At 44.1% G+C, this 72089-nt stretch overlaps 1 protein-coding gene across 1 annotated transcript; it reads left to right on the plus strand.

Annotated features, from left to right (window-relative positions):
• The first annotated feature begins 2344 nt into the window (after nt 1-2344).
• tle3a (TLE family member 3, transcriptional corepressor a) lies at nt 2345-34474 on the plus strand. The gene is made up of 23 exons (XM_061822239.1): nt 2345-2392; nt 5094-5202; nt 13267-13542; nt 13964-14095; nt 14457-14557; nt 14709-14772; nt 16193-16237; nt 21936-21998; nt 22951-23055; nt 26860-27064; nt 27447-27454; nt 29511-29633; nt 29705-29755; nt 29825-29977; nt 30448-30580; nt 30685-30860; nt 31060-31133; nt 31249-31498; nt 31970-32217; nt 32308-32455; nt 32531-32681; nt 32769-32845; nt 33137-34474. The coding sequence occupies exons 1-23, from the start codon at nt 2346-2348 to the stop codon at nt 33242-33244; spliced, it is 2847 nt and encodes a 948-aa protein (XP_061678223.1). The 5' UTR covers nt 2345; the 3' UTR covers nt 33245-34474.
• Nucleotides 34475-72089: the final 37615 nt, after the last annotated feature.

Below are 72089 nucleotides of genomic sequence, written 5' to 3' on the forward strand. Positions count from 1 at the left end.
TATAATGGTGAGAAACTGCAAAAAAATCCTATATTAATTTTAACTCTAAATATACCACAAACTGTCATCGCACAGGGATGATTTCATTTCCCAAAAATGCACAGAACTGCACGTGTGGCACAGATGAGTGTGTAATGTGTAATTACATGTGTAATTACAACAAACAACTCGGGCTAAAATGTATTTTCCAACTTACAAAGAAGTTAGTCCCTCGGTCGAGTTTATGGCTTCTTAGAGCATCATGGAAACCGCACATAAACTCTGAATATGGTGAATTTGTGAATAGGAAACCTTTAAAAGGAGGGCTTTTGCTGTTTATAGACAGAAAACCATGTCCAATTTAGTCCGCAGAAAACTTCCATCCATCCATTTTGTCAGCCGCTTATCCTCACAAGGGTCGTGGGAGTGCTGGAGCCTATCCCAGCTGTCAACGGGCAGGAGGCAGGGTACACCCCGAATTGGTTGCCAGCCAATCTCAGGGCAAATAGAGGGAAACCGCCGCACTCACAATCACACCTAAGGGCAATTTAGAGTGTCCAATTAATCTTGCATGTTTTTGGGAAGTGGGAGGAAACCACGTAGGCACTGGGAGAACATGCAAACTCCACACAGGCGGGTCCAGGATTGAACCCGGGACCTCAGAGCTGTGAGGCCAACGCTTTCCAGCTGAGCCACCGTGCCGCCGCCGATAACTTAACGTTCACATTTTTGTAATGTGGAAGGAAGCCGGAGTACCTGGAGAAAACCTACGCAAGCACAGGGAAAACTCACCACTGGAATGTCAGAGCTGAGATTCAAACCCAGACCCACAGAACTGTGAGGCCAACGGTGTGCTGCCCAACATTCCCTAAATCAAACCATTGTTACGTTTGTAGCGCACACAAAAATTGCATGGATTGACCTCAATACTTTGGCAATGTCCCCTAATAAGCCCCAGGGATGGTTGTTTTATCCATCCCCAGTGGGGCGTCTGGCTGTGTGTAAGTAACACAATGCCTGTAAATCCCATCTAAATCCACCACGGAGGGATATGCGGGCCTGCAGAGGTGAGCTTTGCCTTTGCTTCCTGGAGAGCTGTGTGCAGCGTGCATGACATGTAAATGTGATCATTTGGCGGGTCAATTATCCTCCTTGCCTTCACTCTATTTGGCTGGAGCTCTGTTTGGCTGCTGATAGATGGAGAGATACCCCCACCCCACCCCCACAAACCCCAGCTCTGTTTGATCCCTGACAGCCGCCGCTTGTCAGTGTGTGCTGGTGAAACATCCCTAATCAAAGAATCTGTCGAAGCGAGCCAGCGCGTTCCGCGGGGCTGAACATCATCGCTGCCTTTCATGTCGTGTGGCGGAAGGGAGAAAAGGCCGAGAAGGATCTTTAGCAGGTACACTGTGCTCTTTGTTTACGTGTTGTCTTAGCAGTGGGATACACAGATGGCCAACAATTATTTCTCTGTGTGAGCGTTGATGCTGGCGGGCCACCAGCTTGTGCGAGATTGGTGTAATCCTTTATTATTTATGATTGTCTGGGATTTTTGGATCAAGATTGAACACAATCTGTCGACTTACACCGAGATGTGCGCCAGGCGGAAGAGTGGAAAGAAAGACAAACAAAGAATGAGAGAGTGCAGTGGAAATGAAGACGCAAGGCACACTGCTCGCGCCCGCTCATGAATCCAGCACACTTTAAACCCATTAACACTGACTAAATAAACCATTTGTTTTAAGATTGCCACTGGTGCTGTTTATGCTAATGGGCCGCTCGCTCGAGGCCATTTCACGAGACGTTTGGAGGGCACCGACTAATAATTAGATTTAATAAGGAAGTCAATTTCCATCCTCATTTGAAATAAAAAGAAGAAGTTTAGCCTCTCGTAGGATGTGTTTTCATTTGTGGAGTTGGCTGCCTTTGCGCTCTCTCTCTCAGGGCGTCTGACTCGCACTTTTTTTTTAATTCTGTGTCCTTATGTGAGCACAACACAGGTGACATGATACGCCGTTACACCTCCAGGAAGTAAAAAAAATATGTATATATATATATATATATATATATATATATTATATATATATATATATATGTTGACATGTTACACTTTTTCTTCTGGGAAGGCTGTGAGCAGTTTTTGTCATTGGGACTCATTGTTGTAGCTTTTGCAAGTAAATAGCAAGAAATGAGGTAGCACAGTAGATTGGGGCTAATGCCTTATTCTCTACTTCGTCAAATTTGGGTAAATTTCAGAGAAAACTCAAAATATATGCAATTTACTGTATGTACCCAGCAAATGAGTGTCAACCAATCCGGAGTGTGCCTTGCCTTTCCCCCGAAGCTCCAGCTCGCCTGAGACCCGAATGAGAAAAGCACCATATGAAAAAAGAAGAAAAAACAGCAACATCAGGTGATATTGTCAAACTAATACTCATCCAAAGGATTTGATGTCTTGCTCCAAACGGTTTTCCATTGTGTTGTGCGTGAAGTGGAAAAAGGTGCTACTTGTGTCCCGCCCGGGCGAGCTCATCATCCCAATCGAGCGCCAGGTTCTGCACCGGCGGGCCCATGAACACAAGTTCCAGCTGGAGGAGCTCTCTGATCTGCTGTCAGACTTTTAACTTACAACTTCCTCAGCTCTATTATACTTCTTCACTCACTATTTTCCCCCATACGCTTCCTCGGCCTCTGTTTTTCAACTCAATAACAGACTCAAATAGCCCACCAGAAAAGACCGCCATGCAGGAGCACCTGAGAGGAGGCATACCATTACACTGTACACTGGATCCCTGTTGTATTATAGATACTTAAAGTGCCACTGCCACTGTCATGAAATAGATGATTTTTAGTATGTTATTAATGGGGAAAAAAAACCGCAGCCGGTATGGACCCATCTGTTTTTTCACCACGAAACATGATTTTGCCGTGTATGGCTTTTTGTCACTCCCGCCATGAAAATCCTCTCGAGGGATTTGTTTTCGAGAAGAAGCAGGAAGTGACGTACGGGGCAGGAGCGCCCTCAAGCGGACTCGTTTGTTTCTATTAGTTTTACCTGCGGGAAGGTAGCTCTTTGTTCCTTCATGTTAGCTAAAATACCGGCTCGTTGCATTGTTGGATATTGCTCGGACCCTCGGGAGGATGGATTTACCCTTCATAAGTTTTCAAGAGGCACAGTTCGTTGTGAAAAATTGACTTTACGGGTGCAAAGGACGAGACCTTCGTGGGTTTCAAATAACAGGTAGATGGACAGCTACTAAAAAAAACAATAGTTGGGGGGGCCTAATCCATAAATCAGTAGTGCTAAATGTGTCAATGGGCGCATCGGAAGGCTTCCGCGCAGCAGCCGCTGAAGGACGGCCTCCGCAGGCCTTGTGGATTGTTACCAGCGTTGTCGACAAGGCCGAGTCAGCCGCGGCCTTGTCGAGCGAGGTGGCTCATCGCCGCGGTGGCTCATCTCCACTGTGGAAGTGGGCGTTTATCTCCGCCGTGCGGAGGTAGAGCGGGCGGAGAGTTGGTTTGGCCGTGATCCGCATGTCATCTAAATATGGCTCGAAACAATAGGGTAATATTGCCCCGGACACTTCACTCGATTGTGAGATGTTCTCTTCTTCGAAAAGAGTTTCCGTGTCTGATCGAGCATGTCACACAGTAGGGGCCACAGCGTGTTTTCATTGCCGAATGTTCCAGTGTGACGTCACGGACAGTAAATGCAGCCAATATGGCGACCATTTGGATGTCAAATGGCACTTCCGCAAACTTTGCACATAAATGACATATTTATTTTTTTGGGTGTAGACATTGAAGTGAATGTCATTTTGTATTTTTCATTTCAATATCTATTTTAGTATGTTTATAGGGATGACACTTGACCTTTAAGCAGTAGATTTTCACAGTATGTCCGAATTTAGAGTTGTGTGCCATCAGTGCAGTACCACATTTGTGCACAATTATCAGCAAGAGGAGGCAGAGAAGGTGGGTGTAGACATTGAAGTGAATGTTATTTCTATTTTTCATTTCAATATCTATTTTAGAATGTTTATAGGGATGACACTTGACCTTTAAGCAGTAGATTTTCACAGTTTGTCCGAATTTAGAGTTGTGTGCCATCAGTGCAGTACCACATTTGTGCACAATTATCAGCAAGAGGAGGCAGAGAAGGTCATCAAATATGGTAAGGTTATAGGAATAGTTATTGTCCCAACAGAGAAAATGTATGCATATACAAATTTTTTTCATGTTATTGAGCATTTGTTTGAAATTTTATAACCTGAATAATGCAGATTTTCGTCAGGAATCCCGCTGGGATTGCCCGGTACACCCTATTTTGTGGGTATTGTTCCAGACCTACCAGGAATAAGTTATTTTGAATCCCACACTGATGTAACGAAATAAACATTCCAAATATGCATCACATTTTTGAAAATAAAATTGTTCGTTAGGGTTAGGCTTGGGGTTGCGGTGAGTTACGATGGGAGAGGGTTCAGATTAGGATGTTTTACAGTTAGAGGGGATCATATCAACGTCACCGCACTGAAGTCACGTCTTTTCCAGTCTGGAAGCAGTAGGGCGTGCCCGACACGGATACCGTGGCCAATCACAGCAGGGGCTCATGCCCTGCAGCCAGTGAACCAAGGCGTGTCCTTTCCAGAACATGACTATAATTCCTAATAACTCAACGCGGATGGGTCTGGAATGAATCCCCCACGATAAACAGGGTGTGCCTGGCGATGTGAGGGATGCAGAAGAGGCAAAACGAGGCGCAAGAAGAGAGACAGCTGCTGCCTCACAGTAGTTGGGTCGTATGCAATGACAATGTACCGGGTAAACCCTCACTTGACACGCCTTGGAAAATATTTCACACGCTCCAGCTTAATTGTATTTTTCCAGCATGCACTTGTTACCTTGATAACGCGACGAGACGGTCATGTGAGGTCGGTCCCATGCCATGTGAATGGAATCATGAACCGTGATGGAATTTAGGCCCAAAGAATCTTTTTAATCACATCAACCATTTAGCAAACTGGATTAAAGTAACCAAATCAGCTCAAGATAGGCTTAGTCAACTGGTACCGCTTGAACCTCTGATGTGTTTAGTGTTGAATCTTTTTCAGGTGTTTGTGTCCCAAATTGTGGAATAGGTCCAGTAGGAGATTATTGGCAAAGACAGACTGCCCTAAAAAAGGACTGGGTCACCATCCACTCTGGTGGGCTACATACCAGGCAAGTTACAGTGTTGATGTCTGATGTTTCTCTTCCTATTGCCAAGTTTTAAATCATACGCACAACAAAAAACATTTGTAACACATTACAAATCCTCATAAACAGAGTTATCTTGTAGTTGCAGCAACATACACGTATATAAGCCTCCATCCATTTTCTTGTCCTCAGTCAGGCTAGAGCTGATTTGAGCACTGAATCTCAGAATTGTGAGGCACAGGCTAACCACTCCTGCACTGTGCTGTCATCGATCAACACAATTTGTCAAAATGATGACCCTGGTCACATTACACATTTGTGTGGCCAGGGGTTGCTCGCAAAGTTCATAACTCCCCCATAGAGAGAAGAAAAATTTCAATGGCCCAGCCCACCCGAAATTACTACACACACAAAAAAAAAACCCACCACAATTATTCACTGCTATGTATTTAACATAAACTACTAGTGAAAATGATATTGGGGAAAGAAAACACCCTTATCTTGATCCAATGGGATGCTGCAATCTCGCTCCGTAATGCAGAGTCTCCATTGCTGATATATACCTTCTCGCTATCTGTCCAATTCCAATACCGAATGTGCTCATTTTGGACCCGGGTGAGCTGGTGACTGTCAGGGACCAGCGGTACGCGGGCGGACCCAAATGCAGGACTTCCAGGCAGTGACATAATGTTCAGAGTGTCTTTATTCCAAAACAGGTCGGTACACAGTCCAACAAGGCAGAGGCACAAAATCGCTAGACTAAAAGTAGGATCCAAAAACATGAAACGAGGTCCCATGACTATGAAACAAACTAAGACACTTGACTTGACGTGAACAAACAAAAGGGCACAGACTCTCTGTGACAAGGATAATTCTAACACTGGAATTGCAACTTACGCACAGTAGCGGAGAATCGAACATGCAGTAAATGCAACGCAACGAACTGGCAAATGCCAGTGACAAATTCCAAACTTAAATGTCTAGTCAATTTGAGTGCCGAATGCGAAACAGCGTTGACAGGTGTCAGAGGTGGCCCGCCCAGAGTAGTGGCCGTGGCCAGGCCTTGCTCATGACAGGTCTTAGCTGACTCTGAGCAAATGATAGGGTACACCCTGGACTGGTCGCCAATCAATCACAGGGCACATGCGGTATAGACAATCATTCCCACTAACATTTATCTGTGCATTATCCACAACAACACAAAAGCATATCATTAGCAAAAATGGTATGAAATGTGAAAGCAACACCATTTCCGACCGCATTGATCTTCTGAAACACGTGTGCACACACACGTGTTTGTGTTAAACTCACACTGGCACCTTTATCTCCAACATTCTCATTACATTATCATGTGAACATACACACAGGTGCCATTTGCTCTCACTCCCCCCGCCCTCTTCATCAATGGGATGTTGCCCGACAGTGAAACAAATGTGACAGAATTCACATAGAAATTCTCACATGACATTTCCATAACACCGCACGCAATTGTATCTTAGCTTACTTTGGCAAACAATTGAATACAATGGTGCTCTAAGATTTGAATTTATTTCATGATCAAGTTTGTGACTCAAAATACATGTATCTCAAATATTTTTTTCCAACTGAAATGAATGGAAATGCCATTAATTTGTTCCTACTGTCTGCCCAAAAAACAAAAAGTCTGAATGTGTATTTCAATGACAAAAAGCACACCATAATATCATACTTCATAAAAACATACTCTACATTAAATGGAATTAAGAGTAATTGAAGCATTTTTGTGTCACTGCAGCAATTAAATGGCCATTGCGCTGCTCTTTGTGGAGTGCCAACCTTGACCGCATAGTGGCAGTACAAAAGTCTAGCTCATCAGTACGGCACTTAGATTAGTCGTTTTTCGCAGCGTATAAAAAATATGACTTAATACTGTTGTAATGTCTCTCTTCATGTGTTTCTACACTGTTGTGTTCAATCCATTTCTTAAAAGTTGGTGGCTCTCCAACATACTGTAGATGCAATTTAGTGTTAACATTAAGCCAGTGAACTAAAAGATTTTTTTTCCAATACACAAGGTGTAATTCTTATATTTTTAATTTGACAATAAACTTCAACAATGTCAAACTTCAATGGCAATAAACAATCTAAAGCCCCATTTTTCCACTATATGATAAAAGGCTGCTTATTTTGACGTGAGTTGACTCAAACCATAACTCACAAGTCAAAGCATAACAATTAGCCAAACAGCAGCTTGCTAAACTTGTAAGTTGAGTTATGTTTCAAAGCACTGTACATTTGAAGTCACATCTGCAGACGTATGCTCATTGTGAAGCTATATTGCTTGTCAACGCAAAATACAATAAGCTTCAGGGCACCTGCCGAAGGGGGCATTTCTTTGTTTACGTCCGGTCTGCATTTTTGTCCCCTGATAAGAACTTTTCATCCTGTGCTCATCGATCACTGGCTTATGAGTCACCCTGATAATATTGCCACGCCAATTCATCTTGACACCACGCGCTTGGGTGAAATTAATGTGCGGTAGTGAACCGTTGCCTCTTCTCGATAAATGAGGCATTTGTGGTTTACGGAAATGTGTTTGTGAGTATCCTCATCTATGTAAATGACAAACGCAGATCTGTTAGTGCAACACAAAGTCTGGCTGTGCAGCTACAGCCCGTAATATTTCCAAGATATTTTCTGCTTTATGAACAACAACGTACAAAAATAGAAAAAGTCGTTTATTAACTCCCGAGTCACTTTCATGAGAAACTACGGTGCAACACAGAAATATATTGAGGCTCGTGGTAAGTACGTAGTTGCACCAGGTTGATTTTACACCTAAGTTTACATTTACAAGACATGAACTGAGTACAAACAGGAATGCTTATAGTTACGTGAAGTTGTCAAACATTTCTATTCATACTGACACACACACAGTCAGCAGTTGCTCAACCTCACTGCTTTCACTAATTGCAACGCTATCCTGATATGAAGTCGTTCAACAAAATAAGTGGTTGGGTGATACAGTACACTTGTCACGTAGGTCTGGCTGGAACCTTATTACAGCAGAGCGTAACCAATTTAGATGAATAAAATTGCAAACAAAATAATAAGTGCCAAGAGATAAAATACTGTAGGACAAAAATAATGCTAGACAGTCACACGGACCCAGAACCGAAAACCATATTAGTTTGGTATTAATATGTCACCGCTATGTCTCTTGGGAAAGAGGAAGCTAAGTACAAAACTACATGAGCATAAAAAATATTTAGAACCTGTATTAGTCGACCAATGGGGAAATTTGTATTGTTTCGGCAGCAATGCTGGATACGGGAAGTATAAACAGAACATGCAAAATAAAACATTTGGCTGCATCTGTCTCTGCCATTGATGCAAAAAAATACTTTAAATGACAAATATTGAAGTCATGATATAATTAAAAAAAAATTTTATAATTATTTCATAGAAATTGAACTATAAGGAATTATTTTTATCTTATTAATGTACATAATATATTCAGAATTGTCCAACGGGGATGTTCTTCACTTAATTTTAAAAAATATGGAACTTCAGAAAGCATGTTCTGGAAATGAATTTCTATAACTTGGCAGTACTACAGTCATAGCCATAAATGCAATTACAGTAACAATTCCCAAAGTAATTTTTCTGTGTTTTGGTTTTCTGCCTTGGCTTCCTCATTTTTGGTTTTTGCTTTCGGGCCAAGAATTTTCATTGCGGCGTATCACTAATTTGTATGTCTAGAGCCGTGCTAACCAGCCTAGGTGCACACACTGCGGAAGCCTGCTCAGATGAGAACCAAAACACTTTCCAAGACAACCCAAACAGTCCACTTGAGATTGATGCAATGCCCTGAGAAGACCACGACATGGATGAAAGAGAATATTCGCAGGCATGCCAGAAAACACAGCTTGCATATACAAAGTACGGACCGTATACCGTCGTACTTGACCTCTGAAGCTAAAGCACAGCTCACAGGAACGTTTCGAACATCTTAACCGAGTATTAAAATGTGAGAGGAACATGATGAGGAAAGAATCTGCATTTGGGTGCTTACGGGTCTGAGTGTGTGGTGTACTCAAGACACCACGAGTAAGATGTCTGTCATGGTACCGAGACTGAGCTGTGAGCGGCAGCAGGGTGCCACGTGCGATACAGACGGGAGAAAAAAAAGAATCAGCAGCAATAGTTGTAGTAGTACAAGATGAAATCGAAGAAGCTAGGCTCCATGTTTGTTCTTGTGCTAACTACATTCCGGTTGTAAATTATTGTCCTTTCGATTGCGGTGAAGGACTTGCGAGACACGTTATACACGCAACACAACCACTTGTTCTTCTATTTGTGTCTGGCAAAAAGTTTCCTCCTAATTGGCCAGTGGTAGTCCGTGGCTTAGTTGAACTCTGTCTGTACTGCATACATAAGCAATGGCGATTGTAAATATTGAACAGGTTTGTCACGTCCTAACTGTTTTCTGTAAAGATCAGGGAGAAAAATCAATACTAAGTTTGTGTTCTGCCGTTAGCGTTTGGTTGCAACGTACAAGAAGGAAAAAAATTCACATGACACTTTTTAGCATTTAAGCAGTGTACACATATCAAAAATCAGGGAGATTTTGAGCACTTCTCACCTTCCAATCAAAATCAACAAAGGCCCGAGTGTCGAATATCTCTGAAATATTGTCATTAGCAATTATCGTGTGGCGTGGGTTGTGTTCAGGGTCGGAAAACAGTCGGGCTGACAATCGTAAATGTTTAAGTATCAGTTAAGATATTAAGACTATGTATGTGTATCTGCTTTTCATTTATGGCCTTTTTTTTTTTTTTATTTTCACTTTTCAAACATTTACGTTTTAGGGCTCATAACGGTGTCATTACAGAAGACCTGCCAAGACATTTTTTTTTTTAAATTCCTCAAGTGTCAACAGTTCCTAGTTTGCAGTTGCAAACACAAACAGAATCTAAGATAATGAAAGAAGGTGAATGTTTGAAGACTCGTGTGAGCTCACGCTAATTGTTCCGTGGTAGCAAGTATTTGTTTTGTGTTGGTGTTGTGTGGAAAGTGAGCCGGTTGGCAGCAGCAGCGAGAACAATCACTGCTCTGTCAAGAATTTGAGCCACCTCTGCAAATAGGCCAGTGTGTAATGCTGAGGGCTGGCTGTTCCAGTCAGGCTGGGGTTTCCGTGTAAATAAACAGTGTGGGGGTCTCACAGGGTGGAACCCCCCCGTCAACCCCGCCCCTTGCTCTCTTTGGGGTTTGGCCGAGCCTTTGTTGCCGTTAATCCGAGTGCTCTCTATTGCACAGCAAGGGGTTTGCCTGGCTCAGATTAGGCTCTTGTGTGTGCTTGAGTTTCTCACACAGTCCTTTACTTTTTCAGAGGGGTTGGAGGGGGGAGGAAAAAAAACACATCTTACCCGTTTCCTCAAGGTGGCTGACAAGAATGACAAGTAGACCACTGCTGCGCTCAGACCTTAACATGACACAACGACCTTTGCATTGCGACCAGCGTGAAACATGGCATGCTTTCACACTTTCGGCGTGGCAGAACATCACCAAACCTAGGAAGTAGAGCAATAATAAAAAATATAGCTATCTGCATCTATCATTTAAATATGCGTGACCATAACATTGTCCTTAATTCCCTATCGACTGCACTGCTTAAAGGGTTTCCACGAGAAGTATATTTGGCATGACACAGTGTTTGGAATAATTCACTCATTCTTAACTCCCTAATTACTACACTGTATATTGATTTTTACATAGTGCACTATTTCGTTCATCCATCAGGAAAAAAAGTGGAATATATTCAGGCACATGGATAATTATCTTTGCTGTTGCATAGCTACAACATACTGGATCATTGTCAGATGGATTATCTTCTGTAATAAATTCAGAACAAATACATTCTAAAAACAGATTGTCCAAATTTCCCAGTTCCTTCCCTCAGATGGGCTCTTTCGAACAAATCCACAAACCAGCAGACCTTCCAATTGCTTTGTCCCTCTTTGCCATCAACTTCTTTAACCGTTGACTTCTACTTTAATAGTGAGATTTTGCCAATGTTTCGCATCGACACACTTTTATCATAGTCATCGATGTACTATGGCAGTGGTTCCCAAATAGTGTGCCGTGAGCGCTCTTCAGGTGTGCCGTGGGAAGTTATCCAATTTCATGTAATGACTAAAAAAAAAACATTTATTCCAAGAAATAATGTATCTCTTTATTCATCTATTTATTCCAGTGAGGCACGGTGACAGACAGAACAAAAAAAATCCTCTTCTATTAGATGGCAAGAAGTACATACACTAATTAATCAATCCATTTTTGGTGACATTTACTTTTATTGGTGTGCTGTGGGATTTTTCAAATTGTAAAATATGTGCCTTGGCTCTATAAAGGGTGGAAATCACTATAATATTGGGTACTTTAAATCGCTCCAAGACTCTGTGCCATATGCACAAATGTCATTTTTATCAGGATTACGGATGGCCTACCGGTCACTTTACATTGACTCGCTGTACTACTAGTTCTTGGGGTGTTGTGGTACTTATATTTTTAAAAAAAAAATGGTTCCCCCTAAATCATTGTAAATCTGCGTAACGCTTAATAGGACGTTACTTTTTTGAGCGACCAGCAATTGTCACTACTGGGATGGATTATGGGATTCGTTAAGCGCACTCCTATAGTCCCCAAACATTTGAACAGTGCTACAAAATAGCCAACTGGCGATATAGGGCAGGAAATAATGCATCGGGAGTGATTCCAAGAACAGCCGTGAATGATAAATCCTCGCGTGGGTGTCCAAACATACGTCCGCCATGACGCTGAGCCAAGTGTGAGCGCGAGCTAGCTCCTATTAGCATTGTGCTAAAACGTGAAACGTTTGCCCGCATAGAGGGAAAACTACAGGTTGTAATGTTACAACTGCTTCCTTTTCCTCTTTTGTTTAACATTGGCTCTCATTACCACGTGGTGGTAACAGATTGTTTGAACAGGAGAGAAAAGCCATTCGAAGCTAATTAAGCAGCTATTGCAGCCTCTATTCACAGGCAGAGGACCGAGGAGCACAGGCATTTGTCAGCGCTTGACCCCGCGTGGTATTGATTGACAACGCGCCCGCTTGACTGACAGGCTCGGCGAGCCCCGACCAATCGGAAGAAGGAGAGTAAGTGCGCCGCGTCGCTATTGGACGGAGCGCCTTAAAGCCACAGCGGCGTCCCACGTGGGGCTGAGCATAAGCTTCAAAAATAGGCGTCGGGGCTCAGACATGGCTGCTGATGTTAATATCAGACAAAGGCAATCGGCCGTCCTCTACGCCGGAGCGCGGCGAGCACACTAAATGAGCTCAGAGGGCGTCCGGGATGTGTCGGATGAACCGTAGCCGTATATATACATATATATCTAAAAAAATAAATCTACAAAAAACAACAACTCAGGGCTGGCTCCGAGGCGTTAATTTTATAGTGCATCGATTGGTCATTAACGTGTCCTTCACGGCGTTGCGGAGAGCGGCGGCGATTGGAGGGTTTTTACTCCACGCATGTGGCTGTAAACCGTGTCACGTCGGATCAACGTCTCGCACACAAACGAGTTCATTTCGCTTCCGCGGAGATGGGCGTCGAATTGAAAACGCTCCCACCCCTCCCCCGGCGGTGTTGGGCTCGCCCAAGAAAAACTTTGATTAGGGCGCAAACTAGCGCGCTAATGAGGACGCGCAATTTGAGTGGCTGTTGTCGTTGTGTGTGTGTGTGTGTGTGTGTGTGTGTGTGTGTGTGTGTGTGCGTGGAGCGGCCAGGGGCGGGGCGGATGCCGCCGCCTGGTGACGTCACCCGCGAGTTGCCGCAACCCCACGTGGGCCCGCCGCCCTCCGATAGGCAGATGTGGCGGTCGTCCTGGCGAGTAATCCGATTGGACATTTCGGCGCTTTCACGGTCGTTCAGCCCCGCTGCCTGTGTGTGGCAACCGGGCTAAACTGGACAACTGAGAGGGAAGCGCGAGATGGTGGAGAGCACCATGTTACGCTTTTAAAGAATCGCCTTTCTCTCTTTTTTTTTATTTTTTTTGTGTTGTTTTTTTTTTCTTCCCTTGTTGAAGGCGGAAGGAGGCGATTTCGGAGGCGTATTTTCGCCGCTCTTTCGGGGATTACGGCGGCCAAATTCCTGGGAGGACGAGGAGAAAAGTAGTTTTGTTTCCGCTCCGACCGCATCGCCGCCGTCCTCTTTTGCCCGCTGCCCCCACCCCCACCCCCCTCCTCCGGTGTGGCTGGGGTGCGCTCCGGAGACGGGATGCTCCGCCGCCGCGCTCTCCTTCGGAGGGATTAATTCAGCGAAACGAGTGGATTGTCGCCTTCTTTCTCTTCCTCGGCGACGGGTACGTGTTCCGACGAGCGGCGGGTACCATTTTCTCGGCTATTACGTGACATTTTAGGGGGCAGATGGAAGGCGCGCTCGGAGGGCAGGCAGACTGCCATTGCTCGCTTTCTTTTCTTTTGTTTAAATGAAGATTTTAAAGCGTACGCGCAGCCATCCCCGCGCCATCATTCATACACCACCTGCGTAAAAGTGGCTACTCCCTTTTCTCTTTTTGTGTTTGGGTGTATTTTTATTGCGAAAATCAGCTTTTTTGTGTGTGTGTGTTGGTACCGCGAGCGAATAAGGTCGCCCCCGAGGCGGTGCTCTTTCTTTGGCTTCCACTTACTGTTTGCGTTATTCTCCCAGGGATTATTAGTTGCAAACAAAAGTGCATTTGATTGTCCCCCTGGTGATTAAACCGCGTCGTTCTCCCGACACAGGCTCTTCCCCACCTCTCCTCCCTCACCGACAACGAGCCGTCGGCTGCCTGCTCTTTTCAACCATTTTGCCAAAGGACCTGCGGAAATAAACAAAGGCTTCATTTCAAGATGTATCCACAAGGCCGACATCCGGTAAGAGGCGCTTCCTCTTCTGTGGGTGGCATGTTTTTTTGTTTATTTTATTTTCTACGTATTTATTAGTGGTGTTGACATGGCTCCTGACCGATCTTGCACCCCCATCGAGTGCCATTGGGCTTGTATTTCATGGCAGGCCATGTGGTAAATAGATGCAGTGCTAAATGTAAATAGTTCATGTTTTGATTTTTTTTTTTTTTTTAGATCACTTTCAAAATGCTATTTGATGTTGACATTGTTCATTGTGTCGTTAATAATCCCAAAGTATTAATGTCAAGATCTAAACGAGCTTGTTTTAGCTCACCTTCAAAGTAATGATAACTCATGACTTTTTTTTTTTTCTGTTCCTGTATTTCAGGCTCCTCACCAGCCCGGCCAGCCCGGGTTCAAGTTCACTGTAGCAGAGTCGTGTGACCGAATTAAAGATGAATTCCAGTTTCTTCAAGCCCAGTATCACAGGTAGCGATGACAACACGCTCACTTTTGCCAGGTTAAAGCTAAGATTTGGTTGCACGTGGAATGGAACTGCCCTGTAATCCCCCGCCAAGTGGTTAAGTGAGTTATGCAAGTGACAGAGCGCCTGAAATTGACACCTTCTTTCCTATTTAAGTCTTAAGGTGGAGTATGACAAGCTGGCCAATGAGAAGACAGAGATGCAGCGCCACTATGTCATGGTAAGCTAATGTTGCTATGGGCAGCAATTATGGTCCCAAATTGCACGGCTTGTTGAAGTGCTCGCCGGGGTGGAGTGCGGCGGCATCTTTTGTGATCACCTGTGTGGTTGTTTGGGTTTGATGTAGCTGGTCGTTAGAAGGGGCTGGTGGGGAGTGTGGTGGGGGGGGATCCTCCTGACTGACAGACAGGCGGCGGTGGGCTGAGGCTCCATTAAAGCGCGCCCCTGATCTGTTGCCACATGTGTGCTGATCTGATTATTCTCCTAGGAGACTCCACGCTCACACACATAGCTGTAAATGAGGCGCAACGTGTGTGTGTGTGTGTGTGTGTGTTTGGGCGTGGGGTGCGCCCCAACAAAATGGAGGCGCTCACACTGCAGCTCTTTTTGCACAAAGTTTCAACGTGGACTTGGAAAATGTAGGCGCGCCCGTGACGCAATGAGAGAGACTCTGTTGTCCCAACTAAACTCAGCGGGCAGGACTTCCAGCGGCAACATGCAGGTTGGAGCTAAACATTCTTTTTTTTTTTTTTTGGGGAAAACAACATGTCAGGCCGGCGGGGAGGAGGTTAGGTAAACACGTGAGGAAGTATGCAGTGTCAGCTTACACTGCAGGGGCTCTGATCTCAGACAGAATGGCTCTCTTGTTTGAGACTCGTTTTTTTTTTTCTTCAATGCTAATGGACTGAATAATGCATTTGCTTCGTCAAAATAGACAGTGACTGGAAAGCTGTCCGTGCCGCAGCTGCCACCTGTGGCCTCCCTTGATTCCGCCAGACACGCTGACCTGCTTAGAGAAAACACAAGTGTTGGGCAAACACTTTAGACTGAGTAAATAGACATCCTGGACATTCGAGGGACGCCGCCAAGCAAAACGTCGAACGCTTTGATTCTCTGCGCCTGCACGGAAAACCCCAAAAGTCAATGTCTTGGCTATTTGTTTCACTTGGATCTTTCTTGCTTGGCATCGTTGTTGATCGTGATTCTGATCCCTGCATGGTTGACATACGCAGAACATCGCCATCTCGTGCAATTGATCGTGTCCTTCCAGTGGAACCTCTGAGCTCGACACGCTGTAGAAGACACTTTGTATGGATTTTATGAATGTGAACTTGTAATTATGACCAACAATGCCACGCGAATAGCACACGCCCACAATTAATGCTTTGATTGCTGTTCTTGTAATGTAAATTGGGATTTTAGATCTCTTATGTTATATGGAAGACATCTTGCGACATGCATGATGGCGTTTTATTGAATGTGGTTACAAAAAAACAAGCCAAGGAATATGCAGTCAAGCACCAAAAATGTGTGTTTAAAAAAAAAACCAAACACATTCGTTTGACTTCATAGTCCCTACTGTGTATATAACATGCATGGGCTAAATAATTGACTGAATGTCTTTCCTGTTTCCTTCACAGTACTATGAGATGTCTTACGGACTCAACATTGAGATGCACAAACAGGTATGTACCCTTTTTTTGATTGTAGCATTCAATTGATTTTTTTTTTTTTTTTTTTTTTGGGGGGGGTGAGAGTTTCAAACTGATCTCTTTATTCTGTTCCAAATTGTGGGACGTTTGGTGTGTTTATAATCTTATAATTCTGGATTTCATTGAAGAAAACCAGTGCAACGACAACGGTATTTTATTTTGTGGTAAATAAGTTTTATTTCTGTCATTGCATACAAGTATTGCCAATCGAGTTACACCTTAGCAAACCCTTTCATCCATGGATGTTTCAACTCAACTCATGTTGTCTAGCTGACTCTCATTTGAGTGTTCAAGAACATCCCACTATTTACCCTGAAAGATCTCCCTTTTAAGGATTGTCAACACGTTCTCAATTGGGTTGAGGTTAGGGGAGTTTTCACTCTCTTTATGACCGTAGGACCTAAAGATTTTGATTCTTTTGCAGTATGGAACTAAACATTGTGTTGCATTAGAATTTTTTTTTTTTTTTTTTTTAACCATGAAAGCCACCATTTCTCTTTATTTATTCACCTTGGTGGGAAATATTCTGCCAGAAACTCCAAACATTCAGGCACTGTAAAAGGAGCCCAACTTATCACGCCACAAAACATCACTTCATCCTCTACTTTCTGCCAACGCAGCTTTCTTGGCTCATGGTGACCGTCCACCGTCGATCCAAAACTCCACCTATATGGACCGTCCTTGTGGACAGCAGTTGTTGGTCCAAGGTCCAACTTAATGGGTTTTCACACAAAGAAGTAAATACACTCACACTGCTCTCAGTAAAAGGAGAAATCTTGTCTAAATCAGTACTGTGAGCGTTTGTCTGAGAGAGAAATTCTGGAATTATCTCATCCTGTTGATTAAACGTCAGTAGACTTTGGTTGGCTCGACCTTTGACTTCATGATTTAAGAGCGCGTATTAACGATCAGGGTCAGGGTTGGCCGGTAATTACAGGAAGGAGGGCAAAAGTCGTTTTTCTCTGTGGTTGTGCTCCTATCATTGGCTCAAGATAGTCTTGCATTGCTTCACAGATCCGCTGCAAAGATCCTTGAAGCAGTTTTGGTCAAGTGTTGTTCAGTTGGCAATTGTTGGAGGATCTGCTGTCAAATGTTGCTGTGGGAATTGAATTAACTGCCACTTTTATCTTTGGGTAAAAACGGTTAAATGGCGGGGTACACTGTTTCACACAACAATGATGGCACACTATATGCGTATTTAGTTGATGTAGCTATTCCGCTTACACGCCCTCCAGTGGAAATGCAAGCTAAAGCTGCGCCACGACGAGCGAACTGCATTGAACACATGGCTTAAGTCCTTCGATTCCCTGGTGGTCAAAGCAGTGCGGATGTCCCTTCCCCCGCCATTGCCTCGCTCGGCTAATGACAGCGCCGGAGGCGTAGGGTGATCAATCAGCGTCTGGGCGGTGTGTCACACTGCCACATGTCTGTCAGAGCCGGGGGCCACTCTGATAGCTTCTGTCAGGCACTTATCGCCAACCAGAGGGCCGGGGAGGGGGATGGGAGCATAGAGACGAGTGGGGGGAATAGAAACTAGTTTGGGGGAGGGGCGACAACCCCAGCTTTGTGTAAACAGGTTAATCGACTGATCCATTTTAGCGGCTGACTTTTTTTTTTTTCTTCTTTTTTTATCACGAACCTCAAAAGAGCTGCTGGAAGTGCTTGAATAATTCATCAGCGGGGTCCTAACCTGCTGAACGGCGTGTTTGTGAGCAAACAGTGTGGCCCCCTTCCATGCGGCTCTCCCAGCTTCTGCCTAGCTCGGGGGGAGGTGGAGTAGATGGCGAGCGGTTAACAGGCGAGGCTGGGATGGATTATTGGATGCACACAAGCATATTACTTTCCTGCGAGCAGAATTTATTCCACAGTAAGGAAATCCATTTCCATAAACCGTGCCTCGGTTCCTCACGGCGCAACGTAATTCGCATTTCGCCACGCAGACTCCAGCCTCGTTGGACCGAGGTGATCTGCCATTTGATCCCCCCTCGACATCACATATGACGACACCGCGTGCGCGAAGTCTGTTGGTAATCGGCGTCATCTGGCACTTATTACCGACGTACGATTGGGCCGTTACCTGCGCTCGTCACTCAGGAATGAGAAGCACGGATGTGAGATTTGTTTGCAGCGGTCGTAATCGTAGCAGCGGTCATACCCGGGGCCAAAACAAACACGGTCAGCCAAAAGACTGTCTGCTGTGTACATACAAAAGAGGCATGTCACGGAAAGTGCAAATGGACTACATCTTTATAACCTCAGCCTGTTTTAGTTCCATTTATACAAGCCACATTGCATTATAACTAACTATTGCAGAAGAGGATTTAACTTGCCAAGAAAGGGTGCAATTCTTTGGTTTGGTAGAAACCTTGTAAGGCGGATGACATGTTGGAATATTGGTGCATTTTTAAGGGGGTTTTAGGCCACACTGTTTACTTGTGTTTGATGCCCTTTTTCAGCCTGGAAATGCAAACGAATCACAGTTTAACAAACAATACAGAATAAATACTGCATACTCATTTTGTATGTTAAGTGTTCCAATCACCTACAAAAAAATACCAATGATGGTGGAAGGGGCTTGTAAAATTGAACGTTTTTCCACAGAGTGCACCATCATCATATTATATACCAGGGCTCAGCAACCTTTTTGAGGCTGAGGGCTACTTCGTGAGCACCGATTGTATGAAGGGCTACGTGACCTGTTTGCGGCAAATTTCAGACTCAGTTCATTACACGTACATAACATGTTTTTGTTTTAATTTATTGTAGTAAATGACATTACAGGTATTTTTAAATTTTAATTCACGTAAGCAAGTCAGATTGGGAATTTAAAGCCCAAATAATAGTAACAATTTGTGGCCTATAGTATTTTTAGAACATACTGTACTTCGTGGGCACCTAATATGGTCTTAGCGGGCTAACATTCGCCCGCGGGTGCCGCGTTGGTGACCCCTGTTATATACATACATGCAGATTATAAACTCACACACAACTGAATGATATTTAAAAGGAGTATTGGAGCAAAAGTTATTTTTGCACCTCCGCCGTCCTGACGTGTGGATTAGTTTTCCGCAGGTCGTGTGTGTGATTTGTTTTTCCTGCCCTCCAAAGCCCAAATGAAAAAGCTGACCCTGTTTTTACTTGATATTTACGTAGCCACAGCCTAATTCTGTCCCTGCTGAAGAAACCGACCGACTAGTGATTTTTACATCTCGGGCAATTTGGTGGCCTTCTTAAATCGAACAGGTCAAATACCTTTTTTTGTCGACAGCCAGTAGCCAGTTGTTTTCCTGTGGTTATTTAATCCTCGTCACTTTCTCCACTCGGTTTTCCCTCTGCTGATGGCTACGGGCAAACACCTCACTGCATGCTACTGACAAGGCAGCCTGAGAGTGCTCTTAAAGTGGTGCTACACAAGTCCGAGTACCTGTAATTGTGTAGCAGCAGCGTAAAGTTGGCCTCTCAAGGGCAGAGCTGTCATCTGCTGAAAGTGACAGTAACCGCCTGTTTTTATCTGTCAGCAGAGCAACAACAGGAAAAACTCCTCCCAGGGCTGCACTGTATCTTTTCGTTGTCTTTTTTTTTTTTTCTTTTTTAAGCAGTTGAGTCGAGTTGACACCTTGCCTATGTATTTGCATGTTTGTGTTGTTACTGTGTGTGTGAGACGGTGTGTTCAGCCAGTTGCTCAGGGCCCAGCGGATGAGCCACCCCCTGACCTCTCCCAGCCAGCTGCCACGGTAACACTAAGCTACAGAGGAATTGGCCGTGCGCTCAAGGCCTTCTCACAAATCCTGTCAAATGTTTGGCTGCTATTGACAGGGCTTATCTCGACAAACATGGATTACACAACCTCGGTTGCTTTTCAGCCATTTCTGAAGGTCCTTCTTGATCTCTGTCCAGAGCACGCACTTGAGTGCATTAATACGGACGCTCATAAAAGCCGTTATCTAACCATCTTCATCGCTTGTTGATCAGTTTTATTATTTTACAGGGGTCAATGTCTGTCTTCTATGCAGAAAATAATCTCCAATGTTGTCTTAAGGACGATTGCATCCTGTGGCTCTGATAGCACATTTGCAGTACAATTCAGTTTGTTACGCCACAGTGCAGTATGGAAAAGTAAACCTTTATCTGCCATGTCTTTGTCACCGAGGAGGTGAGATGGCGATTGCGAAGTCAAATATGTAAATACTGTGTCGTCATACTTGGCAGGGAGCAACATGTTAATGTACAATACTGAAAATGTTGACATATGCAAAGTAGAAAGGCAAATAAAATCCACTCAGTCATCATACAAGACAGGATAACTACAGTACGTATTGTTAAAAAAAACACCTTGTTGTAGAAGATAAAATGGTAAAAGGACACCTCCCCCACTACCCAAAAAAATAAAATCCCATGTTTCCATCTGGCTTGCCATGCTAAGTGGCTATCCATGTTACAGCTTGGGTCAGCAGGTCTCGTTCTGTTGCACATTACTCTCCAATCTCTCTGGCGCTGCTCAGAGGTAATACATCAGGCTGCCAAAACAGCCTGGCATTTCTGCCATGTGTCATAAATAAGCTGGCGTTCTACGCAGTGGATTCGGTGTGTGCGTGCGTGTCTGTGTGTAAGTGCACTGCTCCAAATGAAAAATCTGAGCAAATCCCTGTGATGTGTTTGTGTTCCGCAGTGGCCCTGGGATGAACTGCAGCTCATAAATTCCATAGATGATGTAGCTTTGGCACTGTTATTTTTCTGCTCCCAGTGCAGAGCTTGAACCTGAACACTCTTATCTTCCATCCCTGGAAGAAAAGAGCAAGCAGAGCAAGCCAGCTGTGCAGTGTTTTTACAAGGGGGGAGTCGATCACACCTCCTCTGCACACCACCTCCTCCTGCTACTTTTTTTTTTGGGGGGTGGGGGGGACCCGACATTCATTTGCAGCATTCGTGTGATAGACAGGCTGAAAATTCAATTTAATGACCTGCCTCCAAGCACGTAATATGATTTTAAAGCCTGTTACGGTCAAGGAGAGGTTCCATTTGCATAATGATCCCAGCAAGATAGGACTGCAGCCGTTGCCATGACACTTTGGTAGACTGGCAGAAGAATGGAGGCAGGCCTCTGTGGATGGGGGGCTTTAAGGGCACTGGCAGTTGGTTTGCAGTGACAAATGGTCCAGGAAAAAGGCAGCTTTGCCTCTAATAGCATTGATAGGTTTGCTGCGTGTGTTCCCCTTGAGCTCGTTACGGCGTGTAATTTTTACATTGCGCATGCAAACTGTCCGAAATGTCACATGTAAGTAAACCATCAAATTTGCTTAGTGGGCGCCACTTCCCGGGGTGTGGTTGTGCGGTTTAACATGGAGGTTAAGTGCAGGACAGTGCACTCTCAGATGAGGGGAAGGAGGGCAAAGCGGGAGAGGATCCTCTCAATCCAGCAGCACTCTGCTGCCTCATATCCGTTTAGCATGGAGTGCACTCTCAGCACAGCTGTGCTCCATCCCCCAGGGCTCGCCTAATGTTTTAAATCTTTCAAATGTCAATATCACGCTGTTTAGAGGATGTTGAGTCAAGCAGTTCTGATTGCCGCAGTAATTGACTTAATCGGTGTAAACATTAAAGGCGGGGTTATGTGAAGCTACTGTCTGTTCCATATTTTAACGTCTCCTTTTCCTCGTCTGTTGTCTTCTAGACGGAGATTGCCAAACGGCTCAATGCGATTTTAGCTCAAATTATGCCTTTCCTGTCACAAGAGGTGAGTGTCGAATGGAGCCCTCAAACCCCACCACTTTACACTTTCAAGATAAAGGCACTTTATGTGTAATTTATGCAACTTCACGATAAAAACACAGCGGGACCTCTAAAGCTGAACACGGGAATGCTGGTCAACCTTCGATTTGTTTGGTTTCAAAGCACATTTTGATGGTGGAAAAACAAATGATTAATTCAATTTTCAAACCTGAGTCGTCAAGAAGCCTTTAACTATGCATGCACTGGTTTGAAGTAAAATTTATCAACTCTCATACCTGTACAATTACAAATTAGGCTCTTTTAATGTTGCATTATAACATTACAGCTTGAAGAAGAGCTGCATTTTTTTCCACCGCAATTTTAAGCAGTTTCCAGATGTCTTGAATGAATAAAATGCCTCTGACATGCTTTGGTCAAAACACCCCCAAGGATCAAGAATTACTACATAAAGATTATTCTCTTTCAACACCTCTCTTGACCCACTGTTCACCCATTCCATGTAGTGCCGACATGCGTGTGGCTTTGGGTTACTTCACTTCGTAAAGGGAGTACTTCATCATGAAGCCTGTTAATTACACACTGCAAACTCAAGTTTTGTACTTGACCCATTGGCCAACAGTATTTGAGTGCTCATATCACCAAATTTGGGTGTATATTCTTCTTTTCTGCACAAACTCTGTTGTCTTGTTATGGACCCCGCAAATCAAAATACACATCTTGTGATCCTCTGCACTGAGGTCTTGGGTTTGAATTCCAAAGTTTTGTGCATGATATATTCCCTGAAATATTTGGGCGGCATTTCAAATCGTTTAACTGTAGAGGTTCCCTTGTAATTTAATATTTGCATAACTCATTTGCAACACCTTTTTTTTTTTTTTTTTTTAAATTAAACCAAAGTGGTGGATTCACAGATGGGTGAGTGTCCTAATGTGTCCCTGTAAATGTCTCCCCCACAGCACCAACAGCAGGTTGCTCAGGCAGTGGAGCGGGCAAAGCAGGTCACTATGACTGAGCTGAATGCCATCATCGGGGTACGTGGACTTCCCAATCTGCCTCTCACCGTGTGTACCCCCTTTTATTCTTTTTTTGACCTTGGTTGATGTCTGTAATGCAAACTAGATATTTATGAGTGCTTTTCATTAATCCTATGTTAGGAACTGTTGATGCAATAGCTTTTAATTAATGCAACGTTGAACAAAGAGTGTGTTCATATGTGTTTGTTATTTTTAAGGAGTAATTTCCAGGTATATTCAGTACAAGTGGAGGTCTGAACTCTTGTCACTCCCGCTTCGGCCTCTGTGGCGTCACCGCTGCCTTGTTGTATGTTTATAAATGAGAGAGCACGAGAGCTCTTGAGAATCCTCCCCTCAGCCAGTATTGCTTTAATTGGTTAAGGTTTTAACGAGGAGCCTCATCCCTCACTGCTGACCTGGATAGCTGTGGGAATTAAAAGGCTGAGGGTGAGCAGAGCACAGCTAGCTGAAGCTGAGGCAGCCCAGACAGCAATTGGCCATCATCGCGCCTCTGCTGCACACCAGCCCGGCGCTCCGTGTTCATCACAGCCTTAAAAACACCATCTGTCCCTCATTGATCAGGACCCATCCAGCGCAGTGGTGATTGGTTTCACCCGCACGCTTTCAGTAATCGACTTCACTTGCTGAGTCTTTAGCAGAGGCTGGGCCCGCAAGCTGATTTGATGATTGGAGCCACGTATTGGAATTCAATTGTTGCCCTCTTTGGGACTTTTTGTTCCGGGATGATTTCTCTATGGATTTTTGTCTGAGCAGGTGTCTTCAGACCATGGATTTTTTTTTCCCTCCTATTGGACTGAAGGAGATGTTTTAATTCGCTTTACAGATGCTGCTTGTTGTATATGATACAATACCGATCCTCACAGTAAACTGGTAACTGGTAGGAACTCACTGACTGGATACATGGATTCATTGTCATTTCACACATTTGGACAACAGTGTTTCTTTCCGTCCTTTTTTTCATTTTTTTTAATACCGCACCTGAGCTAAATCTATCCCAGTTGAGACTGGACAAGAGATGGGGTACACTCCAGACTGGTCGCCTGCCAATCATAGGTCACATACTGTATGTTCTATGTACACAAACAGCAATTGAGTAGTCATACGCATAACATATACCACGGTACATGTTTTGGGAATGTGGGAGTAAGCCAAAGTACTTGGAGAAAACTCCACGGAGGACTGTCTGTGAGGCAGACTTGCTCACCACCAGGTGACCTTGCCACCCACCTACAACTTTTGTTTTTTGGTTTGTTTTTAATGAATTCAGTGCAAAGTGCCAAAAAGTTCACAGTGTTGGGTCATAGGTGATAGTAGTGCATGCTACAAACAGATCGTGAAACACTTTCAAGATTTGGAAGATGTACGCTTGGATACATTTTTTTTTTTGTATGCCCTGTTGTGCTTTCCCCCCTTATCATATTGTCTTATTTGGCACCCTACCAATTTAATGAAGCAGTCAGCCCACTGCGCGGGTCTCGCTGGCCGCTCACGGTCCAGTATTTGGTGATGTAGCCACTGTATGTTTTCCAAACACCTTCCCATCAGTTATTCATTGAGGAGAAGCTCTGCAAGGCATGCCAAAATCCTCATGCATATTGTAAAGCAAGGTGGGGTGAAAGAGCGTGCCAGGCAGCCTTCAGGAGATGGCTACATGCCTTATTGATGGGGCTGAGGGCCATTAATAGGATGCAACTAGGGCAGCTGCATGTGTTGCGATGACTGCTAGTGGTTCCAGTTTGAGTCCCTAATAGGCCAAATACGCAGAAGTAGCCCAGATGTACTTTCCCTGCAGTGAGCATGTGCAAATGTCTTTTTAATGCGTGTTAAACGTAAGGTCAGATTGTGTATTTCTGCAATATAAACAGCAGTTCAATGTATAGTGTCCCATAAAATGGATACACACTTTAAATAATTGTAGACTTGTTTGTTATAATTAAAATATGTTTTAACATGTTAAGAATTTACAAAAGTCAGTATTTAAAGTGTGTATACATTTTTTTCTGGGGGGACACTGTATATTTGCAAGTTAGCACAGCACAGTGAATCAAGCTAGTACACAAGAGATTACATAGAATCATTATTTATTGTCCACTGAGGTGGAAAATTATCTTTGGCTCACCAAAAAGATGACAGCACTAAAATATATTGATATATATTTAAAAAAATGCAATCATGATAACCATATCTAAAATGGAAGTAAAATGTGTTGAGGAGAGTAACACAAAATGGAAAAGAAGGTCTACAGTCGTAAAAGTAGTAAGACGTCATTGCGGAGCAGTTCAGGTCATACATGTAGCTTGGTGTCACATTGTCGAGTTCAGGATTGCAATGTTATTTGGGCTAAATCCCTTTTTTTTTTTTAAATCTGTGTTTTTACCAGGTTCATGAAGAAAATTGGGAATACCGGCTCTTTATCTTGGAAAATTGCTTTTGAAGAAACCGAACAGACTCCTTTATTTATTATTGTCTTCATTTATGGTCCTCTAATGAGGGTTGTTGCTGATCAACCATGCATATTAGCCATCAATGGCTCATTAAACACAATGAGCAAGGATGGCTCTCCCCTGCTGACGACCCATAATTTCCCTTATGGATACAATATTATAACACACCTGCTATTCATCCCCCCCCCCCCCCCCACACACACCCCCGGCCCTCCCTCGCTGTCTTGGATCTAGTTTTTAATTACAATGACTTATGCCCTATAGAGCAAAGGATGAGGTTGCATGGTAAAATCATGGCAGCCATTTTCCAATGCAGCCCTTTCTATTTCCAAGCCTGATCATGCCAGAAGAAAGAAGCAATTAACAACAACAAAAACAACCCTTGAGGTCTGCCGTTTCAGTCTTTACAGAGTGCCCAATATTGGTGAGATGGCGATAATGGCCGCGGATTCTTGTAAAAGGGAGGAGGCAAATGTCGTAACAGCGACTGAATTATTCAGCTGGCTCACATACTGGTAATAAATTGCTGATGTTTTTATTGGTGTCTCAGCTAAGTATTATTTAACCTTGCTTGAAACTGCTTACTTCCATGCTAAGGGGCTTTTTAACTCCCATCCATTTCCGTGCGCCTTTCAAATATTGATGGTGAATATGGGAGGGTTGAGTGAGTGCCAGCGTGGGACCCCCTGCTCCTGGCTCCCATAGCAGCCCCCCTGACGCACACAAACGCGCACTCCAAACACTCCAAGTGAGACGGCTGCAGTGCCAGCTCTGGGCACTTAGTGTTCCTTCAGTCTTTTTAAGTTTGCCCATGCAAATGATTCATGTTTTGCTAATCTAGAAACGTGAATATGATGGCAGTAAAAAGAGGCTGCCGGGGTTTTTGGAAGTGTTTTTAAAATCAGGTAGTTGTTTAGGCTACTGGCTGACGGATTCGTACCCATCCTCGCATTGCTTAAGAGGATTGCTCACCAGTGGCGCAGAGGAGCATTAAGTGCTGCGGCGCTGCAGTGCACTATTTTACCTGAAGTGAAATGTTTACTCTCCATTAAGTGCAGGTCGACTCAAAGTGCCTCTTTGTCGTTACTATTTCTTTCACTCGACATCCTACTCCTGCTGTGCAATCAAGCGTCATGGTCCCCGAGTCTCGTGCATGAATTTTGTAGAGGGGGTGAGCAGAAGTCATGACGACTACTCTAATGTGTGCAAAGCTACGTTTGGCACAGTCCAGAAATAGCACGAGTGGGGTCGCATTCTGGGCCCGACAGTAATAGAATGTGTCAATGTGTTAATATTGTCAACAGATCTGCCTTATTTCAGTTTAGTATGTCTTCTCTACTTGCCTTTTCCCTCTGACCCACTTGGTGTCTTGTGTGTCTACTTGCAGCAGCAGCAGCTCCAGGCGCAGCACCTCTCCCATGCGGCACACGGGCCCCCCGTCCAGCTGCCCCCGCACCCTTCCGGCCTGCAACCTCCTGGCATCCCTCCCGTTACGGGTTCAGGATCGGGCCTGCTTGCACTCGGAGCCCTGGGGAGCCAAGCCCATCTTCCGGTGAAGGATGAGAAGAACCACCATGATCTGGAACACAGAGGTGAGGTCCAATTAGCAACAGACGGACGTGTACGTTACTGTTGAAGTAGCAGCGTAGCTGTTCAACAAGGCTAAAAGATCTCACAGTGGAGCGCTCCTCCGTCTCTCCAGAGCAGTCGCAGGGCCCTTAGGTGATGAGCACATCCTGTCTGTTCACATTCTGTCGGGGTAATGAGCTGATACATTCCCAGCCCATGACTGCATAAGCTATTCAACAGCTTTAGCTCGCTGATAAGTGAGGCCTGATGCCCTCAAGTTGATTCTCACATGTTGTGCTAGTGGGCATTTGTTATTATACACTAACAGGCTTCCTTTTTGTCTTTGTTACGCTTGACTTCATCTTCTCCTTCATCGTGACCACCATGGTGATGTTTGGCACGCAGAGAGCACGGTGAGTGTTTTCATTCATTTTTCAATTCTTTTTTTTTTTATTGCAGAGAAGTTGTTTTATTAAGTATAAAATATGGCTCATGAGGAGCATGGCAGGCTAGAGGTTAACATATCTGCCTGAAAGTACTAAAGTTTTGCGTGTGAATCTGTGGCGTTTGTCCTTCCATCATTGTGTGTGGGTTTTTGTTGTTGTTGTTGTTGTTGTTGTTAGATTTTTCTAACATGCACTTGAAGTAAATTGAAAACCGAAATTTTCCATATGTGTGAATGATCGTCAAAATCTGCTTGGGGAACCAGTCCAGTGTTTATCACGCCTCTCGCCCAAAGGCAGCCATGACAGGCTCCACTTAGAACAAGCGCTTTGGAAAAGAAATGAGTGGACAGTAAGGTTCACAATGTTGAAATATGGAGGAGAAAATCCTGGATCAACACCATTATCCCGATCCACAGATTTAGTAGATTCTTCCTTGGCGTATGCTCATCCCTCCCACAAAGTTTAGTGCGAGTCCGTTAACTGGAGGTGTTGGGGAAACGGCCAAAAGCGAAGGAGGTCTTGGAACATGACGGATGGCCTCTGTCTCTCAGTTGGCCTCCAGCCCGCCTCAGAATACTCTCGATGGAGCAACAAGAGGTGACGGACACGCAAATCTAGGCCTCCCTGTTCGGACTTGTTCACCAACAAACAGGATCTGGGTCAGTACAGGAAAATGGATGGATGTAAAGTAGTTTTTGTTTCATTTGGTCATTTGAAAAAAATCTCAACTGGAAATGGAAAAAAAACTTTCTTGAGGGAAGTGTAATAAAGTACTGATTCATGTCAAATGAGGTTGTTAATGTAAATCCAATGTGTTTGGGGAAATGGCTGGTATCATGCCAGAGAGATTAGAAGCCATGTAATTTCATCACAATTATCGAATGACGCGGACATCCCTGTCTTAAAGGATTTATTTGATCCCTTCCACTGTCTCCCTTGTTTACCATCTTTTATTCCTCTCCCACTTGGCATATGATGAATACTTAGAGGCACAAATGGGAAACTGTTTTGATTTCCTCCTTTCGAAGCCGTGCAGGCAGACCTTCCCCGATGTTTCATTTGAAAGGCTGTGATCTCTGATAGCTCGAGATGGCCACATGCGGTTGGGTTTCTGTAAGCCCAGTCGGATCGATAGGCTCAGTCATGTCTGAAGAAACTCAACTCCTGGGGCGATTAGCTGGCCTTTTTTTGTTTCTGCGCTCTCGTCCCAGGTCATCTGATAGCTGAGAGGTGACTTTGGTTAATGAGTCAGGCTAAGCATCCCTTTAAAGGTCACTCATTATCCAGACGGTGGCCCGCTGCCCGGGCTGCCAGTCCGCCGACTATTGTTCACTTCTTCAGCCTGCTGCTGACTTGTCCACATTATAGCTTTTGTTCCACGCGGGGAATCAGGGGAAAGCTTCTGGACTCTGGCCGAGTTCCTCTCGTCATGTTGGCGTTTGGAGTGCGCTGTCTTTGTTTGTGTGGGCGTACAGGCTCCACGAAGAAGCAGCGGTCTGTCCCACGGTGCCGTGCCCACTGGCAGGCTGTCTTTCTGTGTCAAAGCCCGAGTTGACATGGCGCCCGAGAACAGCGCAGCAATCAATGCCCACGACGTCCACATTCTCTCCTCCCTGCGCTCTCTCACGCTTAGCCTGAGTGACTGCAGAGAAAAGGCCCTCTGTTCAGCCACAACACTCTGCTCATGTCCCCATGAGGTCGTTTGTTGTCCAGCTATGAGAAGGAGGGAGCCCGGCTTAGAAAACAAGCCATCCTCCTTTCAGCTCAGATAATGGCCCATTCTGTTGTGCAGCCAAAGACGGGCTTGTTTGTATGAGATTGGGCTTGGCTGGTGTCAGGGTACACGTTGGTGCTGGCTCACAGCTGCGTTTTAAGAGTCTGCGCCATCCGTAATTGCGCGAATGAGACGCTTTTTAGTGTTTGCCTTGGCACAGGGCGTTCCCTGTGAGCAACTTGTAACGGATGAATGATTCACTGGTAGATGAAAAGCTAATAAAGCCTTTGTTTGCCTTTCTGCTTTCAGAATAACTCAATATCACCATCAGAAAGCTTACGCACAGCCAGCGAAAAGCATCGCAGCTCCTCTGACTACAGTTTGGACTCCAAAAAGCGCAAAGTGGAGGAGAAGGACAGCATGAGCAGATATGTACGTCCCTCCCCCACAAAAGATTTCTTTGAAGAAAAAAATAACGGCTCATGACGGCTTTATCTTCACAGGACAGCGATGGAGAGAAAAGTGATGACTTGGTGGTCGATGTCTCTAATGAGGTGAGAAAACAACTTGTCTGACTCTTTTTCGGGCACCTGTTTGAAATCATGAAATTGTCATTTCTCCAGGATCCAGCCACGCCTCGGGGCAGCCCAGCACACTCGCCGCCGGAGAATGGCATCGATAAACCCCGCCCCCCCAAGAAGGACACCCCCAACAGCCCTGCATCGGTGGCGTCCTCTGGAAGCACCCCATCCTCCAAAGCCAAGGAGCTCAGCCATGTAAGGCAGCAGAGAGTCTGTTCAAACTAGGCCAGGAAGGGGTTTAAAAGAGTGAGCAAAGGGATATGTCCAAATAAATCTAGGACAATTTTGGCAGTGGATTAGAGAATAGCTGTCTGTGCTTTAAGTGCATGACTAAATATCCGGGATAATATTGTCCCGAATCAGGATCAGTCAGGTCCTTGCTGTTAATAGCTCAATGTATTTAACTATTCTGGGATATTTTTTTTTTTCCCTCCTCCCTCTGCCTCACTGAAAGATTAAAGCCAAAGCACTAAAAGGATAAAAAGTGCCTATCCCCATTGTGGTTGTAATAGGTTTTAGAATAAATAGCAGTTTATGGATCTGCAGGACTGTACGCGTTGTCAGAATTAGACTGGATTATGTTCAGTTTGCTCTCAAATTGTCAGTCTGAATGTTGCCCGGCTTCCCAGATTGTGAACACTCTCGCTACATCGTTCCCTCGACAGAATGACAAATCCTCCACACCTGGCCTCAAGTCCAACACCCCCACCCCGCGCAATGATGCCCCCACCCCTGGCACCAGCTCCACTCCTGGGCTCAGACCCATCCTGGGCAAGCCACCAGGCATGGAGGCTCTCGGTTGGTAACATTCTCTTTTCTCTCGAGGACATTGTAATACAGCGCTCGGCTGTCCCATCCCGCTTTCCCCGCTAACGAACGTGATTCTTTTCATTTGTCTCCAGCAGCCCCAGCCTTGCGTACGCCTCTGTCAATCGCAGGCTCCTACCCCACGCCCTTTGCCATGATGGGTCACCATGAAATGAACGGAGGCCTGACAAGTCCTGGTGTATACGCCGGTCTCCACATTTCCCCCCAGATGAGCGCCGCAGCCGCTGCAGCATATGGACGCTCCCCTATGGTAACGCATCTTCTCTTTTGAAGAAGCGCTATTTGGGTCTAATTGCACTTTATAGCTAAGAACGTCTGGAGTACTTGATTACTTCTTCCATTAGTGTTATTTTTCTGTTATTAATGTGTGGTTTATTGGGTAGTCAACTTGTGCTAAATGTTTAAGCCTCGGTGGGGGTACTGAGTAGTCTTATTTTATTCTCTTTAAGGGTTTTGATCCTCACACCCACATGAGAGCCCCAGGCCTTCAAGCAAGCCTCACGTCCATCTCAGGAGGCAAACCGTAAGCACTACACCTTATTTTTTAGCATCAGCGGTTAAAAAAAAAAAAAAAAAAAACAAGAAGTTGAAAAACAACTTGTTAACAATAAATGAAAACATTTTATTTCCCCCTCCAGCGCTTATTCCTTCCACGTGAGTGCCGATGGCCAGATGCAGCCTGTGCCTTTCCCCCCCGACGCCCTAATTGGCCCCGGGATCCCACGCCACGCCCGTCAGATCAACACACTGAGTCACGGCGAGGTGGTGTGTGCCGTAACCATTAGCAACCCTACACGCCACGTCTACACGGGTGGCAAAGGCTGTGTCAAAATCTGGGATATCAGCCAACCTGGCAGCAAGAGTCCCGTGTCTCAACTGGACTGTCTGGTGAGGAGTGCCGCTGATTCACTGCTCACTCATCGGGTGCATTTCCACAACCTAGTTTGTTGTTTTGACAGGTACGGGCTGTTTCAACAAACGCTCGTTCCATTAGCAAGAGAGGGTGATCCTTTGTTGCACGAGGGCCACGCCAGACACGCACACATACCGCTGACAGCTTTGCAATAACAAAAACAAGCAAGCTTTCGTTCAATAATAACACACCATCTAGACCGCAAACGTTTGAAGGCAGGAATCGCAAACTATTAAATGGCATTTTGCGAAGAGTATAAACACCGCAGAGGAAACGTGAGCATAAAAATCTGTTGAGAAGATCCCACTAGCTTTGAGAAACACTCGTATTGATTTGTTGTGACAGCAGGATTTTCCTTCACTTTGCCACCGACTTCTTCCTAAATCTCCCAAAGCTGCGCGACCCCGAACACGCATTGATCGGCTCTTGTGTCCTGTGCGCAACAGAACAGGGATAACTACATCCGCTCCTGTAAGCTGCTGCCTGATGGCCGCACATTGATCGTGGGAGGCGAGGCCAGCACTTTGACCATCTGGGATCTGGCCTCTCAGACACCACGTATCAAAGCTGAGCTCACCTCATCTGCGCCGGCGTGCTACGCCTTGGCCATCAGCCCTGACGCCAAAGTCTGCTTCTCCTGCTGCAGTGATGGAAATATTGCCGTGTGGGACCTCCACAATCAGACTCTCGTCAGGTAGGAAAAAAGTGGTTACGATGCGTCTCATTTTTTTCTTTCTCCACTCCACGTCTGTAATATTTGGACTTTTTTTTTTTTTGGTTGCAGGCAGTTTCAGGGTCACACAGATGGTGCTAGCTGCATTGACATATCCCATGACGGCACTAAGCTATGGACAGGTGGTCTAGACAACACGGTCCGCTCCTGGGATCTGAGGGAGGGTCGACAGCTGCAGCAGCATGACTTCACCTCACAGGTACGACGCCAAACGAGCAGGGGATGGCAACGAAAGCGTTTGGTCATTTGATAGCCGTGATCGCTCCGTTCCCAGATCTTCTCACTGGGCTACTGTCCGACTGGCGAGTGGCTGGCTGTGGGCATGGAAAGCAGCAATGTGGAGGTGCTTCACCACTCCAAACCAGACAAGTATCAGCTGCACCTCCACGAGAGCTGCGTACTCTCTCTCAAATTCGCCTACTGTGGTATGAACACACAAAAAGCCACAGATACTTTTGCATATACTTGAGCTTTTCAGTTCAGTCTGGTGAAAGTTTTTATTTTGCTCACAGGGAAATGGTTTGTTAGCACTGGCAAGGACAACCTGCTGAATGCTTGGAGGACTCCCTACGGCGCCAGCATATTCCAGGTACATAAAGCAATATTTTCTTTTTGTAGCCGTTCCCAAAGTATTCACGTTTGGACTAAGAGCAAGGTCACTGCTACCGCTGTCTGTCAGGCTTTTTTTTTTTTTTTTTTATCAGTGAAACCAGAGTTATTGACTGGATAAATAAGTGGTTTGGAAGGCGAACCAGGCCGCCACTTCTCAATCGCCGCAATCTAATATTCCGCCGCAGTCAACTGATCTTTTTCACTTACTTCCAATCATGTCAAACGCTGATTCCAAGCCTCAAACGGTTCTCTTTCTTTCTTGACGCAGTCCAAGGAATCCTCGTCTGTCCTGAGCTGTGACATCTCCACGGATGACAAGTACATTGTGACAGGCTCTGGTGATAAGAAGGCCACAGTGTATGAAGTGATCTACTGAGAACGGATTGTTTTGTCTGCTCAAGACCGGCGCGCTCTTCCTCCATGGATTCCCCCCCTCACAGACAGCATGGATGTTGCCCGCAGCCCTGACATGGATGGCCAGGAAGGTTTGGCAGTGCCAGTCTGCGGTGGACGTTTTTATGCCCCACCGGATGTTGTGACCTTCGGCTCTGCACTTCCTCATTCATCCAAGTAACACTTGTATAGCCAGCGCAGTTCCCCAAAGGCACTAAGAAGAAAATAATGTCTTGCCGTTTTTTTTTTTGTTTTTTTTTTTTGGTTTCTTGGATATTTCTTCTTTTTTTAATGTGGAAATAAATTTCCATAACAACTACAAGCGGCGCTTCGCTGTGGAGTTTCTCATTGGAGGTCCTGTGAAAAGTGTACATAATGGAGTTAAAAAAAAAAGGCCTTTTTATAGATTTATATTTTGGTGTCCAATTACGCTTGTGATGGTTCTTTCTTGTTCTCTGTGATTTTCTGTTCCCTCTGGGAATGAAAATTAGATTAGGACTTTGTAAGAGGATATTATATTTCCCTTTTCCCCTCTTTGCTGCTTTTTTTTTTCCACAATGGCTGTGCTGGATGACCTTTACAGAAATCTAATTTGGATCCCCCCCACTCCACCCGCCCCAAAGCCCCTCCCTGAAAAACAACCTTTTCGCCCCACTGGAATTTGCTTTAACACAGAACACAGATGGTTGACCTATGGATTGTAGCAGTGGATAATTCTAAAAACCTTTTCGTCAGACTGGAAGGAGGAAAATGGTGGTCTGTGTTAATTTTTGCTCGGACTCCGGAAGGGCAAAAACCAGCTTGACGAAGACCTCTCTGTGGACTTTGGCTGCTTTCAGTAACAAAACGGATTACTATCTACTGAAGGACTTCTGGCTTTTATGGAGAAGCAGCTGTGACTTGATTTTTCAGCCTGTTAATGTGACGCTTCATTGCCTCATTCAACAAAGTCATCAGTTTCAATGGCCCTTCTCTATCTTGCTGGTGTTTGACGCTTTGTGACTGATATGCAAGTCTTATGGTGGCAAGTAAACGTCATCAGCACATCTGAAATTTTTGATATGCTCCGTTTTTGCTTTTCTGAGTGTCTCATAATATTCCACTACAACCTGCTCATAGAGAAGAATTGTCCCTGCGTGAACATATTCAACTCTCTCCTGTCATCGTCCTTGAAGACTGTACAGTTGGCAGTTGTTGATGAGATAAACTGTTTTTGTAATAAAAAAAAAAAAAAAAAAGACTGGCACTGCTGTCAAATTGAACCGATTTTACTATTGAGTATAGTTTTTCTTTCAAAGCGGAATGATGTGTCCTTGGAAAGACAAAGACGCTCTTTGGGTTCTGACTTTTTTTAAGGAACTTTTCTTTCTTGTTTGAGGAAGATCACCCCGAAGTACTTCGAGGGAATAGTTGTTCGAATGCTAAAGATTAGGGATGTGTTAGCCCATTCGTGGGCAATGTCCCATTTTTGGGACATCATAATTTTCATGCATTATATCCTTCAGTATATCAAAATATTTAAGTGTTTTAATCTGATTCTGGTTTTTGGGACGATCTACTAAGAAAACCCAAGTACCCTCTCACGGGCAGCGTCCCATTTTTGGGACGTGATTATAAATTAGGAAAGTTGTCATATGACTTAACCATAAACGAAAAAGAAGTGTTATTTCCCTGATTGTCGCCTGTTAAGAGACTTTTATCTCAATAAGGCAAAAAAATTTCCATCCTGTCCATTCATGGGTTAAGCAAACGTCACGAAAAGTTGTTGCCCAGAATAATTTACAGCTGCAATATTTTAGGCTACCGACAAAGTTTACAAACTACTTGAAGACGCTTGAGAGTACAGAAGATAAAAACTCTATCTTACTGAAGAAGTTGTCGTAATGCTGCAAAACAATAACTTACAATGTTAAGATGTTATTTTTTTATAGCCTGCAATTTAAGCCATAAGAAAGCAAAGTCAACATCATATTGAAAACAGACTGCAGGTGAATGTGGGGGAGGCGGGAGCAAAACAAGTTTAGATACTGTATGTTTTGCAGAAGTGCACAGGATCATAAACATTTGGACGATACCCAAGGGGATACATGGTGGTCTATTTTTAAAGCCGTACTTCTCGTCATCTCTGCTGTTCTTCCTGTCTGGCTCGGGTCGCCATCTGTTTGCCAAACATGGTCTGTTCCGTGACAGTAAACGACAGGTCATCAGAAAATAACGCTAAATGCATGCAGCCAAGCGTTGACAAATATCTCTGCAGAAGCTCAAACGCAAGAGAAGGCATTCTGGGTGCCGTTAGAGAGATGGAAGGGAACTTGATCTGAGAAATGACATAACTGGCATTAATATTTAAGGCGCACAACTTGGTTCTGCTGTCAGCTCACCGGTGTGTAGGGTGTTCAATACCTAGCAAGCAAACGTATTTATTCATTTTAATCAGTGTACGACGGCAGCATTCTAACCTTACGTTTCTTTGAGTTCATGTAAGACTTTATTCTGTGACACTTGAGAAATATGACGCAATTGCTGCTCTTGAATTCTCTCAAGTGGGCTTTTGGTGGTTGAGTACTTTTGAGCGTGGACGAGTTGAATGGCCCGGTCCTTCCACTCTACAGCCAGGCTCCTCTAGGACTTTTGTGAGCCCTTCTTACGGCTACCTCTTCACGGATGTTGTTGTTAGATTATAATAGCAAGGCCGGATGCTTTCAGCATGTAGCCAACTGCCCTGCCCCGCTCTCACGGGCCCATTTGTTAACGGCTATGGTCTTTCTTTTCCCACATGTATACTTCCTCCAGCGTTTGTAGCCAAAGCTTCTGGCTCGAGTACAGATTTCTTCCTCACTTAATCAAACCAGCAGAATACTGCATCTCCACGTGAAAAATTGTACCTCTGAGTGGCTATTGGTGCGTCCTCGGCGGTTATTGTCTCGCCTTCCGCCGATCAGGCTTTCAGTTGTTTCTCATGGAAAGAAGCAGTGTTGTACAGCAAACACAAGAACAAGGTCCAGTATTCCACTCCTGGCTGTATTGTTGAGGCCAAGACCCACTAGAAAATGAATGGGCCGAGGTCGGGGGTTTTCAAATGCCAATACATGCAAATGACTGCTGTCGGGCATTGGTCGCAGTCTGCCAGCCAAGTGGCTTTTTTTGTCCCCTCCCTCATCACGCTCTTTCTTTCGACAGCAGAGGAAAGAGAGGGACTGGCACCATGATGAAATGCAGAATAATAATCCCTTAATCACCTGAGTATTGCCAGTTTGAGGTTTTATCTGCAATGGATGTGAAAGCCTCCAGTGCCAAGTGATTACAGCATTTGATCTGGGTAATCATGTCTTCACTGGCCTGCCTAGGCCCCGAAGGCTGTGTAGCTCTAATCCACAGTGCATTCTGGTGGAATCGCATTACACAAAGACCACCAGGGTTCTCCTCGAAAGGAGGGGTTAAGGGAAGAGGTTGTCATGGAAACAGGCTTTTCTTTCTCCATCCCCTACACACACACACACACACCACACACACACACACACACATAGCCTCCTGGGGTAGATAAGCAGAGGACAGGTTCTGTGTTTACTTCCCATGAACCCTCCAATCCCCAAGCAGGCCAAGTTCTGATAAGACCCGTACAGCCAGCGACCACAGGCAGGAGATAAGCAGCCCAGCCAAGGCGAGCCGCCGTCAGCCTCCAACCAGGCTGAAGAAACCTGCAACAAAACAGGATTCATTTGGATTAGTTCGGATTGCTTTTTCCTACTATATCCGGACTACTTTCTCTGTTTGAGTTTTTTTTTACAGGCAGACTAGATGTTGCACTTGTCTCTGGAGTCACATGACATCAGCTCAAGACAATGATTGACTGGATCCTACTTTAGATAGTTCCACGTTGGAAACTTTTGTCACTTCAATGCTTTCTGAAGACTACACACATATCACTATCGTCATCACCATCTCTGATTTTGTTCCACGCATCCACCAAAATGTTTTTTTTTTTTCCCAATACCCGTGGTAATACTCGTGTCTTTGATGCTGTGTCGGGTACCGCCACACGTGCTTCATTATTATGCACAGTATGCTAACATAATTACAATATTTCAACACACTCTTTGAATAAGGCACAGCTGGAGGTATAAACGCAACATGACTAATTACACAGGAAAATGTGCTGGAGCTTCAGTGTCAGGAGCTAGCTTTCCCTTTTGGCGTCAGGCTGTGCCTATGTTTATGTTCGGGTCTTTATCTTTCTTTTGTTTGGGCAAAAATAACTCATTTACGTTCCGTCATTTCAAATTAAAGATGGGTTCGCATGTCTCTTTGTGTAACTTAGAGTACATGTTTTAATTATTGCAGTTAGGCTACATTTGCATTGAATGTTCTCCAAGTGCACGATTCCCATTAAATGCGGCTATTTGATCTTTTTTTTTAAAACCATATTTATATATAGCCTACATTTCCAGAGACATCTCCCCGACACGGTTGTGCTTACACTGAGATACCCTGAGCGTAAGTAACGCACTGAGCGGGAACAACACAGAAATAAACAGATTTCTGCTTTAAAAGAACAAGAAAAATGCCACCCACCTGCCTGAATGACTACAGAGCAGCAGCACTCAGTCCAGTCGTACTGAAGTGCTTCAAGAGGTTCTTGCTGGCCCATTTCCAGCGTAAGTTACCAGACATATTGAATTCTTGCAATACGCCTGCCGACACCACAGGCGTATTGACTGGCACAAAGCGTCAGAAGCCATCGGTGCCACAGTCCGCTCCATCCAGAAACCACCCAGAAAACAAAACTATGTGGGATGGTCTTCACTAAGTACAGCTACACAGGACAGGGTCACCCCCTAGTCTCATCTGTAAGATGTCTAGGTCAGGGGTTAGCAACTTTAAATATCCAAAGATCCACTAGGACCGTTTCCCTTTAAAAAAAACAACATAAAAAACACTAGGAGCCAGAAGACTAAAGTGAGGATAGAAATTGAAAACATGTCGTGACGAAGACGAAAAAGAAAGCTGACAGCTCCCGCGTTACTGTCAGGAGACTCCATTAGTCTAGCAACAGAGCCCACGTAATGGACCTTTCCGACTGGCGATCTTCAGCTGCGCCCCCCTGAGCAACAGTTGCCATCTCCCGCAATCTTCCAAAATGGCGACTAAACAGAACAGGTTTGAAGTGGATTCTCTATCGCGTATTCCCGGTAACATTGCGGTATGTTTTTTTTCCAAATGCGCCAGACTTGTCCAAGAGGTTTCTAGAGAGAGGTCTCAACTATTTCACGTAAGGATATGTACACAGAGTTAAGATTTTGGATGGAGCAGGATGCAATGTCAGAGTTACAGAGAAACGTTGGCGATCGATGCAAAAAATTTTGACGCCTCACAAACTTCACATTGAAATCCAACAGGATAAAATAGTGGAATCGTACTGTGCATGTAAAGCGGGGTTAGTACTTTTTACTTGGAAAGATCATGAGCAATATAATTGGAGTCTTTATAAGTGAGTGGGTGTATTCATTTGACTTGGCTCGTAATCAAACCCAGTGCTATGTCTTAAAAAGTCCGATGTGATACAAATAGGCAAACAGACATTTCTCTTGCATGACGTGGCGCATTTACATTACGAACATTACACACTTCATTCGGCAGGTCAGTGATACAATAACAAAGTGAAAGTTGTTCTCCTGAAATGTATAAAGTACTGATAATAATTCAATCAAAGTCAGAGAAGTTAGTTCTCCCTCACTTCCCTACGAACATACAGCCTTGTTTGTTGATATTGTTCACAATTAGTTGTACGCGCACTCTTCCGCAAGCCTTAATCCGTCAGAGACACTTCGTCAAATTTTTTTTAAGCTTTCAAAAATGAATCAACCGGGCCCCTTGTAACCTAGCAGGATATCTTTCATCATAATTGTACGTTCCCCGTGCGCATCTGAGGACAATTTTGTTCGTAACATTTCAAAGCCCACGCGACTGATAACCGGCATTACTTGCAGGACTTGCTGCGTCCTCGGCAAAGCGGCTATCTAATTGGCTATTATTGTACGAGTGACTGACAGGTCGGAAAGGTCCATTATCCACGACTCAAAATAATGATCAAACCGAGAGAGTGCTATATCTGGCAGTAAGTAAGTGTCTTTCGGCTTGTCCTTTTCGGGGTCGGCACAGCGTGTCATCTCAGATGAACGCACAGATATGTTTGGCACAATTTTTACGCCGGATGCCCTTCCTGACGCAACCCTTCTCAGGTAGACATTTCTATACTGCACCATGATGTAATTATAGATCACAGCTCTACTGGACTGTGTTAAGAGTGAGTTTGCCTTCCTGATCTGTTTGGGAAAGAGGTCAGGACCGACAATCATAAATATTACACATCCTTGTAAAAACTCTTGTGTATACACTGCTTTATTTACAGTTCAATTAAAATATTGTTCTTGTTAAATTCCATTCTATTTTCATTGCATTAGTCTTTCCATTTACAATGTCAACAAGCAAAGCAAAATAGTAGCTACCATCTTGCAGGAAGGCTGCTAACTCTAAATGAAGTATTCCTAGGTACACGTTGTCTCCAGGGCAATGAGAGCGTTCAGCCCTGACCTTATTTTTTTTGGATTCTCGTCTGTTTTCGCACAAGTAAAAACACCATCACTATTTATTGTTTTCCATGAAGTATCCGTCACTCCCAGTATTCCCATTGAGCCTCGCAAAAGCGGAGGCACATTACATTGAAAAGACAGGCGAGCAATCTTTGGAATGGATCTCTTTTCAAAAAAATATTATGACATAATCATGTTTTCTCCTTAAAAGCCCAGGGGAGAGCCGTCTGTCAGATTGCACTCCTCTCTTGGCTGCCTGGGCCGAGCAGAAGCAGCCGTTGTGTGTTAATAGAACCCAGAGGCACTCTGAAACCTGACTACCCATTCCGCTTTACGCGCTCAGCCAGGAGATTAAAGTCAGGGAAACATTACTGGGGGCTGGATAATTGCCCCGTGTCTGCAGCAGACAAAAAGCAACGTTGGGCAATTCCCCTGGTAAATTGTCAGGAGAGGCTCAAGGATCCTTCAAGGCTACAGCAAATTGTACGCTGCTGTCCAGCAAACTAGCAATCTCTGGATATTATGAGACTTCCATATATCCTTTGCCGTAATGACAACTTGCACTCGGATAATGGAGTGGAGGCAGCGGATGGACATTGTGAGTGCACTTCCAATAGAAAAATTACTGCCTCGGTTGCCACTTTGCTTGCTTTCTTGTTTTTCAATCCCCATTTGTATTCGGAGTTATTTGTTTCTTCTTTTTAAATGTTGTTTTTCATCCAAAATGTTTGCCACTTCCACCAGCACATGATTGCAACATTCATCCCTGAGGGCTACTTCATCCGGACGTAAGCAATCAAAGTAACAATAGATTCCTTCGGCCCCGATCCTGACACATATTTTGTGGAAATACAGACACTAGACGATTTTAGGACACTAAACGCGACACTCACGTTTGCTGTGTCTTTATAATGAGAATTCAAACATATTTTCTTTCATCGACAAGGAAAAATCAAGAGCTACTACTACTTGGTAGCTTTGTCAGGCAGGCATTGTGAATCAATTTTGCCCTCTGGGAAATGTACGCTAAAACAAACTTCACCATCGCTGTGTTCACCCAATTTTTGTGCTGTGACTCATACATGTCCACACTGAAAACTTGGCTTCAGTTTTCAAAGTGACCATTTTCAGTATTAACATTGAGACTAGAACAGTAACCATTTTTCCACTGCACAATACCAGCTTGATTCCACTTCGAAATGCAATTGTGGCACACAGGAGGGGGAAAAAAATGTAGAAACCCTGCACTGACCGCATCATTCATAACATGACACACTAACGACAATGGAGAATCGATGGGTCCTGTATTTACTCCTTGGCGTGTGGCTGTTGGCCACAGCGGGCACATTTTATCCGAGATGAGTCTGAAAGCATTAGGAGAATGGATCTGCACCAAAGGAGACTGGAGACTTTTAAGTATGCAGCATTCAGATCCGAGGCATAGTACCTGTGTTCCATCTATCTATCTTTTTTTTTAATAGTGCTTATCTGCATCAGGGTCGCAGGCAACTGGAGCCTATTGCTGCTAGAGTTAGGCAAAAGGTGGGGTACATCCTGAAATTGTTCCCAGCCCATCACTGCAGTATGTGTGTTTATCGCACAAATGCTGTTGGCTCTGCAAGACACAATGGTAGTTTGACTTGCAAGTTTAACTTGTTACTTCATGTATTTGAGTCGTTGTTTGTCCTGTTCAATGAATGGGTGAAAGAACATCGGCCATTTGCCAACTGTAGGTTCCATGAGATGGAAGTGACGCCTTTGAGACTAGTTCTTCTCCGGGGCGGGTCGCGGGGGAAACAGCTTCAGCAGGGATACCCAGATTTCCCTTTCCCCAGCCACTTCTTCCTGCTCCTCCGAAGGGATCACGAGGCGTTCCCAAGCCAGCCGAGAGACATAGTCTCTCTAGCGTGTCCTGGGTCGTCCTCAGGGTCTCTTTCCGGTGGGACATGCCCGGAACACCTCACCAGGGAGGCTTCCAGGAGGCATCCGAATCAGATGTCCCAGCCACCTCACCTGGCTCCTATCAATGCAGAGGAGTCGCGGCTCGACACTAAACCCCTCCCGGATGACCGAGCTTCTCACCCCATCACTAAGCGAGAGCCCGGACACCCTGCGCAGGAAACTCATTTCGGCCGCTTGTATCCGGGATCTTGTTTGTTCGGTCACGACCCGCAGCTCATGCTTTTAGGTAAAGCGACAGGAAGTATAGCTACCTCACTCTTTTGCAACAAGTTTACTCCATATGCAAATGCACTGCCTAGCAGGTGTCACGGCGAGTAGTATGATTTTGTTTTAGGATTCAGTACATTAAAATGATTGGAAACGCCATTTGGAAAAAAAAAAATACATACTACAAGCTACTTTAAAACAAGACGGGCTTTATTGTCGTTAACTTAAACTGAAAGCGGGTCGCGACTGCAGGAAAAGCGGTCCACAAGGGTGACGGCGGTTGAGAAGCACCGCCTCGGAGCATGAAGATTTGGACGTGCCGCACTTATTGCTAATGAGTGGCCTCGATTCCGAAAAGCAGCTCAAGCCGTGTTGATAACCTTGAGGTGGACAGGGGGCATCGCCAGCAGTTAATGAGTTGCTGTCAAGTGTTAGGGCTCCGTCCAAATTAACAGAAGCTTTTGTCAGGGCTCTCCTTTGCTCAAGCACTTTCAATTGCGCACCCCCCCCCCCCCCACATCCCTCAAAGGCCCCCTCCTTAATTTTCTGCCTCTACCTACCTGCTTCACGCTCCGGTGGCTCTGCGTTGTCTGGCTTTGGCTCTGTGCTGCAGTCTTTGTCATGGCGGTTCATGTTTGGAATTAGCAGCTTAATGAGAACAAAAGGAATTAATTGGTGGTTTTAAGCCTAATGAGACGCCTGTGAAATTAACGGGCCTCGTCAATAGAAACAAATACAATGCTCGAGCTTGCTGTTGGGGAGCATTATTCTGACGAAGCGTTTGACACAATGATGAATAGCGGGTCAGGAGAGACCATCTGGGCCTTTTTTTTTTTTCCAAAACCCTACGGGAGGAGGGGGTGGAATGTGGGCCGGCTGTAAGAGTTGGTGATATAAAGAAGGATGAGAGAAAGGAGCGGGCAAAGAAAGTTGAAGGGGGGGGGAAAGACATTTGCTCACTTTATTCATCGTCCTCTAGCATGATACCACTGTCCAGCCATGGTTACAAAAGAAATAAAAAAACACGCGTATTAGCATGTGAAAGGTACTTGCTGTCAGACCGTGGGTCCAGAGAGCCAAAGAGCTCTGATTTGGGGGGATATTTAACCTCCATTCAGACAGCAACAAAAGCCTGGCTGTCACACTGAGAGCTCTGCTTCAGCCTGATTGGGGCTTGCTTGCGAGGGCGGAGGATGATGAGGAGGAGGAGGAGGCGGTGGGGAGGGGGTACAGCCAGGATCACAGACCTCATTTGTTCCCCCTCTTTGCTTTGGCCTGTCTCTATTCCCACTGAAGAGCCGCATTTCCTCCCAGTACCACAGGCCCGCCCCTCCCCCAGCTTCCTCTTCTCTCGAAGTTGTAAATGTATGACCTGAGAAATAAATTGGATGGGAAGGAGGCAGCCAAGGGAGGAGTAATACATCTCCATCACGTCCGACCAGCAACATTGTTGTCAGCCTGGAGCGTCCGCCTCGCTTCTTCTGCTTTAAACGGCGCGGCGAGGAAGTCGTAGACGGGATGAGGGTGGTTATCGTCGGCCCCGGCCCCGCCTATTTTCTGCCCAACCAGTGTGTGTCATGGAGAAGCTGCTTGCTTTCCTTTGCCTAGCAAATAAACATGCTGTATCTTGGAGGGTGGGAGGTGACAGGCGTGCTGTCTCGGTGTTGTTTAGCTCTCTGGGTGGTGATAAGGAATTCTTTGATGGGCTCGAGAGAAACGAGAGCGATTAAGACCGGCTAATCTGATTTACCGAGAGATGCTCTGGTCACTGCAAGCAGCAGTAATTACATATAGGGATTAGCTGCACACCCCAGGATCTTCCAACCTGTAGGGAAGTGCGGTAGTTCAAGGTTTGAAGGCATGAGAACTGTGTCTTGACGCAACAACCGCTGAGCGGTTCATGGTGGAGATTAAAGCTGAAAAAGGGGGGGAAAATGTTTTAGGCTCTGGAAAATTAGCTTCTGAAAAACTCTGGCTAGGGTAAAGATGATCAAAGAGGATGTTACATTTGCCCCATATAAAACAGGAACGTTGCAACTTTGCGTATTGAGGTCATGTTTAAATCGCAATCTCCTAATTGGCGGAGTTGATTGGTGAGAGCATGCCGACGCAATAATAGATTGTTTTCGACCACGTAACTACATCCGTGGCACCTGGCGATGTTGGATGGGTTCACTCGCTGTTCACTCTAATGATTTTCCATACAGACCGGAGTTATTCAAATGTTCGTACAGCTGTTAAAAGCGACGCATGATGGCTAAAAAGACTTTGGAAATTTATCGGGGCACACAACTGTGGGCGTCGGTAACCTATCCAGAGATCGTCAACTATCTCCTCTTCTCGACAAGCGCTTATACCGTGGACTAACTAAAGAATTACAAAGGTCTGGATGTCGACAACCAATTCATCAATGGCTGGGTTTGTCATGTGGCACTATCCATTGTAAGCACACTGCTAAGGTTAGTGTACCGCACAATGCAATTTAAATATGTATCGCGTGATGATAGTCAGTGTTGTGTTAAATTATGTTGATTATACCAACAAAAGAAGTGTAGATTATTATTTTTGTTTTTGTTACAAAGATGGAGAGAGAGGGGGAAAGAGAGAGAGAGGTTCAACCGGGAGGAGTCCCAAGTGGAGCCCGAACCTTTTTCTCATTTCTACATTTTTAACTCAACTCACGAAACAGCTAGCGGTGCGGTAACACGTTTTTGCAAACTTATTATAATGAAACAGAAAATACAGATCTTGGAGACATGCGTAGCATTCACGCACGAGTAATGTGCCTGGCTGCTAGATCGGGTCTGCTATTACGAGACAGCCACAGTTGTTGCTGTTTGGTTGCTAACTGCTCCGTTTTCTCGCACTGGTTCTTGATCACAGCTGGCAGTCGAAGGAAAGACGCTTTACAACGCCCGTTTGAGCAACCGATAACATAGTTGTGCGCCCCCATTCATACGCCTTTTCTGAAATGATTCCTGCTGAGTTACCTGTGTTTACGTGAATTCACCAAACCAAGATGGTGGTCGCGTTCTAAATCGAAACATGTGTGACGTCAGTCGAAAACAGGCTATTGATGATAACTTGGATGAAATCATTTTTGAGTGCTACTCCAAAGTTACGATTCCATTTGTACCTTGATATCTGACCCGCAGTTCAGTACATGAGCTGAGGTTTTTTTTTTTTTTTTTATGGATTTAATGAAAGTGTTTTTTTAACACACCCATCTGACGTCACCTTTTTTTTTTTTGCACACGGCACTCATTCTGTCACGCACATTCCGGCACGTCTCGCTCTGAATGTGTGACGCATGCGCGATCTCAACATTGCCATTCCCTGCACGTTTTCTGGAGGCTTCGGCGAGGCCCACGAAGCCCATATTCAGCATCTCTCTCCTCGCCATTTATCAGCGTATTTAAAATGCACGGCTGAAGAACCAACAGAGCCATCACTTCATCTACAGGAATGACTTCCACGCTCGGCTGGCGTTTCTAAAGTGCGCTTGGCTAATCCACTCATTGCTTTGTGCCTTCAGTGCTGTGAACCGTAGGGCACCCGCTCAGATGCCCGTGCATAAATTACTGCCATGGGACATAAAGTGCTGGGAGGATTTTCCTTAACGATCGCCAACGCTTTAAACGCTTCTGCTTCAACAGTCGATATTGCTCAGCCCATTCAATTATTCAGTGGCCCGTCCCTCATTAACAAAATCCTGACCTTGACACGTCTGTCCTATTCCCCCCCCCCCACAGACTCGGCTCGCCAAACGACTCTGTTTGCTCCGATATTGGCTGGGAAATCCATGCATATTGATAAGTTGTTTGCAGTGTAATTGAAAATGTCAGTTATGAGGCCCGTGCAGACAAAGGTCGGCTCCATGAATAAAAGCTGACAGGCTGCTATGTATGGAGCGCATACCGCATTGGAGCGAAGGATGAATTTAGTTTTTATCCACTTGAATGAATTTCCTCCCCTCCTATGTACGTGCTCATTATTTGCCCAACGGAGCCGTGCTAATGACCACAGCACATTGTTGTAAGTCCGAGCTAATTACATGGAACCACTCTGCATTTTCATATAGCTTTGCGCATTCGTTTTTGGTCTCTTGATTGAAATTCAAATCTGCCTGCAAAGGTCAAATTGTTCATCATTCATATCTCATGGTCTGGGTAAATATCCACAGCTCAAAGATTCGATTGGACTTATGAATATTTTCATCAAATTGGTTAACAATGAGGCAAAGCGTTTGTCCTTTGGGTGCCGTCTTATCGTCAGCATGCGTTGGTTGTAGCTCGCGTGATGCGCAATGTCAGTCAAAAGCTTTCCTGGTCTTCATATTGTGCAATCATATCACGATTATGCTGAACAAAATTGTCCTTGCTATCAGTAATGCTGAAACATAGACACCAGCACAAATAAATCCAAATTATATTTTTAAAAAGTTGACAGAATAGTCTTGTTTTTTCTTTTATTTGGACGAATGGCAGAATCATGAATGAGTCAGTAGGAATAGTAAAACAATAAGATCAATTTCTTACTTAAAAATAGGATGAAGTCCATTTGAAACTGTAACACGGTCCAAAATTCTCTAAACCGTTTCATCCCTCGTCAGCTCCACGTGGGTGCAGTCCAATGGTTAGCTATTTCTACATAAACAAAGATTTGAACCCAAATCCCGGGAGTCTTTCCTGGCTAGTGCCACACAAAACGCCAGGCTGAGTAGTGGCCGCCTGCTGGTTCTTTAATCGATTGCTAATGGGTTCAATTCCAACATTGAAGAGCCGCTTGGAACCCGGCCTTGAGACTGAATGAAGTGGAAATACCATTTGCGGCTTTATGAGCCGTTATACTGCAGCGAGAGACCTCTATTCGGCATGCTCCATAGAGCCGCACAGACTTCTGCACAATTGCCTGATGGTTTTTCTTACGCGCTCTCCTGCTGCTTTCGTCTCAGCGCTTTACATTTACACCGTGCCCTAGAGCATTTTCATCTATTCAATCTGCAACAAAATAGCTTTGCTTTGCTGCATTTTTCACAAGCCCTGATGGGATTGGCGGGAGGTAAATACCATATCTTCCGTGTACACACGGGGGCCCGACAGATGAATTCTGTCTTTAAAGTGTTCTATTATTCATCGGGCTCACGGGCTCACGTGTCTTTGAGATCACGGCAATGAGCACGCGGCCCCGGAATAAACGTAATAATAATTGAGGAAACTGCGGGGATTTTTGGTCGCCATTGTGCCGTCTGAAGATGTTGCCGTGCGAGCGCTTTGGACTCGCAGCCCGCTCTCCTGGTTTTCAGCTCTGCCCAGGGTTCTGCAGTCCTCTAAAGAGCTTACTCTGGCTGAAATGCAAAGCTAAGCAGCCAACACTGCTCTACATTTCACAGCCAGTCCCAGCAGACATGTGCTCTTTGAAGCATTTCTGGGCCAGGGATACAAGTCTTGTTTGTTCAGTGCTTCTGGAGAGAGGGAGTGAGGAAAGAAAAAAAAAAAAAAAACCCAAGCTATTTTTTCCTTTCACCACAGTAGAGAGTAGCATTCTTTGACGTCTTAACAGAAAGCCTTGTATTACAGTGCTTGCTGCCAGATGCCTCGGTAGAATCACCCGTGTCAAACAGGAAGGGAAATAAATGCTTCATTGAACGAGAGAGCGCAGCTTAGTGATGGTGGAATTGAGGAATTGCCGAGGAGAAAATGAGCACTGGGGGAAGCTGCAACACTTGGTGGGTGTCAGTCCTCTAAGGGAGTGTAATTCTCAACCCAGAGTAACAACACTGTGTTCGCTGCGCTGTGAATAATTAGCATGGCACAGACCGCGTGGCGGACATTTTCAACTATGCAATTTCTTCCGTTTCTATGGGCAAAAGATGGAAGGGTACTAAAATAACCAGCGTCCTTCCCTTGTGAACCGCAGCGGTGCTGTCGTAGGAGACACTGCAGTCTTCACAGTTGGGCTGTTCGTGATCATCATTTATTGATCGTTGAAAGTCAAGTTGATGTGGGATTGATTGATTACTTGTATCTTGACACAAAAACGGGATCCTGTGGCAAAATGCTCTAAGGACAAACAACATGACATCAGTAATGAGAAATTGTCCTCCACTCAAGAAGATGTTGGGGCAGACCAATACAACAATATGTAATCAGCCATCCCATTAAAAATAAAGTCATTCAGTCACATGGCCATTGTAGTTCAAATGGCCAGACTTTAAAAATACATTAGATTATGTTATGACAAAGATGATTTGAAGCACTTATTGCGTGACGTCGACAGATAACGTCAGCGTAAACATAAACCAGTTTGAGCTGGGCTGTTCCAAACACTATCACGGTGATCTGAACTGAATTTGCTGGATTGATTTTCTCCAGCATAAATCAAAACCTCCCGCAATCAAGGAAACAGATGATAGCGCTTGCCAGGCTGTATCAAGCAGTTGCAGCGGGGTACAAAGCGAGTGTTTGTGTTGGTGCTCTGCTGGCTCATCTTCCAGCAGCAAGTAGAGTATGACAGGATTTACATGCACGTTCCTAATCTTTGTCAGCGAACCTGTTTCGGGATGTAATTCACATGGTATGTCTTTTGATTCGGATTAGTCCGGGCAATCCTCTTACCCGCGGCTCAGTATAACTTATCACTGACAAGGCCGTCTCGTGGAGCAGTACAAATCCTCATATCCACCCCTCCCAGACTTCCAACTCTTAATTCTAATCTGGCCAAATCTGATCTGAGACTTTAACTTCCAAATACCTCTTGAAAGCCAGAGCTCACGATGAAGTTCATGCGAGGGCTTTGGATTACATAAATTGAGGTTGCGGATTTCCACTATGGCCTTATGGTTTGAGGAGCAGGCAGGATTTACGTCTTTGTTGAAGGGCAAATGTTCGTCACGTTACCGTTTTGCCTCTTTCGCGTCTTAAACGAAGTGCTCGTTACTGATGCCATGCGGCGTTCTTGCTAATTCTTCACTCACTTATTCAGTCTTGGCATGGCTTTGCACAATCCCTCTGTTATATTTAGAAAATGAATTTGTCAGAAAATTTAAAAAAAAGTTGTTCAATGCACTTGATGACATTCTTTGACATGCAACGACTACGAAGTATTTAAATGTATGAGTCACACTCCAGATCCTTTAAGGTTCTTCATAATTCAATAAACAGGATTTAAAGTAGAGCAGGCGTGCTCCACTTTTTTTCTGCCTCAGCCGGAAGCCCGCGGACCGGCACTTATTAAATGTTGTAAGATTATGCGTTAATCTCACAGAACACATGTTGGGTGGAATAAAAGCAATTTTATTTCTGAAACACTACTCCGCTCTCCCTCCCGATAATCTTATCCCGGCTTCTGCGACTGAATGCGAAATGCTGGCAAATGTTTTACGGATGCCGAGCGACGCGGCTCGCGCGTGAGCGTTACAACCCATTAGGAGTAGAACCTGCGCCCGATTTGGACTCCACCTACAGCCCAAAGACAAACTTGGTTCACAGTCCTAGAGGATTTAGGGGCCGTGTACTTTGCGCTTTGGTGAGACAGTGTGTGAAGATGACGATAAGCCAAAGCTGTAAATCCCAGACTCAGCTGTCTTATCTGGGACGTGTGGCATGCTTTAATGGAGGCGGCTCACTGTCTGAGCTTTAGTGAGAATCGCATTAAGATTCCCCTTCACCTCGTCGAGGCATGTTTGTTGTCAGTTTTTCTGATTGAATCTCATGTTGTCTTGGTTAAAGTCACCCCGCGGTTTAATTCTTCTGACTACTGCGCTTCCAAGATGGAACAGTCTGGTTTAATCTCTCGGTGCACACAAGAATGACAACAAAGCTTTTAATAATATTACAATAAGTGCAGGAGATTTGCTTTTTTTTTTTTTTTCTTTTGTTGTAACTTGCAGATGGTGCAAAACCTCACAAACAAAGACTTGATCACAGTTTTATTCATGTAGGAAAAAGAAAGTTTGATGACAAACACTTGCGTGTTTTGTTTTTTTGTTTTTTTTTTTGTTATTTGAAGGCAAACACTGGATGCAACATTTTGAATAGCGACGATCAACAAAAGCACAAAGCACCTTTCTTTCTTTTTTAAACTCTCATTTCCTGAAATCACTTGCAAATGCAGCAAAACCAGGATGTTTGAAATATAGGTGTCTAACTAAAAAAAATCAGATCTGCCACTTATAGGAAATGTTCTTTTGAGTAATGAGCCATATTTGGCTTTGCTCTATTTTGCTAAAATTGTTTGTCACCTTTTCTTTCGCTTATCCAGGAAACAATTCTCAATTCATTCAAGCTCTATGGCAGAACACAACATCAGTTTTAATGTGTAGTCTCAGTATTCCCATGACTCTGGAAATGGATGGATAGTCCCAGTACTGTACGATGCCTTTGCTGCTTGGTCTGCCCACCCCACACCTACACTCCCATTTGCACACGACCCCCCACCCCACCGCCGACTGCGTTCCGGCCTGTTTACTCAGGTGCCCGCTTGCTCACTGCAATGCTGAACTCCTGTGCCGACTTTAACACTCTGCTGCCTCTCAGGCAAATGCCAAAACAAATCTTGTCATAATTAGCAGTAATCCCGCTCATTACCATCTGCTTAATTATCCTATTAATAGCACTTCCTGGGAGAGCTTGTTTGCCGTGCAGACAAATGTTTGTTCCTAAATTAGCAGACAAGAAGACAGCTCCATTGTTCAAACAGCGGCTTTGACAAAGCAGAACAGGCAGAATTAACAGCACACAGAGCGGCCCACCAGCTCATCTCCGCTTGGCGCTGACAGGCAGCGCGGGCCAACGACGGCGCTCTTCTCCCGTAAGCTGCTGTAAATGTGCATAGTCAAGTACGCGCCATCGGCACGAGCCACCGGTGGCAATGTGAAATAATCGCAGCAGACTAGAACAAAGCAAGGCACAGGTGTCCGACTGTTGTGCGGCTTTGCGGCCAACATTTGATCTGTCATCGATGCTGAAGCTACAACGTCACACCTCATTGAATGCATCAGTCACCATCAACAAAAGGTTGTTTTCCTGTGAGGTAACACAACTCCGGAGACTCCAACAGTTACCACATTGGAGGTTGATGCATTTTTTTCACAGCGCTTTATTGAGTTTTTGAATAGATACATTTATTTGATAGCCAGCGTCAAAACAAACAAAGTCTCCTGTCATCGTTGACTGGGACCAGTTTTGAATCGGGGTGAGAAGGCTCATCTCAGTGTGACTTTCGTGAATCAGTAGAGCTGATCTCAGGCCAGATACTCGGGCCATATGTCCGTGTTTATTCTCACTTTGTTGAACGTAAGCTTAGTGACGCTACAAACTGTCCAAACAGTACATACCTCCATTTTCAATGTTTACATAACACGGATTTATGACATCTGACCCGTACATTGGATATCTCTCTATTGCTGTCGTCGCGTTGGATTAAATACACACGTACGTCAGAAATGTAGCGTTCTTTGATTATTTGAAAGGCTGCTGACTGCCCACCAGGCGATGAAACCTGGAGACTAATGTTAGACAAAGTGAATTCTGTTTTAGCTAAAGTAAGCCAGGCTGTCAACTAAGTGAAACAGTCTCAGTTTTATTTCTGCTTGTCTTTGTACACAGGAAGGCAGCGAGAGATGCTTGAACTACGACTGGATTGTAGTTGTTTATCACAGGCCCTTCGTCATGGTGTCGTGTCGTAGCCGCTCCATCCAAAGACTCGGGCCTCCATTTTTGTAGGTGATGCAAATGTGGTTGAATGCAAAAAAAAAAGTTGCATACATATATTTTAGTGCTAGTGCAAGTTGTTTTTTAAACAAGCCGGCAGCATGAGTCTGCCAAATTACGAAAATCTGGTCTAGCACACTTCCTTGCAGAGTTGCACCACACGCCTTACCTGACTTAAACTGCTTAATTGAACACAAAGATGATGCACTGTAGTAGTTGTAAATTGTGACCAATTCTTTTGGTATGAAAGGCACCAGGTTTATTGCACTTTTTGCCATCTTTTAGCAAAACCGTTTCATTGTTCTTTCTGTTAGTACTCTCTATGTTTCTAGCATAGATAGACCAACAATGATTGATCAGTGAGCAACAGATTAAAATTTTAAGAGGAATGACGTGAAATTGGAAACCTTGGATATCTCACACGGCACACTCGTGTGCCACGGCGCCCCGGTTTGGAATGACTAACGGTGTTGTTAGAACAGCCAGCTGACAATCAGTCGCCTGCTGTAACTTATTACATCCTTACAAGACACTCACAATAACGTGTGACTTTGTGTCTGCTCCCGCACTTGTACAAATCCCAGCGTTGGGGAATCGGATCCGTCTTCCCCATTAAGCCCGAGTTTCCAAACAAGAGGAAAGGTTTTAATGTAAACAAAGGCGAGCGCTCAGGGTAAGCTAAGCACACAACCTGAGCAGACCCAACACCTCATGCTCTGGGAGGTCTATACATTATAAATGAAACTCAGCTCTTGCCCTCACCCCACATGTGCCCCCCCTCCTCTTCCCCAACACAGACACACACACACACACACACACACACACACACACACAGAACATAGTGTGCCATAGCTGGAGAAAGCAGAGCCTGCAGCACTGTCAGCCCATAGATGTACAACACTCTGCCCTTTGTTCCCTGTACACAAACACACTTTCCACATGAATATTTTACAAGAAATTTACTCCTCGCTTGTGATGTAAAGCATTTCCTTGTTAACAATGCTGTTTTCTCGATTCTGTTGTGCTGAATTATGAAGTCAACATGTCAGAACGAAGGCGCGCCCATGAGATTATACCACCGCTTCCTGGCAAGGCGCATGTGACTCCGTGCACAGTGCCCGAGTGTTCTACTTGGAACATTTTCCCTCCGGTTGCACTTGCAGCTATTAGTTAAGAGCACGGCGACGTGTTTTAATGTGGCGTGCATTCGAGCGCGTGTGAGCGCTGAAGAAAAAAAATGTTTGTACTGATTAGGCAGTTGTGCAAAATATTCATTGCCATATTGTTTCCTTCATTTTCTTCAGATCTGTCACGAGTGTGGAAAAATGCGCGGCCATGTGATGTCATGTATTTGTTCTTTTTTGTCACGGAGAAGCCAAGGATCAATGGCTTTTCCTCGCAAGAGTGAAAGATGACAGATATAACGAAAGGCTTTCATGAGAAATGAATGAATAATTTATAGGTTCTCTCTTGCTGCGCTTTGTTGTGTTTCATACAGATGGGATTACAGAGGACTAGATCTTGGAAATGTATGAAAGATTAATTTGTGATCTGGGACACTGCTTGCTTACAAAAGGACTAAATAATGATTTTACTGAGAGTGGCAGCGATCTGGGAATAGGTGTGATGTGCACGGGGGCCGGACACAAAGAGACGAAGGAGAACAGAGCTCACGAGAACTTGGAATCGTGATGTCTGACTGATATTCAGAAACTTTGTAGAGGCAACCTCGGCTCCCAAACAACCCGTCTCATAATGATGATTGATTTACTCTCTGCAGTGTTAAAGCACAATGAAAAGACCGAAGGCACTAATTCTGTTTTTGTGTGTGCGTGTTCTGATCTCGGAGGAGGTTTGCGTTAACTTTAAAGGTTTTCTGTTAGCTTTTTTTTTATTTTTGAAGGATGATGTTGAATTTATCTAACAGGGACACCTAGTTTTCCACTACTTGGAATTTTCTCTGGATTTGACACATTAGAGTCTATTAATTGGTCATCACACAATTCTCTTCCTCTGTGTTCCAGTAGAATAGGAAAACAATATTTCACATTATGGCAGAATGATGATTCGAAGGAATGTTTCTTTCCTTACAAATAGTACGCTGCCAATGTAACATGTCACCATTCAGAATTATCTGACAAATAACACATGTCACTGGTATGATGTGATGTGAGGAGGTACGGTGGCGCAGCAGGAGAGCGTTGGCCTCACAGTTCTGAGGACCCAAGATTCAATCACGTCCCTGCCTGTGTGGAATTTGCATGTTCTCCCCGTGCCTGTGAGGGGTTTCTCCCGGCACTCTGGTTTCCTCCCACAAAAACATGCAACATTAATTGGACACTAAATTGCCTCTAGGTGTGATTGTGAGTGCAGCTGTTTGTCTCGATGTCCCCTGCAACCCGTTCAGGTTACCCCGCCTCCTGCCCGTTGACAGCTGGGATAGGCTCTGGCACTCCCGGGATGGATGGATAAATTACAATAAGGAGGCACAGTGGATCAGCTGGAAAGTGTTGCCCTCGCAGTTGTGAGGTCCAGGGTTCAATCCCAGCCTCGCCTGTGTGGAGTTTGTATGTTCTCCCCGTGACTGTGTGGGTTTTCTCTGGGCACTCCGGTTTCCCCCCACATCCCAAAAACATGCAACATTAATTGGACAAAAGCAGCTAAGGAAATGGAGAAATAAATTACAATGAATAGAAACAAATATGCAAATTGGATTTGCTATAAAGCTAGGGTTAAGGCAGCTGGGATAGGCTCCAGCATTCTCACGACCCTTGTGAGGAAAAGCGGCTAAGAAAATGGACGGATGAGATGATGTCACGCTTCCTGATCTGGGTTACTGAAGCGTTTCGTCATGAACTGAATGAAATGGGAGAAATTAGGGTTAGCCATAATGAATCATGCAATTTTAGTTTTACGTGGATTCAAACCCTCAGCCAGTGGAAGTTCTTCCTTTCTGGTTTCTACAAAAAAGAATCAATCATCAAGTAAAAACTTGCTCCGATTCTCTTGATCTGGCTCTGGAATTAGGGCCTTGCTTGAAAGCACAGAGCCTCGCTTTGAAACAATGTAACCCATGAATTTGCCAGGGAAGATGGCTGCTTTCCTCTGGTCTTCCCCAGATGGCAGCGATTCCAAGGTGGCGCTGTGCGGTGTTTTTTTATGAGCTGCGCGTATACAAAAGCAAAAACATCTGGAGCCGCCATGTGGCCTCTCCATTTGGCCCAGCCTCGTGCCTCCCTTAGCCAGATGCACCCAAACAACTGTGAGCTAAACAGCATGAATGATTCATAGAGCAAAATGAGGCACAGCTCGCAAACGAGACCTGCCAGACGCTTTGATGGGAAATTTAACAAAGCTATGAATATGTGCACAACATTAAGCCTTCATTGGTGTGTGTGTGTGTGTGTGTGTGTTGGGTGGGGGGGGGGCTGTTGGTTGGGGCAATTTGTCAAATAATATGCGTTGGACAAAGCGCCTGTGGTTATCTTGATTACAAAATAAGAAACTGAACAACTAATTGTCAAGATTGTTTAATTATATTTCCAATAAAAATGCCTCCACCCACCCCCACCAGTCCCATTACTACCAGTCCTAGATGAAATCACTGTGGGAAAATGTGGAATGTGACACTTTTATACATCTGTTTATAACAATATTTGAAATCAAACTATTGGGGCACCTTCATGATGTTTGAAGGGTTGATCAAAATGATTTACTTACTTGGTTAAGCCATGACAGTATACTCGTATTATTATTGGCATTAAAATATTCATGTCAATGTACAGTACAGGACAATCCAACCTCTACTTATGAACATCTCTAGTAACAAAAAAATCAGGTAACAAAACACCTCCTTGGAAAAAATATTTTCTCCAGTTCCGAAGGAAATTCAGACCACGCACAGAGTGCAGTGAGACCAGATAAACATATGAAATGTTGAAATGCATGCCAGTGAGGAGTAAAAATTGGTTTTAATACAGTAGTGCAGAGGCAGGCAGAAAATGCTATTTTTGAAAAAACAGATAAAAAAAAAAATGACAGGCAGCATTTGCATTAGTACTCTATTAATCTCTTATTTGCTGCAAAAAACAAAAATGCACTCACTGCTTTTCAAGCACAGCGAATGGGTGTGTAGCATTGTGCAAACAAAACAGAACAAGACTGTTTAAATGGAGTCAATTCAATGAGGTAGTCAATGTTTAAATACAGCCCAATAAACGGAGCGTAGTTGGAGAAAGTCTGTGGAGGAATTTAGCGTCAGCGCTCTGACAGCACGTTGTCGACTCAGCACCGACGCCAGCCGCCGTCTAATGAGATGAGCGCTCATTGCTAATTAAGCCGGCCCTCAATTCATCACCGCGCGACGTGAAAACAGATGCCGGCAAGGAGCTGCTGAGCATCTTTGGATATTGTATCGGACAGATGTTAAAACATGTTATTGTTACTGTAAGTATTGATCAGCAGTGTGCGCAAATTGCTATCCAGACTTTAGTGGATTCTTTCAGATGTACGAATGTACAACAAAATAAATATTTAGTATTGAGAGTTAGGCCGCTTAGATTCAGCATCTTGGATAATTCAGTTTTGTGGAAAATGTTTGAGGAGACATTTTTCTCTTCCAACTTAACTCAACTTTAATTAAAAACATCAAACCAACTGCAACAAAGTACTGTAATTTCTCGAGTATAATGAGTCCTGAAGTATAATGCGCACCCCCAAACCCTTTACCCTATATACTCAAAATATTGTGAATTATCTGTATTTATATTTTGTTAGGTTTGTACTTGTATTGTTTTTCAAAAAAATGCTGATGTAGCCGTAATATAATCTTGGGGCAGGCCACAGGACACGCTTGTCCTGGTCCTTGCAATTGTCAGAACAGAATCCCTCAACCAACTGAAATAAATGCTCAATGATGGTATAACAATTTATTAATACTGTTGATAACACATACTACAGTCTTAAAGTCTTAAATATTTTTTTCATCAAATATTTGTGCATAAAATGTTTGTGCGTGGTGCAGTTTATCCTCTACATTACACATCCTTGGCCAAGACTTCAAAAGCAACATCTGGATCATCTCTAGTCTGAAAAATATCCATGGTAGCTACCTTTGGTGACTTGGTCCAGTTCTTGTGCCACCTGAATTCATGAACAGTGATCCTGTTTTGCTCCCACAGCATGCCATCCTCTGTGCCATCCATGGCGTTTGTGGCGAAACATTTTTTGAATCCCAAGAAATTTGGTTCTGCAGCGCTATCAAAACAACGTGAGCTCAAACTACGTAGAAACGAGGGTAATGGGCATATAGCGACCATTTCAATTGTGTGCATTCTCCTGTTTTTTTTTTTTTTTTTTTAATGTGCCCATGACACTCGTATTACGTAGTTTGAAATCATGTTGTTGTGATACCCACCTGAAGCCGTTGAGGCGAACTGTCGTTATTTCGGACTGCGGCGCTACTTCTGGGTTGGCGACACATTTCTTTTAAAAGCAGCTGCACAACTAGCCGTTGTAGTCAACATTTTTTTTTTGTCTTGGTTTAAGTTAAAACACACTCACGAGCCATCGTTTCGGATCTTCAGTGTAGTAGCAACAAACATGCTACGCTAACAGTCGTAAAATGCAAGCTCCCCGGAGAGGTCATAGAGTTCAGGTTGGGGGCGCACATTACCGTAATCTATATAAAAATATGTAACAAGACATCGAATATCATTTTGAAATGTATATCTATACCTTTTTTTTTAACCACTCCATTTACCTGTGTACAACTATACAATTTGGTTGCATTTTTTATTTTTCATCTAATCCTGAATATAATGCGCTTTATTAACTTTTTGAAAATATTTTTGGAAAAATCTGCACATTATTTTTGAGAAATTACAGTAGATTTTTCTGGCCAAAAGACATCAAATCATCCCTCGATCTTGTGAAAAGTCTCACAGAAGGGTGGAAACTATCAATTGCTGCGTGAGAATTGTTTTTTCATTTTGACTTCTTGTATGAATACTTTTTCAATTAATCATACACAATACATAGATAATCACTGAAGAAGGCAGCTGCTGGCTTCATTGAATTTACCGTGCCCTTGACTGTTAAGTTTCATATATGGATTGCAAATAAAGGAGTCTTATTGACTGGCGGGGGCTGCTGTTGACACAGGCGTCACTTTGATTGTTCTGTGACTCTTTTATTATTCCGTCGGTACTTGCGTGGTTTACTGAACCTTCTCAGTCCCCGCCCAACAGGTCAAAGGGCATCACAACCAGCTTTAGTATTTCAGGAGAGTGACTCCCAAAGGAGCTTGAAGGATACTTGATGTGTCATAGGACATGCTGTACTGTTCTGGAGCCACAAAAAGGATAGATGGGCCCGTTTTTAGCATCCATAATTATTCTTGTAGGAATTACAATGAGGCGGCACGGTGGATAAGATGGGAAGTGCTGGCCTCACAGTTCTGAGGTACCGGTTTCAATCCCGGCCCTGCTTGTGTGTAGTGTTTGCATGTTCTCCCCGTGCCTGGGTGGGTTTTCTCCGGGCACTCCAGTTTCCTCCCACACCCCAAAAACATGCAACATTAACTGGACACCCTAAATTGCCCCTAAGTGTCATTGTGTGTGTGGCTGTTTGTCTCCATGTGCCCTGCAATTGGCTGACAACCAGTTCAGGGTGTACCCCGCCTCCTGCCAATTGACAGCTGGGATAGGCTCGAGCACTCCTGCGACCCTCGTGAGGATAAGCAACCAAGAAAATGGAGAAATGAAATACAATGAATAGAAACAAATGTCCAAATTGGATTTGCTGCAAAGTACAATGACTTAATGATCCTAATTCTTAATATGGAATGTGTGGGAGTTTGTACCTGGGAGAGGGAATGGACTGTATTGTTCCTTTTCAATGAAATTAAATTGTAAATACCCAACACTTATGATATTATCCCCTTAAAAACCAAAGGAAAAAAATATTATGCAGTCAGAATTTTTTTTTTTTTTTACTAACGGAAAGGGGGACGGTACAAAATCCCCATTCCTTCACGTGGCATCACTGAAAAGCTCTAAATGTCCTCTGTAGAGGGCAAAAGGAGTTAACGCGGTGCTGTGCAGTGGGTGGGAGATATTCAAGTTTCCAAATGTCCACTGCAGAGGACGAATTTGAAATACTCGTTGAAGTACTCAGTTTTTTTTTTTCCTTCGTGATAAACTGAGAGCAGTAATTGCATCCTCCAAACATTATTAAGTGGAAGATGTTTCCATTCGTTTGGTTTTTCCATTAATCTTGAGGTGGGTGGGGTTTAATAATAATAAAAAAAAAAAAGACACCACTCTTAACTAGCCAACATACTGGCAGAAAGTTCTTTGGTGTGGCCTTCATCCACCTTTGACTCACTGTTACCTTGCAGGGATCAAATTGATATTTCAAGACAAAATGGATCAGGGCCCCAACAAAACACCCCCCCCCCCATAAAAAAAAAAAGAAAAAAAAGTCAGCAACCCAAATGCCAGCTCTTCACCATCGAAATCAGGTTGAGTGGGTGTGATTACCCGGGAGAAGTGCATAATGCTGTATGGCACTAGAGGCTAGCTCGGAACTGTCAATGTGGATGTCGTGCTGTCGGCAAAAAGCTACAAGAGTAGACTGGTGGAAGTGAAAAATGAGAACAAAAAAAAGAGAGTTGCGATTCATACAATCGATGCGCATCACCCATTCAATGTAATTTCAGCGACAAGTCAATTAATCAGCGATCAATGTCTTGGCATTATGCTAGAAGAGGCATTTTCCAGATGTAATTGCCCTTATGGTGGCCCCACCAGCTGCATGTGTCTTCTACCCTGTCCCCATACATGTCTTCAAGTTACACTAGTAGCTTGACTTAACCATGCATGTACCAACTGCAGTGACTGTTCTTGCTAACAAACGACGATCTTACTGACTTGATATATATAATTTTTGACTCATGCAACATTAAAGGGCCACTGACAGGAGAAGCATGATTTTCAGTACGTTTTTAATTAAAAAAAAAAAAAAAAAAAAAGGCAGCCGGAATGGACGGTGGGCTTCACAAAACTTTACTTAAATACCAAACAATTACCATGTAATCGAGGAATATATTGATTTCAGTAGGTATGACAGCAAAAAATGTAAAATAGATGACATCTTCGAGTATATCTAGGGCTGCAGCTAATAAAAATAATAAAATATTATAACGAAAAAAAAAGGCAGCCGGAATGGACCCTTCCCTTTTTTCACCACACAACATGATTTTGCCGTATATGGGTTTTTGTCACTCCCGCCATGAAAATCCTCTCGAGGAATTTGTTTTCAGGAAGAAGCAGGAAGTGAAATTATCAACAGCTCATATGTTTCTACTAGTTTTACCTGCTGGAAGGTAACTCTTTGTTCTTGCGTGTTCGCCAAAATGCTGGCATGTTGTATAGCTGGATATTGTTCAAACACTCAGGAGGATGAACTTCCTCTTCAAAAGTTTCCAAAAGACCCCGTTCAACTGGCCGGCCGGTCACTCACTCGCGAGAGGAGTCGGGGAGTCTGTTGTTAGTTAGAAGTGATCATCTAAATATGACTCAAAACGACAGGGTAAAATTGCCCCGGTCACTTCACTCGACTGTGAGATGTTCTCGTCTGTGAAAAGAGCTTCCGTGTCAGAAAGGGCGTCGGAAAAATCTGAAATTCTCTCTTGTTTCTCTCCCATAGCAGGTGCCACTGCATGTTTTCAATGGCGATTGTCCCAGTGTGACGTTGCAGGCAATACGGCTACCACTTGGATGTCGGGTGAGACTTCCGCAACTTTGCGCATGGATGACACGGTCTCCGCTCATATTTATTTTTTCGTACAGACATTGAAGTGAGTAATGTTATATGTATTTTTCATTCCAATATCTATTTTAGAATGTTTATAGGTATGTCCGTGGCCCTTTAAAGTCTGTAAAGACAGGATGACCCAAAGGGAATCGAACATCTCAAAACAGTTGTACAGGGCCTGGATATTTTTGCAGCTGCCGTCAGGAACAATGCTTTGCCCCGGCGGTCACAGATGAACAGCTTTAGTGTCCTTGTACGAGAATGACACTGCGCCCTTCTGCTTGTATCCAAATGCGGTTTATTGCATCGATGGCAGCTTTCAATTTCCCCCCCCATTCCCCTCGGTGTCAGGACTAAGCTGCGTGAAAAAGGATTAAGATTACACTCCGAATGAGTCATCACTTTAAACTACAGATGGAGTTTACAGTTCGAAAAAGGATTATGAATATTAAAGAGTGAAATTTTATTTTCCAATCGCTTTGGCTCCGCTTTATTGGCGGATCACGAATTATACATGAAATTAAAGGAGTACAGCGAAATGGGAAAATCTCCCTCGTGACAAGGACATTATTTTGAATCGCCACTGAATTATTCAAGCAAACAATCACAATGTCTCCAGCACAAGCAGACCTGTCAGAGAGAGTACGCAGATATTTGACGTGAATGAATATTGTGTAATATGATTTTTCTTTGTGCAGTCACACAAAATTATGCTATGATCAAAACACTAACACAGTCGCTAGTAATTGTCTAGGGTTAGTCATTATCAGTTATATTCAGTCACTCTACAATTAATTCTACTATTCATACTAATCCCAAAAAAATTTACAAATATTAATAAAACGGGAATGTACGAAAACTGCCACTAGTCTATGAACTCGGGCTTCTCTCAGATATGATCCATTTTTTTAAATGTAGTAGGAAGCGCTTCTTAGTAAACATTTCTCAGTAGCCCACCAAAATGATGAATCCATTTCAATGTTGGTTCGGAATATATAAAAAACATCCATTTGTGGTAAGAAGAAAAAAAAAAGATTGGCTGGGTCGATGACTGGCGGGCACGTGAATGGATCAATATTGTAAGTCTGGCAGAGCAGTCGTCACTAAGATGACAATATATTGACTTTTAAATACTGTGGCGCTCATGTTTCAGTGGAGCTAATCATTTCTGAAATTGGATCTTGAGAGTGTAAAATGTGTGTGTGTGTAAAATTGTGTGCTTGAGTGAGCCGCGTGTGTCTCCATGTGTGTACTTGTTTATGTATGGAAGGTCACACGTGCAAACCCGGCCGCTCCGAGGTTGTGCGTTTCCGCTTGTCACGCAGCGCGCATGATACTTCGTGTGGAGGCGTATTTGTCAGGCGTCTGTTTATGGATATTAGATCAAATATCTGTCTTTGCTGTTAATTATCAATTGCCTGAATTCAAACAGGCTTCCCCCGAGAATCAAACTACACTACAATCTCGATAGAACGGAGATTGTAGTTGATTATTCATTACATTGAAGCACTTTTTCCTTATTTGGGGGGGGGGGCTATATGCACTAACATTATCGTACAATAGAAAATTGGTGTTTTGTAGTTTTTTTTTTCATGGCCTAAAATGCCCAGTACAGTATAAAATTATCCTAAATAAATATATATTCGAACATTCATTGGACACTCCAAATTGCCCCAAGGTGTGGTTGTGAGTGCGGTTGTTTGTCTCGATGTGCCCTGCGATTGGCTGGCAACCAGTTCAGGGTGTACCCCGCCTCCTGCCTGTTGACAGCTGGGATAAGCTACAGCATTCTCACGACCCTCATGAGCGTAAGCGGCTAAGAAAATGGATGGATGATATGATATCACGCTGCCTGATCTGGGTTATTGAAGCGTTTCATCAGGAACTGAATGAAATGGGAGAAATTAGGGTTAGCCATAATGGATCACGCAATTATAATTTTACATGGATTCAAGCCCTCAGCCAGTAGAAGTTCTTCCTTTCGGGTTCCAACAAAACACATCAATCATCAAGTAACGACGAGCTTCAAATCTCTTGATCTGGCACAGAACCTCGCTTTGAAACAATGTCACCCATGTACAGTAGGTGAGACGCTTTCATGAGCCACAAGGAATTGGTGTGCTTCCTAATTCCAAAACCCTTGCCAAAGGTGAATGGCTTGACAAAAAAGGTCAAAAATGGCAAGTCCAGTGACTTTCTTTGCATTCCTCATAGTTAACACTGCCGCAATGCTGCTCTCTCTCTGACAGTGCTCTCCATAAGTAGATTAAATCAATAGATAAAAACGGGTTGAGAAAAGGCCATCATGTAAAAGGCAGTTTGTAAAAGTTTAAGAAGTGATTTAAAAGATGCTGACGATTTTGCACGTCTCAGCTGCACAGGCAGGTTATCATGGTGGGCTTCACAAAACTTTGCTTAAACACCCAAAAATTACAGTGCAGTCAAGGATTTGATTGATTTCTGTAGGTAAGGTATTTCATTTAAAAATAAATGACCAATTTTCTTTAAGATTTCTTAAATTCACAATGAGCAGCATACGGCTAAACCAAGGTCTAGAAACGTTTCCAACTTGCAACTTCAAACACAAATAAAAATAAAACAAAAATTTCATTTTATGCTTTGAAAGAAAGAAAGTTTAAAAAAAAGTTCATAAAAAAGGCATAAGGAGCGTGTTGTGCAACTCCACTTGAGCAGCTCGCAATTTTAGGATGTGACAACATTATACAGTAACTTTGTTTATTTAAGAGCTTCGACCAGACTGAGTAAACTAAAATTAAAATGAAGACGACTTTACAGGAAACACAAATATTGACTTCATCCTTTTTTTTTGACAAACTTTGCCTCTTGTTTTTTGTTTTTTTTTTTACTGGCAGTACTTGAATCAAAATGTAGCCACTTGCAGATGCACACACACTTCCATCACAAAATTCATCCGCATTTGTGCCCAAGCCGAAACCATCCTACACTTTCAGATTTTCGTCCTCTTTCCTCACATTTGTCCACGCTGATGTCGTTCCCATCTTACTCACCTTTTGTTGTTTTTAAAAGCATCTTGCAAACTGCTGCGGCGCCGCCATTTATTTCACTGCTCCTTCAATTAAACACCTGCGCTCCTGCTTCCACTTCCGCCATTAGCCGCTATCTGCCATTAGCAGGTCACTATTGTTTAAACTGAACGCATCAAACTGGGAGTGCTGGGTGTGACTGAGTTAAATAAGTGGATCCTCGAGGCAGAAAAAAAAATTGCCTACTGAAAATACTCGAGGAATTCGATTCGAGTACTCATCGCAGCGCTAATGAAATCAGTCACTGTCATCCATGACACTTTTAGACAGCCATTAATGCTTAATGCACTGCAAGAGTTGAACTGATTAGTGTAGGAATTGACTAGTAGTCCAACTAGTGGTTTACAAGATTGCTTTACAGACAACAGCTACCACCCCGAATATAAACAGGAGACAAATGTTACATTCTTACAGTGTCAATAGAAGTAAAAATTTCATGCTAGGATTTTTGGTCGCTTTGTCGGAATGGATGACGATGCCAGAACCTTTTCTTCCCGTCTGCATTTTTCCACCTCATATGTGTGATTCTCCTCACAACAACACATTAACATTTGGTTAAAAAGGAAGACAAACGCACTGGATGAGTTCACCGATGTGACGGACTTAACGCAGAGGTCAAATGTTGTGTAGGCGCGCTCTTAAACATGCTGGGGGTGGGGTGGGGGGGAGACAAACAAAACCTTGTGAGTGTCGGAGCGGCAGTACTTTTCACCCCTGCAACCTGACCTCTTTCCATTTCCACTCAATGGGCTTGAATTGCAGCCGCGCAGGATGAAATCCACTTGACTTAGAATTAGCGCAGCGACGAAAAAGCAGCACCTCGTTGCCATCAAATTCCGGCATCACTTATTGATGAATCAATAAATGGTGCACATGCATTGCACGCCAGAAATGCAAGTAAAGTAAAAGTCCAATTCCCGAATTTGGAATATTCCATTTAAATAGCCGCGCGGCACGTGTTTAGTGAGGAAAACAATGGAATCTTCTGTTACTCCCGCGCACTCCACATGATTTCATTTATATAATGCGAGCGGCAGATGCATTCGCACCTAGCTGAAAAGCAAATACGAGCCGGAGAGCAATTTTCGTCCTACTTGTGTCTACCTCATTGCAGTGTTCAGAGAGGCGAGAGGGCCCCATGTTAAGTGTCTTATTAGTGGGAAATGACTGCAATGTCAGAGCAGCCCAAGCTGTCACAGCGCAGCCATCTTTAGAATGAGAAGCTCTTGTCGTGGATGGAATCACATTTTAATCCCTGCCACATTATTACCGTGGTGACGAAGGTCAGCACTCAGGCACATTTAAGCAGGAATAAACCCCCTTGAGAGCTTATGATAATGTGCTCCCTCAATGGGAAATATTGGTCGTATTTTAGTTTCGAGCTTTTTGTAGAATACGCCGCTGCTAATGAAGAGCCTAATGCAATGCAGCTGTGTGGGCCGCCATGGTAACCATGAATAATTCAGCCTACTTGTTCTTTGGTTTCCTGGTCTCAGGAGGGTTCTGCCTATATTGTCCATTATGACAGGCCATTATCCAGCCTTCAGCCTGCTAGCTCTCAGATGGAGCGCGGAGCCCATTTGTTACCCCTCTTGCCCCGAGTAACCTTCAACCAGCTGGAGAGAATGATTGAGACCACGCTGTTATATAAACATGAGAGCGAGAGGTGCAAGACGTTGGAAAACCAAGAGAACCTTGCGCACCGGGGAATTCAAAGAGGCCCTCCCCTTTCATTACATGTGCATATTACATCAGCTTCCAAAAGCCAGTAGTTACTCTTTGAATACAAATGCGCAAACACGCCACTTTTGTATTAATGCACGTCGTGGGTGTCTCGTTCTGACTTATGCGGATGCTTGGCAGCCATATTGGGGTTGGAGTTGCACAGCGGAGAATTTGAATAATTTGATATGGGAGTGGCGATAAAATTTCAACGTTTGAAGACGTTGCCCGCCGCCAGTACATTCCAAATATAGCAGGTTGTTTATCATGGTGTCGTGTCTTCTTGCCTAGCTACTGTTTTCAATTAGAACGCCATGTATTAAGGACGCAAAAAAATGGTAATAGAGTGTAAAGGTCAAAATAAATATTCAGAGACGCTGGTGGACCTCTGAATTCGCTGGATTGCAAATGTCTAATACAGTATAATATATAAAATTGAAATAAGCCATTCCAGAGCAAACTATCATCGTCATACAGCCATCATAAAATCCTTTTTTTTTTTTTAATTCTCATTGCAGATGTATCTCACACGTCGACCGTGTTAACATAACATTACTGGATCTGTCTCACAAGAATAAATACAAGTTGCCCACAAACATAACTTAAAATGTACTCTTAACTATTTTATTTTTACATTGATTAGAATTGATGGCAGGCACCTACAGCAACTGGCCAAGTGGCAGTGAGCTCATGGCTAATGCTAGCAGTTCGCTAACTGTTATACAACATTTGAGCCACACAGATTGAATTTAAATACTGTACTCTATAAATTAATGTAGTATAATCATTTTAAAGCGAGTACAGTACTTACATTTGATACCAAGTAGGAAATACAAATGCAAATACTTGAGAAAGTCGTTACTCCTTGCAATTTTGATGAACGTGTTTTAGCTTAATCAAATATTATTCAAACTTAATTGAGCATGGAACAAACTTCACTAATACCTACTACTTCTTGACAGTGAGGTAATTGTGTGTTCTGTGCTATTTGTGTGTTCTAATATTTGTTATTAGGGTTTACACTGCAACACAGACATTCGTTAGCTTGTCTATGGCGCCTTGCATTATATGCTAGCATTTGGCTAGCGGACTTTTACAAGATGAAGCTGGGTATTTGCTAAGATGGACACTGTTTGTTTTGTAAAAGGGTATCCAATGTTATTTTCACAGATACAAAGATAGAATATTGGTATGATACTGGTATCACTTATTCATATGCATAACTGTAAGGTGGACAGAACATACTCAAACAAGGTCCTTTGGCAGCAGGGGGCCGCACGCGTTTGAGCGAAATCTCCACAGTATTTGCTACACATTGATGATCACATCACAGCCTCACTATGAAAGTAAAGACGGCTCACAGAATACATTTTGCTCAAAAAGATTGTATTTGGTTTGGAGCGTAGTCAATATCGGAGCAGCCAGTTGGCGAGGCGTGATGCATTTGATCAAGTCATTAAGGCGGACAGGATGCCGCGTGCCCCGCTACCTCGGCCATCTCAAATCAATGTCTGCAGTGGCTCTTAAATCAATGAGCGTGTTGCATCTGAGCGGCTCATCAGTGGACCGTCCCGAGAGAATGAGTAGAAAAGCAGAAAGAGACCAGGAGTGGAGAGGAGTGCGGAGAGAAGGTGAAAGGGGCAGAGGGGGGGCCTTCCGCTGTTAGCTATACTAACCTGTATAATTACCGTGTGTCCCTGCCCGACTCTAAACATTATCCAATTCAGCTAATTGTCATTTGGAAACAGTCGAGCCACAGCTTTCAGTGATGTGAGCCTGGACCACCCTGAACCTGTGTCATGCTCTGGCTCAGCTGCTGTCATGGCTGATACTTAGCAGAGAGCCGAATTGAGACTGATGTTTGCGTTGTCGGGATTCCAGGCCAGCCGTTCTCCCAAGGGCAGGGCACGGTAATCAGGGTCGTGATATCATCCCTCGGGCGGGAGGAGGAAGACGCAGGGCCTGTGGGGCTGATCCGCGGGGCAGATATATTTATCTGGGTAATGAGAGCCCAAACACTGCGCCTCCGCGGGGAGGGCCGGGGACACGGCCTATTGCGCCGGGGGACCCGCCGGTGCCATGGCAGCGCAGTCCCCGTGCTGCTCATTAAACTTCCATCAGCATGTGGTCACCATGTTCCTCCCTGGCCTCCAAAGTGCCTGTTATTAATTCATGAAAGCACAGCGCACATGTGATTGAGTCTGGCGAGGAGTGAAGCAAGTGAGGCGTGGGAGATGGGAGAAATACTGTCTGTGTCTGAACACCCATCCTTCCACCAAACCCCTCCCACGCATTCCCTCTGGCGACGTGGTCTTGGGGAAAAAAAAAAAAAAGCTGAGACGCAGACATAGATACACCATGTTGTGAAACATTAATACCCCAAGTTGCAGTTTTCCTCGAACTGGAAAGAGAGCAATGCAGGTGGCGTCTGTTTGAGCGTGCGCATGTTTAATGTATATGAATGAGGATGCTCCGAGGTGTGTTCAAAGGCTGGCGGAGGAGGTTGAGTATTGTCGAAGCATTTTTGCGTGAATATATTATGAGAAAATGTGGCGCTGTTGGGGAATGCTCGCATATACGACGAGCCAGCCGCTTTTATCTTTGCTCCACAGACGTGCTTCCTTGCGTTGGGAATCCCCGCTTAAAAAAACCGGAGACCGTAATTTGGACTGGATATGGATTGTTGCAATTGAATTTAAAACATTAGCTCCGGGATAATAATGGCCGCCGCAGAGAAAATCTAGGCAATGCGTTCGGTCGTTAGAGCATGGAGGGACGGGGCTAATGGCGCGCGGGGGTGGAGGCAGGAAAAGATGAAAACCATTTTTAGGATGAATGGGTTATTTCAGAGCAACACCGATGCTGGGGGCGGGGGAGGGGGGGGTGAGAGGAAGTGAACTAGAAGGCAGAGATGGCGACAGAGAGTGAGAGCGCGAGAGGGGTGCTACAAGATTTCAAATTAACCATTATTGTAGGCTGTGACATGTATTATGTCTCCCAAGGCTGTGAATCTTGAGCTCATTTTCACAGTGGAGAAGGGAATATGAGTCCACTGTCACAGTCTGAATGCGTACAGCTGGCTTGAGCTTCTCATCTTTTGGCCAATTATAACTCCTCTTCGAGCAAATCCTGAGCCAGGCTCTTCCAGGCAAAATCTCAGCATGCATATCTTATTGTGAGCAGCACTCCATGTCCAATTAACAAAATGTTCCCTTCCCTTTCTCTCCTCCTTGCGAAACTGGCCAATGCCTCCGCATTAATCGGAAGCACCCTTTATCAACATAATGATAATGACAGTGGGGTGGTGGTGGTGGTGGGGGGGGGGTCACTTTGAGATCGTTATATTCATGCAAAGAATTGGATAAAATCTTCTATAGTTGTGTGAATAAGTGGGGAATTTAGTTCTTCAAACTAAGCAAGCCATCAAAGCAAAACGTTTTCCTACTTTTTGCCAGAACTGAAGTCATAGGTTGCATAAATATCATGAATCATCGCTTCGTTTCTTCTCTTCTGACATTTATTCACTCATTATTTTAGTCAGGATCATCTCATAATTGCCTGCGTGAGGTACTAAAGATTAGGCATCGAATGAGATTGATATTATCCGAGCCTGCGGAAGACAAAAGGATCGATAAGAGGGCTCACCTTGCATGACAAAGACAAAGAAGAGGAGAAGTTTCACGACAGTAGCTCGTGTTGACTCTCGGGAAAATATGACAAGCAGCAATAATAATATGCTGCCCCTGCCGCGCAACCCCCCTGAGCGTCGCTGTCTTATTCCATCGTCGTGTAATTAATAAAAGAGGGTGAAAATGCTCCTCTCATATTTACTGCTGTATTAACTGAAGGGTTTATGATATTGGGCCGGCCTGTGCTGTCGTTATCGGAAGACTGCAACTGTTAACAATGTAATATAGAAAGATTTATGGAGGTCTGATATGAAAGAAGCCATAATTATTAAATTATGCAATCTTGAGTTCTGCTCAAGTACTCCTATTTTATAGCTAATAAATTATGTAAAACATTTTTTTTCCACATGACCAATGAAGACTATTTCTTTGACACTTCTGATTTACTTTTTCATAGCAACTTATATCATATTTAAAAAGCCTAATATATTAATTTGTTCTCCATTCTGCTGTTTACTTTTTGCGCAAAATCGAGCTAAAGTGGCAAAATCTCTTCCATGACAACACGTGATCAGGACAGTAATATTGTTTGATATGGCTTGCAAAAAAATATTTTAAATTTTTTTATAAAAAAATGCTACTGTAATTGATTAAGGGGTGATCAAAAATACGTTTTGTTTTATGATTTACATCGTCAAGAGAATGTTGACTTCCAGTGCAGCAGTGGGAATGAAAAGGGTATGACGGATAAAAATTGATTAAAAAAAAAATACAATTACATCAAGGTTAGATAGCGCTGTACAGTGTCCTACTGAAATTGCTGATACAGTTATTGGAATCGATTGACATTTGGGGATCGTGGTTTGCCCTTTCAAATGATAACTTCAACAACTGAACTGAAATACTTGGTGGAAACACGTTTGTGGACGGTGAGATGAAAGTAGAAGAGAAATTGTTACAAATAGATGTGCTAATGCAGCCGTATCTTTGTTAAATTAAGCAGTTAGCATCACCCCGGCAACCGGCGACTGCCGTCTAACCGTCTCAGGCAATTTGAACCAATTGATTTATTGATATTACGTCTGCGGTGCACGACTACCAGACATCTAAAGATTATCGGCACATTGTTACTCGTGTAAGGTGGCGGTGAATGGAGCTCTTGCCAAGGCAATGTACACACACCACTGGACAGAACTCCAGCAATAAGAATAACATAATTATCTTGGCGGAGGCAATATTACAGTAAGAGGCATAAGTGTTGCCATGGGAGCTACCCTCTTACAATTCAATGTGTAGAAACGACGATAAGCCTTCCCTAAATTATTACTTTTTTTAATCAAAGGTGATGTGAGAGTTAATTCACAAGGTGGGAAGGTGAGGCGGCAGGGGCCTGAGAGCACTGCTCTTCAAGCCTCTTCACCAGTAATTTGACTGCAGTATGCGAGAGGATATGCATACATCAACGTTTGGCACCTCACTCCTCGAAATTGCCAGTGAGGAGGTGCGACGCCGCGTCACTGGGTGGCGTTCAGCTCCGCAGCTGCAAAAAAGGCCTTTGAATTATTACTTTATGAACGACGTTTTGAGGATTAGAGATATTTGTTTTCATCGAGGATGTTTTATGTCATAAACCAGCGGCGCGGCGGCGGGGCCAAATGCAGGACTCCGAGGCCAGGGCGTGACATTAAGAGCGGTTTTATTCCAGAACGAGGTCGAACACGAAAAGGCAGTCCAAAACAGGTGAAAGTGCAAAAACGCTAGGCAACAAGCAAGATCCAAAAACGTGGACATGGTCCAATGACTATGAGGTAAACTAAGAAACATGGACAAGACTTGGTCAAACTAAGGAGGCACAGGCTCACTGTGACAAAGGAAACTTGCAAACTTACGCACAGTAGTGGAGTATCCCAGGATGCAGTAAGCATACGCAACGAACTGTCAAATGCCTTTGACACATTCACCACTTATATGCTTGACCAAGTAGCAACCCATATGTAACACAGCTGTGTGACAGCTGTCAGAGGTGGTACTGCCCAGGACAATGGTTTGGCCCTGCCCCTCACAGGAAGCACCGCCCACGGCATTGGCTAGGCCATGTCCCTGACAGTTTTACGCTTCGTTGTGAGTCGACGGAAACCAAAGCAGTAGGTATATTATTTTAATCACAGCATTAACTTGCGCCTTGTTCCCACTCTGCCGCTAAAACAACTTCTTGGTTTACTAATTGGCTTCTAAAGCGCGAGAATCTGGCGTGCTGTTAAATAGCGGGGAGAGCTGTGAGGGTCTTATCCTCGCACTTGGAGCTAACTCGATCTTCGGTCTTCCCTCCTGCCAGCTGCTCTTTGCTCTTCCTGACACGGTGCTTCTTTCCTTGGGGGGGAAAAAACAGATCCTATTGAGCGCTTTAGCCGCTAATCAAAACGGACGGGGTCAAGCGTACACGCCCCCGGGTGCTCAGGCATGCTCAATAGCCTCAGATCATCATGCGCCGTGGGTACGTGCCGCACACATGTCGATTGTGGATCATTTGAGCGTGTCTGCAATCAGACGCCGAGTGTGCCCTTTCTGTAACGGGGTCACCGCTTAGTTTAGCCTAATTAATACGGCGGAGCTTTTGTTATTTTCAAACCATTCAAGCAGGGTATTGATTGGAACACCGAAGATAAATCAAGATGAAAATGAACTCATTAATGCAGAATGTCAATGGTTGGCTTGTGCAAGTAAAAGAAATGTATCAAATCGACAATTTTTTGACTCCAGTGGAAAAAGGTCAAAAACCATTTTAGCATTTCTCATGTGACTTTCACTCAGTTACTGTACTCTTTGTCACTCGTCTTAAAAGTTCCGTTGGATTCACATTTTATGGTGTAATAGCAGCTATCTTCTTTTTACACACGTAATAAAATGTGAAATGTGACCGAAAACATAACCATCTTCACCAGATGTTTGTAACAATGCAAGCAATTCATACATGCAAAGAAAGTAGAACAAATGAGATCAGAAATTAAGTGATGTGTAAGTATTGAATACGCTATCTCGTATTTACTCAACACTTTGTGTGAAAGCCTTGTTTGGGGTATCAGAGTCTTGCTCAAGGACACTACAGCCTGGAGTCTTGGGGAT

The sequence above is a fragment of the Syngnathoides biaculeatus genome, chromosome 6, assembly GCF_019802595.1.
Source record: "Syngnathoides biaculeatus isolate LvHL_M chromosome 6, ASM1980259v1, whole genome shotgun sequence".
NCBI lineage: Eukaryota > Metazoa > Chordata > Actinopteri > Syngnathiformes > Syngnathidae > Syngnathoides > Syngnathoides biaculeatus.

Excerpts from the sequence above, each read along its gene's own strand:
- tle3a (XM_061822239.1), top strand. The coding sequence starts at position 2,346 with ATGAGAAAAGCACCATATGAAAAAAGAAGAAAAAACAGCAACATCAG. Across the intron at positions 23,056-26,859 it reads TTCCCAATCTGCCTCTCACC|CAGCAGCAGCTCCAGGCGCA; the intron begins GTGTGTACCCCC and ends GTCTACTTGCAG. Across the intron at positions 31,134-31,248 it reads TCCATCTCAGGAGGCAAACC|CGCTTATTCCTTCCACGTGA; the intron begins GTAAGCACTACA and ends TTCCCCCTCCAG.